This window comes from Rhinoderma darwinii, chromosome 2 (genome assembly GCF_050947455.1).
Source record: "Rhinoderma darwinii isolate aRhiDar2 chromosome 2, aRhiDar2.hap1, whole genome shotgun sequence".
Taxonomy (NCBI): Eukaryota; Metazoa; Chordata; class Amphibia; order Anura; family Rhinodermatidae; genus Rhinoderma; species Rhinoderma darwinii.
The window spans coordinates 206,429,091-206,501,179 of NC_134688.1; the positions used below are offsets into that span (position 1 = coordinate 206,429,091).

Below are 72,089 nucleotides of genomic sequence, written 5' to 3' on the forward strand. Positions count from 1 at the left end.
CCTTATTTGTCTAATTACACAGATTCAATCATGGCCGGCCTTAGCTATGATCGACTAGTGCGGTCGCACAGGGCGCCAGCCGCCACACTGCAAGAGGGGCGCCAGTGGGTGTGTGTATCCCCGCGCCGTTGCAACTAGCAGCAGGGATACACACACTAACTGCAGGCCGTCGCTACCGCTGTAGCAGCCATAGCAGCTGCTAGCGGTGACACCGGGCATGAGGGCGGTGGTGCCGCTAGCAGCTGCTGCGGCTGCCATAGCGGTAGCAACGGCACTATAGCAGAGCAGGGAGGTATCTCCCTCCTCTGCTATCTACTAGCGCCACTGTAGCTCCCTGAAGGAGTGGAATCCCCATGTGGCCGGGGATTCCGCTCCTGGAGCGCTGCTTGATGTCTCTGTCCATATATGGACAGTGACATCAGGGGAAACTCCTGAAGCGGAATCCCCGGTCACAAACTTGCAGACTCTATGACCGGGGATTCCACTCCAGGAGAAGCCAATGACATCATGGACACAGACGACTGGAGCTTCTCCTGGAGTGGAATCGACGGTCATAGCGTCTGCAATACTGTGACCGGGGATTCCGCTTCAGGAGTTTTCCCCGATGTCACTGTCCATATATGGACAGAGGCATCAAGCAGCACTCCAGGAGCGGAATCCCCGGCCACACAGGGATTCCGCTCCTTCAGGGAGCTACAGTTGCGCTATCTATACTGGAAGGGGGGTTTTCTATCTACAGGGGGGCACTATAGCAGAGCAGGGAGGTATCTCCCTGCTCTGCTGTCTACTAGCGCCACTGTAGCTCCCTGAAGGAGTGGAATCCCCGTGTTGCCGGGGATTCCGCTCCTGGAGCGCTGCTTGATGTTTCTGTCCATATATGGACAGTGACATCAGGGGAAACTCCTGAAGCGGAATCCCCGTCACAGCAATGCAGACACTATGACCGGGGATTCCACTCCAGGAGAAGCCAATGACGTCATGGTCACAGACGACAGGAGCTTCTCCTGGAGTGGAATCGACGGTCATAGCGTCTGCAACGCTGTGACCAGGGATTCCGCTTCGGGAGTTTTCCCTGATGTCACTGTCCATATATGGACAGAAACATCAAGCAGCGCTCCAGGAGTGGAATCCCCGGCAACACGGGGATTCCGCTCCTTCAGGGAGCTACAGTGGCGCTATCTACAGGGGGGCTGTGTGGCACTACCTACAATGGACAACTGTGCAGGAGCACACAAAATACCCAGCTTTCCCGGGTATCAACAAAAGTGTGGAAATAAACTAAGATATAACTTTTATTTAATCTAGCTAAAAGGATTAATCCTTTACTCAGACTAAATAAAAGTTATATCTTAGTTTATTTCCACACATTTATTTGATAGCTGGGTATTTTGTGTGCTCCTGCACAGTTGTCCTTTTTTGAATGTCTATTGCCCGCCAGCTATCAGGGTCATTTCGTAGTCCTTGCACTACCTACAAGGGGGCTGTGGGCAGTGTGGCACTACCTACCAGGGGGCTATGGGCTGTGTGGTACTACCAACCAGGGGGCTGTGGGCTGTGTGGCACTACCAACCAGGGGGCTTTGGGCTGTGTGGCACTACCAACCAGTGGGCTGTGGGGTACTACCAACCAGTGGGCTGTGTGGCACTCCCTACCAGGGGGCTGTGTGGCACTCCCTACCAGGGGGCTGCGGGGCACTCCCTACCAGGGGTCTTTGCGACACTCCCTACCAGGGGGCTGTGCGGCACTCCCTACAGGGGGCTGTGCGGCGCTCCCTACAGGGGGCTGTGCGGCGCTCCCTACAGGGGGCTGTGCGGCGCTATCTACAAGGGGGCTGTGCGGCGCTATCTACAAGGGGGCTGAGCGGCGCTACCTACAAGGGGGCTGTCTGGCGCTTTCCACAAGGGGCTGTGTGGTGCTACCCACAAGGGGCTGTGTGGCGCTACTCACAAGGGGGCTGTGTGGCGCTACCTACAAGGGGCTGTGTGGTGCTACCCACAAGGGGCTGTGTGGCGCTACCCACAAGGGGGCTGTGTGGCACTACCCACAAGGGGGCTGTGTGGCGCTACCTACAGGGGAATCTGTGAGTGGGGTGCTGATGGTAATTTTACTGTGAGTGGTAGGGTGATGGTCATTTTACTGTGAGTGGGGGGCTGATGGTCTTCAAGTGGTTTCCATCTCTGACTTCCTATTGAAATTAATAGGAGGCAGTATATACCTGCGGCGCCCGTTTGGAGCTTTTTTTTTCTGCATCTTTTGCATTCGCTTCAACAGCTTAAGAAAAAACACAAAAAAAGGTCACACAACGCTGTCAGTTTCTGAAGGAATTTTGAGGCAGATCTTTTTTGCCTTACAAAAAACGTGTGTGAACAGACCCTACGAGTGGAGTGCTTGTTCTTAGCCATTTTCTGTCTTTCTCAAAACAATTTTTGGTAGTGGGGCCCTGAGGAAATTTTGTTTTTCCAGTGCTGCCTCGAGTCCGAAAAGGTTGGGAAACTCTGTACTAGGCTACAGGGTCCTGACATGGAGCAGATCAGATCGTCATGGGAACGGGGACTAGGTGAGTATAATTTTTGTTTTTGTTTGCGGGCACTGTCTACAAGGGGGAGATGCGGAGACTGTATGGCACTGTCTACAAGGGGGAGGAGGGGGACTGTATGGCACTGTCTACAAGGGGGAGGTGTGGGGGGCTGTATGGCACGATCTACAAAAAGGAGGTGAGGGATTATGGCACTGTCTACAGGGAGGCTGTATGGCAAAATCTACAGAGGGGCACTATACTGTGTGGGGGCCACTAAGCGGACATTATACTGTGTAGGGGTACTACAGATGGCATAATACTGTGGGCACAATTAGAGGACAAAATACTGTGTCCTTGAAGGGGTTGTAATATATTCTATTATTATTATACTGTATGGGGGCACTAAAGGGGCATTATAATTTTTTTATGGGGAATTTTTTTTTAATGATGGGGTGGGGCGCCGAACGATCATTTCGCACAGGGCGCCATCTATCCTAGGGCCGGCCCTGGATTCAATTAAAATACTCATTTTAAGCTATAACAGAATCCATGTAATAGCTTATCGTGTTCTTTTGAAAGCCTATAGTCTAAAATATCTTGACTTAAAGTCTATGTACACCTTTAAAAGGCAAACCTTTTTTTTTATAAAAAGGTTAGTCAATGTGTTTGAAACTTTATAAATACTTTTTATTAAAAATTAGTTTTAGTTTTTGAGATACAGCTGCTCTGTATTCTGTATACAGAGCAGCTGTATCTAGCGCTATTCACTGAATCTGTCGGTCCTGCGGACCAGACGGGTTCAGCGACAGCGCGTCCTACGTGTCTCTGACATGCAGGATCCACCTGTAAATTATCACATCTAAGTTATGAACTTAGATGTGATAGATTACAGGTGGATCCTGCGTGTCCCCACTGACTCTGAACCCGTCAGGACTGTGGCACTGGCGAATTTAGCTAATAGCGAACTATACAGATGCTACAGAATACAGAGCAGCTGTTATCTCAAAAAGTAAAACAGATTTTTTAATAAAAATAATTTATAAAGTTGCACCAAGCACATTGACTAACCTTTTGTATTAAAAAAAAACCCAAAAAAAACAGATTGCCTTTTAAAGGGAACCGGTCACTGGATTTTAGGACACTAAACCACCATCATGGCATGATGCTACTGGGGAATAGCGTCCAAAACATGCCCCTATAAAAACTGTTTGTTTCAGCATTTTATCTAAAAAAAACATACAACGGCATCCTGCACATGCTCAGTGCTCAGATGAAGCCGAGGCCAGTACACATGGACTCATCTCAGGACTCTTTTCTGGTAATTTACATACAGCACACAATGTATTCTAACTTCCATTTAGACAAAATGCTAAAACAAGCTGTTTTAGAGTGGCATGTTTAGAACGCTATTCCCCAGCAGTTAAATGACATGGTGGTGGTTTAGTGCCCTAATATCTAGTGACCGGTTCCCTTAAAGTTTCAACTATACTCAACATACTCAACTATACAACTGACTGGCCTCTAGATCTATTAAATAATCTAGATATTCTCTTACTGCATGGTAATCCATTTATACGTGATTGTCACATTCAATGGCTTGTCTCTTGGATAGAAGGCACAAGTGGTACTTAACCTTATCTAGCATCTGATTTTGGACTTGCTATGATCTTTTTATTGTACAGATGATGAGGTGGTCTCAGATTTAGTGTTATATAGGGCTAGTAAAAGTATTTGAGAGACAAAAAAACTGAATGTTTAAATTGTGTCTTCAGAAAGACCTGCTGGCTGGGGTGCCTGCATTAGTAAACCTTTAAAAAATTATCCAAGATAGTGGGGGGGGGGGGCGGGCTTGTAAAAATGTTTGAAAAGTGAGAAGCTGAAGACATCTGAGCGGCAAACTGCAGAAATGGGCTGTGACCGGGAGAAGTCATCACAGAGGTCTGGACCGGATGGTGAAAAAGAACTAGAATCTGAGACGTCACCGGTGAGTCACTTAATGTAAATGTTTATTCTGCCTCTAATCAGTACTGTAGTCACTGTATGATCTGCATCGAGATGATGGGTGGTATGATTGATATGATTTTTTTTGTGAAAAAGCAACTCCCAGCATATCATTACCATTGTTCGGGCCATGCTGGGAGCTGGAAACAATTTAGTGCAAATACGGCAGGTGTTGCACTAAATTGAGTTGTATTTGTGCTGGTGTTATACTGAGCTTGTTTCTGGTACTATATATATGTTACATAGTTAGTACGGCTGAAAAAAAGACACATGTCCATCAAGTTCAACCAAGGGACAGGAAAAGGGACGCAAAAAACCTCTACACATAGGAGCTAATATTTTTTTGTTCTAGGAAATTATCGAACCCTTTTTTAAAGCCATCTACTGTCCCTGCTGTGACCAGCTCCTGCGGTAGGCTATTCCATAGATTCACAGTTCTCACAGTAAAGAAGGCTTGTCGCCTCTGCAGGTTGAACCTTTTTTTCTCCAGACGGAGGGAGTGCCCCCTTGTTTTTTGAGCGGGTTTTACATGGAACTGGATTTCACCATATTTTTTGTATGTGCCATTAATATATTTATATAAATTAATCATGTCCCCCCTTAGTCGTCTTTTTTCAAGGCTAAATAGGTTTAATTCTTTCAATCTTTCCCCATAACTTAGATTCTCCATGCCCCTTATTAGCTTTGTTGCTCTTCTTTGTATTTTTTTTCCAACTCCAGGGCATCCTTTCTATGAACTGGAGCCCAGAACTGAACTGCATATTCTAGATTTGGCCTCACTAATGCTTTGTAAAGTGGTAATATTACATCCCTGTCCCGCGAGTCCATGCCTCTTTTAATACACGACAATATCCTGTTGGCCTTTGAAGCAGCTGATTGACACTGCATGCTGTTATTGAGTTTATGATTTACAAGTACACCCAGATCCTTCTCAACAAGTGACTCCCCCAGTGTAGCTCCCCCTAGGACATATGATGCATGCAGGTTGTTGGTACCCAGATGCATAACTTTACATTTATCTACATTAAACTCCATCTGCCAAGTGGATGCCCAAACACTCAGTTTGTTTAAATCCGCTTGCAATTCATGAACATCTTCCATAGACTGAACTATATTACATAGCTTGGTGTCATCTGCAAAAATAGAAATAGTGCTATTAATACCAACCTCTATATCATTAATAAATAAATTGAATAATAGTGGTCCCAGCACTGAACCCTGGGGTACACCACTTATAACCGGGGACCATTCAGAGTAGGAATCATTGACCACAACTCTATGGATTCGGTCCTTGAGCCAATTCTCAATCCAATTACAAACTATATTTTCTAAACCTATAGTCCTTAATTTACCCATTAAGCGTCTATGGGGGACAGTGTCAAATGCCTTTGCAAAGTCCAAAAACACGAAATCCACAGCAGCCCCCCTGTCTAGGCTTCTGCTCACCTCTTCATAAAAACAGATTAGGTTAGTGTAATGATCTTGATCTGGAGCTGTATTTATGTACTGTATTTATGTACTGAGCTTTGTTCTGGTACTGTATATATGTAATGAGCTTGGTTCTGGTGCTTTATATATGTACAGAGCTTGGTACTGGAGCTGTATTTATGTACTGAGCTTTGTTCTGATACTGTATTTATGTACTGAGCTTGGTTCTGGTGCTTTATATATGTACAGAGCTTGGTACTGGAGCTGTATTTATGTACTGAGCTTGGTTCTGATGCTGTATTTATGTACTGAGCTTTGTTCTGGTGCTGTATATATGTAATGAGCTTGGTTCTGGTTTTGTGCATAGAACTATATTGCTTGTAAAATGTACAAATGTTTTTTATGCTCGCGTTACAAAAAATTGTTTTAGAAAAGAAATCACTCGTCATTGATTGGTAGAGAAAACAAACATGATGAAGGGGGAAGGAGATGTCGGGAAAAAGGTTGGGGGGGGGGCACCAAACTGAATTTTTGCCCCGGGTGCTGGAGAACCTAGCTATGCCTCTGCCTAAGGGCATATCAGGGCATTTTCAGAGATTATTTATAATCTATTAAAGTATGACTGTGTGTTTCACAACAAAAAGGAAATGCCAAATGCTATAGGATTATGAGTCATTACAGAGTTTACAGAAAACACCTACCGTTGCAATGCACATGAACAAGATGTTTCTTAAAGTAATTTGAAAAATACATTTTACAGATATTGTCATCATTCTCATCAGTCTCTATTCCTAATGGGGCTCACAATCTAATTTCCTTATCTCAGACACACACAATTTCATAGGAAGACAATTAAGGCTCTGTTCACATCTGCATTGTGGCTTCCATTTATATCTTATAATGGGGTCTGTCAGGTTTCGCCGATGTGTCGTTCATTTTGAGGCGGAATACATCACTGCATGCATCGCTATTTATTCTGTAAAAAACGATGAAGTCCTAACAGATAGTCCTAACAGAGCTTCCAGCGCAGATGTGAACAGAGCCTAACCTATCAGTATGTTTTTGGAGTGACTTTGATGGCTTTGGCAGGCGCTATTATAATTTGGCATTTGTACTTTCACTTTTTCCATCCAATAATTTTTATTGAACATTTTTTCAAGACATAAAGCAGGAAAACATACATTGTGCTTTGGTTAGTCAGACTTTGTCAGATTCAAGCTCTGGGTCACTAATAAAAACCTAATACTAGATACAAACCTATCCAAAATATGAACATCGCTCACTATAAGATTTCAATATAATTTCACTTTTTCCATTACATATGAAACTTTGAACCATTTTGAACTCTAACAAGTGATGGTGATGCCTAAACCACATTTTATAAAGTTAAGTTAAAATTTTGTTCAAGTTTATCATGAGTCAAAGTGGCATTTGAAATGGAAAACGTGAAATTACTATAACAAATTATAAAAGTACCTTTTAAAGGGAAGGTGTCGCGAATGAAAAAGATTTTTTAAAGTTAAGTTATTTTTTTTGTTTTTTGTGTAATATATTTTTCTTCCACAAGGTGGGAAGTATTAAAAATTAAATTATAATTTGACATGTTTTCCTATGTTGGCCACCAGAGGGACCACTCCGAAGAATTACAGCAAGGTGAATCAGGCAAAGCAACCTGATCTACAGCTGCTGTAAATATGGGAGGGGGATTCACCCCCCTCCCTATTTTTGGCTACAAGCCAGGGAAAGGTGTCTTCAAATTGCATTGCAAGCATTGTACAGCTCCATTTTTTAAGAGATTGTACAAATGGTAGCTGACAGAAGCTATAGGACACTTAACAGAATTGCTGCAGAAGATTTCTGCTGCAATTCCTTTGAAAGTAGCAGACATTCCGCTGCGGTAAAAATGCAGCATTAGCTGGGTTTTTTACTTCAGAGAATGATGCAGATTTTGCTGCGTTTTTCTCAATTCTGGGGAACGGTGACATTGTCTCTCAAAAACGCAGCAATTCAGTCCACTTTCTGCAGCAGGAATTGACTTGCTGCGGTCCGAAAAATAGGCACCGCAGGTGAATTTCTGGTTGGAATTTTTACACAGCGTGTAGATGCGCAATTCTGGATTGAAAATACGCAGCAATTCCGCTACGTGTGGACCAGCCCTAGGAATAAGAGTGAAGAGGGTGACCCTGTGGTGAATAAATTTTCAGTTGATAGGTTCACGTGTGGACAAATGCATCAAAAAACGCTTGATTACGCTTTTTATTTACAATAATGCGAAAGCACACAGTTAGTACATACAACGCGCTTTTTTACGCAAGCGTTTTTAAAAAATGGGTTGTGTATATAAAGAAGTGTTGGATCAATTGTTTCGCACATAAAACGCACCACATTTCCCGATAGTCCTAATTATGCGCCAAAAAATTTGCAAAAAGCACACAAAATGCGTAAAAAACACACGTGAAAAAACTGTCAAACGCTTGATTAATCTTCACATTTACATCAATGGGAAAGCGAGCCCTACGCTCTTTTTTTACTAAAGCATTTTTAAAAAACCCGTTGTGTAAAAAAAGCATTGGATCAATCCTTTGGTGCATAAACTGCGCCAAATGTTCCCAGAGTCAGTGGGAGTCCTAACTACGCGCCCAAAAATTGCAAAAAGCGCACACAAAACTTGCAAAAGAACCCTGCGAAAAATGTGTAAAAGTCCCTGTATTTTACAAACCCCTTCACAAGAAACGCAAGTTTATTCGACACGTTCGCACGTAATTTTTTCTTCGTGCAGTGTGAACATACCCTAAGGGAATTATTTTTCATTGGCCCCTACTTTACATTGTGGTGCATGGAGAAGACAGAAGTCTGCTGTAGGTGTGTATAAGTATTTTTATTTTTCATATTACTTAGGCCTCATGCCCACTTCAAATTATTTTCTTCAGTGAGCTATCCGTTTTTTTTACGGATAGCACACTGACCCATTCATTTCTATGGGGCCATGCACACTGTTGTTTTAACGGAACCGTGTGGCCATTCCGACAAAAATAGGACCGGTCTTACTACTGTCCGTTTTTTGCTTAACAGCCTCGGCCATTTCATTGATTTGGTCTGTTGAAACAATGCACTGCATACGGAAGCCACCCCTGTGTGGTCCGTGTTTCACGGATCCGTCATTAGTGGCCGCACGACAAGCAACTGGTGTGTGCATGAGGCCTAAGGCCTAAAAAAAACAATCATAAGAAAATATTTTTAAAAAAAACTCCCCCACAAAACACTCAACCATTTTATTAAACACCCCCCCAAACAAAAACCTGTCGATCATCGCAGTAGTCTACCGAATCTACGATGTAGTCCAATAGGTCCAGCTGAACTTGCAAAACAAAAAATATAAAGTTAGCAATATAAAAAATATAAGTACTTTGACTCACCTACAGCGACTTCTGTCTTCTCCCGGCTCCAGAGGTCCCCACAAGCACCCTGCAAGCACCCCCCCCCCCACACACACACACACGCACCCACACAAACCATCACACAACCCCCCCCCCCACAGACACCCTGAACGCACCACCCCACAAGCACCCTGCGCACAACCCCCCCACAAGCACCCAGCATGCACCCCCACACACACACTCCCACACAAACCATCACACAACCCTGCACACAACCCCACCAGCACCCTGCACGCACCCCCCAGCACCCTGCACGTACGCCCCGCCAGCCCCCTGCACACAAGGGGTTTGTTTGTGTGGGGGGGTTGTGTGTGGCACGGTTGCTTTTGGGGGGGGTTTGTGTGTGTGTGTAAGGGGGCGCTCGACGGAGCAGCGGTACTCGCCGCTGTTCCTTCAAAACAGCTGATTGTCGGCTGTGAAGGATCAGCGGCGCACGAGCGCACACACGCTCTCCTCTCTCCAGGTCTTGCTGTGACACTGTCCGTAGCTGATTGGACAGTGTCACAGCGACGTTACATGCCCCCTTGCCTAAATATGCCCCATTGACAGTTTAGGGGGTTATTTAAATATCGGGCGCCAAATATAACGGCACCGATATCTAATAGGAGGAGGGTAGGAAAAAAAAGTGCCCCAGGGTTTGTGCAGCCCTGCCCATTACATGCTGCACATGTATGGGGAGGTGAAATGTTCTCTTTAAATTGAAGACGTTTGGAACAACCAGGACTCTTCCTAGAGCTGGCTGCACCACCAAACGAAGTAATCGGGGGAGAAGGGCCATAGTAAGAGAGGTGACCAAGAACCCAATGGTCACTCTGGCTGAGCTCCAAAGATCCTTTGTGCAGATGGGAGAAACTCCCAGAAGATCAACCATGACTGCTCATCACCTGCCCAATACCATCTCTACAGTGAAGCATGTGAGGGTGTTTTTCAGCGTCTGGGACAGGGGGACTGGTCGAGGTTGAGGGAAAGATGAATGGAGCAAAGTACAGAGATATTCTTAATGAAAACCTGATCCAGAGTGGTCTGGACCTGAGACTGGTCCAAAGGTTCACCTTCCAACAAGACAATGACCCTAAGCACATAGCCAAGCCAACACAGGAGTGGATTAGGGACAACTCTGTGAATGTCCTTGAGTGGCCCAGCCAGAGACCTGACTTGAACAAAATCAAACATCTCTGGAGAGACCTGAAGATGGCTGTCCACCGACAGTCCCCATCCAACCTGACAGAGCTTGAGAGGATGTGCAGAAAATCCCCAAATCCAGGTGTATAAACCTTGTGGCATCATACCCAAGAGGAGTGGAGGCTGTTATCGCTGCCAAAGGTGCTTCAAGTAAGTACTGAGTGAAGAGTCTGAATACTTATGTCTATGCAATATTTTAGTTTTTCCTTTTCAATAAATTAGCAAAGATTACTAACATTCTGTTTTCACTTTATCACTCTGGGCTATTGAATCCAGAATGATGGGGGAAAACGTTTTTTTGTTTTTTTTTTATTTTAACACAAGACCACAACATAACAAAATGTGAAAAAATTTAAAGGGTCTGAAGACTTTCCAAATACATTATATGTTAGACATTATATAGATATATTTACCTAATATTCTCCGCCATCTTTTTCATTGTGTTTCCAGTCCCAGACAATTTCAAAAAGTGGTAATATGAGACAGATCTGTTCTACTGTTAGCTGGTGTACTTTCTACAAGGATTTTATTGAAGGGTTATTCCCATCTAATATAGTGATGGCATATTGCTAGGATATGCCATCGCTTTCTGATCATAGGAGTCTGACCTCTGGGAACCCCCGTTGGTCCTGAGCTTTCACACTGTTTCCCATTCGCTGTGTTTCCCTGCACAGCGGCGCGTGTGAATTGGGCCATTTGGCATTTTCCTGCACAGCCATTGGCCAGGAGCACCACTGTGCAAGGAAAACTTTTAGCGGGATGCAGTACTAAAGAAACCATGCAGTTCCTTCATTTGTCAGGGTAGATGAGGCTCCCAGAGGTTGGACCGATCAGAAAGTGATGGCATATCCTAGACTGTTTAAGTCTTTAAACCCCTTTTTAGTATCTTCACAAGTTACTTGTAATGGTTTTAATCAATTTATAGTTGATGCTTTATTCCCGGCAAAAAAAAAATATTAATGGAGGGGTCTTGTAAGGCTCTGTTCACATCTGCATTGGAGGTTCCGTTAGGAGCCTCCTTCACATATCTGGTGAGAAATGCCAAGCAAAGTAGTAGAGCATACTGCGCTATTTTGTCCGGTAAAACAATGAGCACCATGATAGAAACACGACTGAACCCATTAAAGTCAATAGGTTCCGTCGGGCGCTGTAGGTGTCTGTCGTGCTACGGATCCAGCAATTCCTGGTTTTCATTGTTCTGCTCCTTTGACAGAGCAGATCAGTGGAAAACCCTAACGTTGATGTGAACAGAGTCTAAGTATTTGGTTATATCGATGATATTTTAATAAAGATGGACGAATGCAACGTATCTGTGATTTCAGTCCTTTTAGTGAGCTCATGAATGGTAATGTAGTACTTTGTAGTAGGGTCTGTCACTTTGGTAATTGCTTCCTAACATTAAATTTGTGAATACTGGGCCTCTGTAGGAGAAGTTATACTGTACTAACTTATGTATTAAAGATTCATAGACACAATCACACAAAAATATAAATGTATTTTACTACTTTATACTTTAATGACATTGCTATTATAGAAAAGTTATTTTAGATTACACCTCAAGATTGGTCAGACTATATTTTGCATCTTAAATTATTTTATTTTTCTTTATGAAATATCCATAGTTATGACTAAAATCTAAAAAAAAATAAAAAAAGCGCCATAATGCAGAGCAATACAATTATCCAATATTGGGTGTGACTAAAATGTTTGATTTATTAAAGTTCCTTTTTTTAAACAAATGTAATGTTCAGATAGTATAGGACATCTGTCAGAGATACTGCAACTTCCTGTTAAAGCGCCAACCTGTGAACATGCAACTGTGTTGTTAAACATTTTGAGTAAGAAAGAGGAACTTTCATAGTTCTCGTCACTATTGCGACTTATTATACAGAAAAACGTCTAAAAGACTCTCCGAGCTGTTAAAAAAACAAACTGGTCTGGACAGCACCATAGCCCAGTGCTCCTCAGTCATGGTAAGTCCGTTTTAACTCTTTTAGATATATACATTTAGACTGTCATTTAAAATCTATGATCAAAATTGAAATTATACTGAAGTATGCTTAACATAAGGGCACAGTGCATGAAATCGCTTCCATTGACTGCAGTCATAGAACTGTTACGACCATAAAGAGTAACTCGTGTCATAAAAAATGTGAATCATCCAATAAATCTGACCGGAAAACGCTTTATATATTGGTGATCTGTATAACATACCAGGAAAGTAAATGTATGTTACTATAAATGTTTTATTAGTTTTCTTTCTTTTGTTTGCCTTATTGCACATTAAAAAATAATATTTGTGGTATTGACATAAGTTGAAAGCTTTAACACAAATATTATTTTATTTAGGAATTAATATTGACGTATATGTCTAACATGCCTTTAGATTTCTATAGGCCAGACGTATGGCAAAAGAATATCCTTTAGGCATACGTTTGGCTTGTGTGTATGTATGTATATGTGTGTGTGTGTATATATATATATATATATATATATAATACAATTATTTTTAAATCATTTTTTTATCTATACTGAAAGAGTAGCCTGCTATGCTTTACAATATAACTGGATGTTATATATATAGAAAAAAATAATAATCAGTTTAGTATGTTTTATACAACGGCGGATGTATGTAATTGTATAGGCATATATTTTCATTTGTGTTTGGAATATATTCTATTTAAATGTGTATGCTGAATGTCGCACCCGGACATGACGTTAACAGTGCCTAAGTGCTATTTTTATTAGTTTTATACTATCTTACAGCATAGACAGACATTATATATCATGTATATATTTAACCAATTAAGGATGTGGCTAATATTTAGGACGCAACGTGTTTTAACATTTTTGCTTTACCACATTCCTAGAGCCCTAACTTTTTTCTTTTTTGCTGATGTTTCCATGTAAGGTCTTGATTTTGACAAGTTGGGGTATATTTTGTTTTTGTATAGTTGTGGCGATGACTGTGGCTGATTTTCAGAAGGAAAAGGCAGATATTGATAACATTATTACAAGAGCTAAACGGCTGCGATCTGAGTTTTCTCTGATCCCAGCATTTGCTGCAGGGTGTTGGCTGTCAATCTCAACGAGTAGGCATTAAATGCCAGCCCCAGTGCCGTACACTTGTATTGCAAAACGGTAAGGGGTTGAAGAGTCTTTTTGAGAAACACTTAATATAAACAAGTATTTAAATTCATTTTTGTTTTAAGATCTGACACAAATCTGACAAATTTGGAAGAAAAGAAGAATTTAGGCAGATTTTTATGGCGTTTTTCTCTCCATAAACGTTTTCATAATTTTATATAGACCTAAGGCTGGATTCACACGAGCACATTACGTCCGTAATGAACGGAACGTATTTCGGCCGCTAATCCCGGACCGAACAAAGTGCAGGGAGCCGGGCTCCTAGCATCATAGTTATTTACGACACTAGGAGTCCCTGCCTCTCCGTGGAACTACTGTCCCGTACTGACAACATGATTACAGTACGGGACAGTTGTCCCGCAGTGGGGCAGGGACTCCTAGCATCGTACATAACTATGATGCTAGGAGCCCGGCTCCCTGCAGTGTGTTCGGTCCGGGATTAGCGGCCGAAATACGTTCCGTTCATTACGGACGTAATGTGCTCGTGTGAATCCAGCCTAATAGTAAGCTGTGCATGAAAGCAGTTATAACAGCGACAGCTTTGCACAGTTCTAATTTACTACCTTGTATGCTGAGTAAGTTAGAACTCTCCATAAGTATCAAAAAAATCATGAAGCCTTTACGACACTGGTGCAAAATATATATTTTTGGTTCAAAGAACAATATTGTCATATTCTACCACTCCCAAGGGCTGCAATAAAACTTAGGCCCCATGCACACGACCGTAAAAATCATCCGTAATTGCGGACTGCAATTACGGTCCCCAATTACGGACTCATTCATTTCTATTGTCCACGGACACCTTCCCGTTTATTTACGGGAAGGTGTCCGGGCCGTAGAAGTGTACCGCAAAAGATAGGACATGTCCTATCTTTTGCTTTTTACGGGCCGTGCTCCCACACTTTACATAAGAGCTTTTCCACCGCAAAAAAAATGCAACATCTGCTATTTGTTGGGGGTTTTACCTCCCCATTGAATTTAATGGGGAAAACCCCAACAAAAAAACAGTGATTACGCAAATACAATGGACATGCTGCGGATTAATAAAACACACACTAGGTCGATTTCTGAGCATTTTTTTCTGCTCATTATTTATGCAGCATGTGGAGATTTGTTCAAATCTCATCCACTTTGCTGCTACTGTATTATGCTGCAGATTTTCTACAACGAAATACACTACGTGTGAATTTACCCTAAAAGATCACTCTTGGTAACAATGATGCATTGTGTTATGCCTAGTGCAGCGCCTGATGGGGAAGTGCATGGGGAGGTGAATACCAGCCATGCGCCACCATGCCTGCACTAGGCGTAACACAGTAATAGTTTTACCTGTATTGCTCCTTTATTTGGTTAAAATATTACTTATAAAGCCCCATAGTGCCCCCATAATATTACATAGTTACATAGTTTGTACGGTTGAAAAAAGACACATGTCCATCAAGTTCAACCAAGGGATGGGAAAGGGGAAGTGGGATAGGAAAGGGGAAGTAAAAAATTTCTACACATAGCAGTTAATATTTTTTTGTTCTAGGAAATTATCTAAGCCTTTTTTAAAGCCATCTACTGTCCCTGCTGTGACCAGCTCCTGCGGTAGGCTATTCCATAGATTCACAGTTCTCACAGTAAAGAAGGCTTGTCGCCTCTGCAGGTTGAACCTTTTTTTCTCCAGACGGAGGGAGTGCCCCCTTGTTTTTTGAGGGGGTTTTACATGGAACAGGATTTCACCATATTTTTTGTATGTGCCATTAATATATTTATATAAGTTAATCATGTCCCCCCTTAGTCGTCTTTTCTCAAGGCTAAATAGGTTTAGTTCTTTTAATCTTTCCTCATAACTTAGATTCTCCATGCCCCTTATTAGCTTTGTTGCTCTTCTTTGTATTTTTTCCAACTCCAGGGCATCCTTTCTATGAACTGGAGCCCAGAACTGGACTGCATATTCTAGATGAGGCCTCACTAATGCTTTGTAAAGTGGTAATATTACCTCCCTGTCCCGCGAGTCCATGCCTCTTTTGATACACAACAATATTTTGCTGGCCTTTGAAGCAGCTGATTGACACTGCATGCTGAAATTTAGTTTATGATTTACAAGTACACCCAGATCCTTCTCAACAATTGACTCCCCCAGTGTAGCTCCCCCTAGGACATATGATGCTTGCAGGTTTTTCGTACCCAGATGCATAACTTTACATTTATCTACATTAAACTTCATTTGCCAAGTGGACGCCCAAACACTTAGTTTGTTTAAATCTGCCTGCAATTCACAAACATCTTCCATAGTCTGAACTATATTGCATAGCTTGGTGTCATCTGCAAAAATAGAAATAGTGCTATTAATCCCATCCTCTATATCATTAATAAATAAGTTGAATAATAGTGGTCCCAGCACTGAACCCTGGGGTACACCACTTATAACTGGGGACCATTCAGAGTAGGAATCATTGACCACAACTCTCTGGATACGGTCCTTGAGCCAATTCTCAATCCAATTACAAACTATACTTTCTAAACCTATAGTCCTTAATTTACCCATTAGATGTCTATGAGGGACAGTGTCAAATGCCTTTGCAAAGTCCAAAGGCCAGCCAATAGTGCCAGCCAAACAATGACATTAATTAGTATTAGCCGCGCAGTGCCTCTTATTAGTGCCAGCAACACAGTGACCCCTTAACAGTGCCAGCTACGCATTGCCCCCACACTTGCAGCTCCTCTTCTCTCTGACACTCTGCATCAGAGGGATGCTGCATTATTTTAACAGAAGTGTCTTTTTGAGCTAATCGGACACAAACTAGCATGTTTGTGTCCTGATGTTGGGGGCCACACAGACCAGCATTGTGGGCCATATGCGACCCCCGGACCACAGGCTGTACACCCTTGCCCTACAGGATGCAACAGATGATCTATAACAAATATGGAGCATGTGCAGTGGCGGATTAAGTAGACCATAGGCCCTGGGCTATTATCCAAACTTGCGCCCACCTTCTCCACCGCCGCCCTGTAACTAATGTTAACACTTCCTTTTTGTCCATACATTAACAAATGGGTGTTACTACTCCCCTTGTCAAAAGGCTGTGTCCCCACATACTGACAGTCTCCAACCATCGCTGACAGTATCGCACCGTGTAAGGACACATTCTCCTGTCAAGGGGAATAGTAACACTTATTTGTCTATCAGTCCTGGACTGCACAAAGACTTTGTGAAATACAAGGATTTCCTATAATAAACATGTCAGTAGAGATGACAGATTGTCTATAAACCTAGTGACTCACAGGTGACAACGTAGTTTTTTTCCTCTTTTCTTCTCCATCCAGTCCAGACTTCATGACGACTTTTCCCAGCCATGACCCATTTCTGCAGAATTTGCCACTCAGATGTCTTTGGCTCCTCACTTTTCCAACATTTTCACACCTATAAACAAAGATAATATTATCATGGTGCCACACACTGTGCCCCTAAATATAATAGTACAAACACTGTGCCCCTAAATATTATAGCACCATAGACTGCGCCCCTGAATATAATTGTGTCAAACACTGTAGATAGCACCACACACAGCCTCCTGTAAATAGCGCTACACAGCCCTCCCCCTCTGTAAATAGCGTCACATAGCCCTCTCCCTCTTGTATATAGTGCTACACAGCAATCCCCCTTAGATATAGTGATACACAGCGCTCCCTTCTATATAGTGCTATACAACAATCCCCCCTTGTATATAGTGCTACACAGCGTCTCCCCCCTTGGACATGCAGCTCTTGTAATTGCTCAGTATAATGTCCCCCATAGCTGCCCCCACAGTATATTGCCACCCATAGCTGCCCCCACAGTATAATGCCCTTCATAGCTGCCTCTACACAGTATAATTTTCCCCTTAGCTGACCCTACACAGTATAATGCCTCCATAGCTGCGACACAGTATAATGTCCCCATAGCTGCGACACAGTATAATGTCCCCATAGCTGTGACACAGTATAATACCCCCATAGCTGCGACACAGTATATTGCCTCCATAGCTGCGACACAGTATAATGCCTCCATAGCTGCGACACAGTATATTGCCTCCATAGCTGCGACACAGTATAATGCCTCCATAGCTGTGACACAGTATAATGCCTTCATAGCTGTGACACAGTATAATGCCTCCATAGCTGCGACACAGTATAATGCCTCCATAGCTGCGACACAGTATAATGCCCCCATAGCTGCAACACAGTATAATGCCCCCACAGATGCGACACAGTATAATGCCCCCACAGCTGCGACACAGTATAATGCCCCCATAGCTGCGACACAGTATAATGCCCCCATACCTGCGACACAGTATAATGTCCCCATAGCTGCGACACAGTATAATGTCCCCATAGCTGCGACACAGTATAATGTCCCCATAGCTGTGACACAGTATAATACCCCCATAGCTGCGACACAGTATAATGCCTCCATAGCTGCGACACAGTATAATGCCTCCATAGCTGCGACACAGTATATTGCCTTCATAGCTGCGACACAGTATAATGCCTCCATAGCTCTGACACAGTATAATGCCTCCATAGCTGCGACACAGTATAATGCCTCCATAGCTGCGACACAGTATAATGTCCCCATAACTGCGACACAGTATAATGTCCCCATAGCTGTGACACAGTATAATACCCCCATAGCTGCGACACAGTATATTGCCTCCATAGCTGCGACACAGTATAATGCCTCCATAGCTGCGACACAGTATATTGCCTCCATAGCTGCGACACAGTATAATGCCTCCATAGCTGTGACACAGTATAATGCCTTCATAGCTGTGACACAGTATAATGCCTCCATAGCTGCGACACAGTATAATGCCTCCATAGCTGCGACACAGTATAATGCCCCCATAGCTGCAACACAGTATAATGCCCCCACAGATGCGACACAGTATAATGCCCCCACAGCTGCGACACAGTATAATGCCCCCACAGCTGCGACACAGTATAATGCCCCCATACCTGCGACACAGTATAATGTCCCCATAGCTGCGACACAGTATAATGTCCCCATAGCTGCGACACAGTATAATGTCCCCATAGCTGCGACACAGTATAATGTCCCCATAGCTGTGACACAGTATAATACCCCCATAGCTGCGACACAGTATAATGCCTCCATAGCTGCGACACAGTATAATGCCTCCATAGCTGCGACACAGTATATTGCCTTCATAGCTCTGACACAGTATAATGCCTCCATAGCTGCGACACAGTATAATGCCTCCATAGCTGCGACGCAGTATAATGCCTCCATAGCTGCGACGCAGTATAATGCCTCCATAGCTGCGACGCAGTATAATGCCTCCATAGCTGCGACACAGTATAATGGCTCCATAGTTGCGACACAGTATAATGGCTCCATAGTTGCGACACAGTATAATGCCTCCATAGTTGCGACACAGTATAATGCCTCCATAGCTGCGACACAGTATAATGCCTCCATAGCTGCGACACAGTATAATGGCTCCATAGCTGTAACACAGTATAATGCCCCCATAGCTGCGACACAGTATAATGCCCCCACAGATGCGACACAGTATAATGCCCCCATAGCTGCGACACAGTATAATGCACCCATAGCTGCGACACAGTATAATGTCCCCATAGCTGTGACACAGTATAATACCCCCATAGCTGCGACACAGTATAATGCCTCCATAGCTGCGACACAGTATAATGCCTCCATAGCTGCGACACAGTATAATGCCTCCATAGCTGCGACACAGTATATTGCCTTCATAGCTCTGACACAGTATAATGCCTCCATAGCTGCGACGCAGTATAATGCCTCCATAGCTGCGACGCAGTATAATGCCTCAATAGCTGCGACACAGTATAATGGCTCCATAGTTGCGACACAGTATAATGGCTCCATAGTTGCGACACAGTATAATGCCTCCATAGTTGCGACACAGTATAATGCCTCCATAGCTGCGACACAGTATAATGCCTCCATAGCTGCGACACAGTATAATGGCTCCATAGCTGTAACACAGTATAATGCCCCCATAGCTGCGACACAGTATAATGCCCCCACAGATGCGACACAGTATAATGCCCCCATAGCTGCGACACAGTATAATGCCCCCATAGCTGCGACACAGTATAATGCCCCCATAGCTGTGACACAGTATAATAACCCCATAGCTGTGACACAGTATAATGCCTCCATATGTACGTACCTAATAAATAAAAAAACATAATTACTTACCTATCCCGGTTCCCACGACGGTGGGGGATGCTTCTCCTCCTCTGCACTGTGCTGTGAGTGACTCCGTGCAGACAGGCGCGATGACGTCACTACATCGCGCCTGCCTGCACCGAGCCGCTCACGGCAGAGTGAATGCTGGAGCGCGGCTCCAGAATTCAACCCAACTGAATATGCGTCCTGCGGACGCAGATTCAGTTGGAAGCGGGACGGCGCGGCAGCTAGCAGCGCTGCATAGTTTTGCGGTGTGTGCGGTTTGGGTCATATTATAATCCGCCATTGAGCATGTGATGCATACTTTACAACTGATATTTATAAGTCTGTCCTACCTGTCAACTATGTAGCAACAGGTAATTAATGTGTCACTTAGGGTATGTTCACACGGAGTGTTTTCAGGCGTATTTTGGGGCGTTTACGCCTCGAAAAACACCTGAAAAAACTAAAGCAGAACACCTACATTCATCTGCCTGTTAATTTCAATGGGAAATACGGCGTTCTGTTCCGATGGGGCGTTCTTTTTTCGTCACGTTTTCCAAAAACACCACATAAAAAGACGCCCGCGAAAAAGAAGTGCATGTCACTTCTTGGGACGTTTTTGGAGCCGATTTTCATTGACTCTATAGAAACATCTCCAAAAACGGCCGTAAAAACCGTGAGTTTGATTTTTTGCTAAGTGTGTGAACATACCCTTACTCACTCTCTGTGAGAAAATGTGTCATGGAGATAAAAGCCGATCGCTGCTACATTGTAAAAGCCATATAGTGTAACAGTCTAAGGGCTTATTCAGACGAATGGGATATACGTCCGTGCAACGCGCGTCGCACGGACCTATATTAGTCTATGGGGCAGTGCAGACAGTTGCGTGATTTTTACGCAGCGTGAGTCCGCTGCGAAAAACTCACGACATGTCCGTTCTTTGCGTGTATTTCGCGCATCACGCACCCATTGAAGTCAATGGGTGCGTGAAAATCACGCATGCCACACGGAAGCACTTCTGTGGGACGCGCGTGATTCGCGCAACAGCAGTAAAACTATGAATGTAAACAGAAAAGCACCACGTGCTTTTCTGTTTACAAACATCCAAACGGAGTGTCATAATGATGGCGGATCACGCAGCCGCGCATCATACAGGGCTGACACATGGAGCTGTTAAGTGCGTTTTGCGCACGCAAAATGCGGCGTTTTTTGCGTGCGCAAAACGCACACGCTGGTGTGAATCCGGCCTAAAGCTTATAGGCCGGATTCACACGAACGTGATTTGCATCCGTGCAGCCTGCGTGGTTTTCACGCGGTTCGCACGGACCTATGCAAGTCTATGGGGCAGTGCAGACTGTCCGTGAGTTTTGTGCAGCATGAGTCCGCTGCGTAAAACTCGCGACATGTTCTATATTTCGGCGTTTTTCGTGCATCACGCACCCATTGAAGTCAATGGGTGCGTGAAAATCACGCATGCCCCACGGAAGCACGGAGTGTCATAATGATGGCGGCTGCGCGAAAAGCATGCAGCCGCACATCCATATGAACAGGACACACAGAGCTGTCAAATGCCTTTTGCGTGCGCAAAACGCCGTGTTTTTTGCGCGCGCAAAACGCACACGCTCATGTGAATCTGGCCTAACACCGTGAAGTTAGAGAACGCATACAAACACTATTTTACAGATCATTTTAGTTATGACTAGAATTTTCCTTCAGTGTAGAGGAATGATTTTCTTGCAGTGTATTTTTATTTTTTTCATTGCTGAACAATTTGCAGTTCTCCCCGGTTTATGTTTGCACATTGAATACAATTTCAGGAAGCAAAGCCAATAATCTATCTTCCGCTGTGATATATAACTGTTAGTACAATGTATAAGTAATTATCAGTATTACAGGGTTACAAAAGCAGCTCTAAAGTAAAGAAATGTAACCACGTGTGAATGTCCGCAAATACATCAAAATTCCGTTTCAGAATTGTACTCAAGACTAATTTTAGCGAAGCTAGCAACATCGCTGTTTCATTAAGAACTGAGAAGTTTTCGGATAGAAGCATATCCTTCCTCAGGCTGGTGGAGGTCAAAGGATCAGGATAGTTAATTGTCACTGGAAAAAGGCTTGTTTGCAGTGTCCGTTTGACGTATATGCCACGAAAATGTACCAACGTATTCACCAAACATATGGCCTGGGCGTTTGAAATTGGATCTCATACAATTACATATGTTGCCCATAGACTTCCATTGTAATAAAAAAATATATACACAGTGCAGTATACTTTTTTTGCAGGATGCCCCTATTGAAAATTATTGTCAACTATGCTTTTCAATAAAGTGGAAAACAAAAGGTGTCCCAGCTAGACATAGGCAAAAAAGACCTTCTTCTGGTATATGATGTTGGGTCTAAGACCATGTATAAGGAGGAGGGGGCTCACTTCTCCTGGTAGCGGCACTACTCTTCAGGCTTTTGTACATTAGACAGTCTGTATGTAAAGTTGGTCGCCATCTGCTGGTGAAGGGTGAAAATTACATGCCACACTTTCACATACAGATGGCAGTTAGTATTAGGCCTTATTCACACGAACGTGTCCGTTTTGCGCGTGCAAAAGTTCAGTGTGACATGTGTATATGGTGCGTGGCTGCGTGATTTTCATGCAGCCGGCATCATTATGACATTTATGTGACGACACAGTAAAGAAGGAGGGAATTTTATGTTTCCGTTCTCTTCTTTACCAGCTGTAGCGCAATGGGTGCGTGATGCGCGAAACACGGGCAAGTATAGGACATGTCGTGAGTTTTATGCAATGTATGTGAAAATACGTTGTGGGAAAATCACTGACAGTCTGAACGGCACCATTCACTAACATAGGTCCGTGCGACGTGTGTGAAAATCACACGCGTATCACGGACGTATAACACGTTCGTGTGAATAAGGCCTTATGGTATGTTCACATGTAGTGAGCAAAAATGTCTGAAAATACGGAGCTGTTTTCAGGCGAAAACAGCTCCTGATTTTCAGACTTTTTTTTATCAACTCGCGTTTTTCGCAACGTTTTTTACGGACGTTTTTGGAGCTGTTTTTCAATGGAGTCAATGAAAAATGCCTCCATAAACGTACCAAGAAGTGTCCTGCACTTCTTTTGATGAGCTGTCATTTTACGCGCCGGATTTTGACAGCGACGCGTAAAATAAAGACGCCTGAAAACACTGCGTGTGAACATACCCTGACATACAGATAGAAGTCGGGTAAGGAAAGAAGGGAGAGGGAGAGCTCCAGTGTCTTCACATCACTGCTGACTGGTGCAGTCCTTTCATTCTGTGCACACCTTTCTCTGTGAGAGAAATCTAGCAGAGCAGGTAAGTGTGTGTGTCTGTGTCACATTGCCTGTATGTGTCAGTGTGTGTATATATTTGTGTGTGTCACGGTGCGTGTCACATTGTGTACAGTATATGTGTGTATTACAGTGTGTTTTGCGTGTGTTTTATAGGGTATGTATTTGTCACAGTGTGTGTGACAGTGTGCACGTGTGAAAGTATGTATATATGTGTGTATGTATGTGTCACAGTGCATATGTGTGTGTTCCAGCATGTGTGTATATGAGTCTGTATGTGTGTTCCAGCGTGTATGTTTTTGCATGCATATATGTATGTGTTTGGTTTTTTTTGTTGGAGGGGGGTGTATGCATTTACTATGCAAGTATGACAAAGAAACTCATCCCGTTACAAAATTCTGCATACGCCTCTCTTGTTTATTGCAACAAAAACAGCTACCAAATTAGTTATCATATTGGTTATCACTTTTCAATTAAAGGGGTTTCCAAAACCTCACGTGTAATGATCAATCATCTACAGCTGCCAATACAAGTCACTTCTCAAATAACTCACGCTAAAGAATGTGCACTGTTTTTCACTCTTCTGGTGACATCCCAGCCGTTCACAGCCCAGGATTCCTTTAATTCCTACTCAATGTACAGTGTCATTGCTGAGGTCATGTACAAGGAGGGGGGAGGGAGGATATGCTCAATTATTCCCAGAGCATACACGGTTCAAATTGTTTTCTCCATGCATACTCCGTTCTCATACTCAGTGCTCAGACCTCCACTATGACATGTCAGAAGTTTGTCAAACGTTTAGTTACCCTTTAAAATAGAAAATGGCAAAATCCCAGGACTAAAAAATTTAATTTATTTCCTGACTTGTTACGGCTCCTTCACATCAGCGTCACCCTTCCGTTGATGGGTTCCGCTAGACATTTCCGTCAGAAGAACCCATCGACGGAAAGGCAAACGGAAACCATTAATTCCATTTGCATTACCATTAGCCGTAGCGCAGTCAACTATGCTATAGTTTCCGTCAAAAGAACTGAAACCTGACGGAATGGACACCATTTGCAACAGAAGCATTACCAGTTTAATCCCTCAACTGCCATGATCAATAGCAACCGCGGCATTTAACAAAACGCCACAGACCTGCCATGGCTGCCTATTAGATTGTCTGGCAGTTTTACAATAACATGCAGTAATGCTATGGTATACTCCGTATATCCGTGATCAAATAATCGCTTTGTAAAGTCCCCTAGTAGGAGTTAAAAAAAAGTAATTAAATGCAGTTAAATAAAGTTTATTTTTTTTTAAAAAAGTGCACAGTGGTTTTATTTTGTAAAAGTGTCAAAAAAAACCTACTAAACAATGTCAGAATTGCTTTTTTTTTCTCCAAAAAAAAGTAACAGTGAAAACAATACCAGTGAAAGTTACATTTCCTTCTTAAAAAAACAAGCGCACATCTGGCTACACTGATGGAAAAATGAAACCGTTATGGTTCTTGGAATGCAGCAACACATAAACAAAATTATTTTTGTTTAACCCCTTAAAGACACAGTCAAATTGCGATGTATTTTTTTATTTTGTTTTTAACATCGTTGCATTTTAAGGGTACTCGTGCACGTCCGTTACGGCTAAAATTACGGAGCGGTTTTCAGGCGAAAACAGCTCCTGAATTTCAGACGTAATGGCATGTGCAGGTGTTTTTCACAGCGTCCATTACGGACGTAATTGGAGCTGTTTTTCTATGGAGTCAATGGAAAACGGCTCCAATTACGTCCCAAGAAGTGACATGCAAAATTATTTTTGTTTATCCCCTTAAAGACACAGTCAAATTGCGAATTTTTTATTTTTTTATTTATTTATTTTTTTTAAATTTCGTTTTTAACATCGTTGCATTTTAAGGGTATGTTCACACGTGCACGTTCGTTACGGCTGAAATTACGGAGCTGTTTTCAGGCGAAAACAGCTCCTGAATTTCAGCCGTAATGGCATGTGCAGGCGTTTTTCACAGCGTCCATTACGGACGTAATTGGAGCTGTTTTTCCATGGAGTCAATGGAAAACGGCTCCAATTATGTCCCAAGAAGTGACAGGCACTTCTTTGACGCGGGCATCTTTTTTACGCGCCGACTTTTGACAGCGGCGCATAAAAAAAATGACCGTCTGCACAGAACATCGTAAAACCCATTCAAATGAATGGGCAGATGTTTGCCGACGCTTTCAAGCAGTATTTTCGGCCGTAATTCGGCATAAAACGCCTGAATTACGTCCGTAAATAGTGCGTGTGAACATACCCTAAGAGCTATAACTCTTTAAATTTTCCGTTGACCTAGCCGGATGAGAATTCGTTTTTTGGGGGACAATTTATAGTTTTAAATGGTACCATTAAATGTACCATATAATGTACTGGGATACTGGAATGAATTCTTTATGAGGTGGAATAGGAATAAAACATTGATTCCTCCATTGTTTTTTGGGTTTCATTTTCACTGCGATCATTGTCCAGTAGAGGTGGCATGTTAACTTTATTCTGCGGGTCAATCTGATTATGGCCATACCAAATTTATATATTTTTTTCATTATGTACTACTTTCACAAAGAAAAAAGTATTTGTTTAAACATTTTTTGGTATTGTCATATTTTGAAAGCCTTGTTTTTTGCGGGGTGTCATCTGTAAGCTCCTGAGCTCGCGCCATGTTGTGATAGCGCACATCCGACGTAACTGAATGTAAGGGATTGAAAGTGTTTTAAATGTGCAAAAGTAGTATAACATAAATAAAACTATACATGGTATTGCCATAATCGTACCGACCCTTGAACGGCATAAATTTAAAATGCAAAAAATAATGGTGGAATTGCTGTTTGGGTGCCATTCCCCCCTCAACAAATGTTATAAAAGTTAATCAATATATTATATGTACCCCCAAATGATGCTAATGAAGTTTTAGCATTAGTGGCAGAGGCATGAGTATGCTCTTGTCAGTGCTATCAAGTCCCTGACTACGCTCAATCCTTACTTTCTTCACTCACTACAGCTTAGGGCTCGTTCACATCTGCGTTGGAGGCTTCATTAGGATCCTCCGTCGCAGATCCAGCTGAGATTACCGGAGACCGTAGCGCAGTAGGCTGCGCTTTTGTTTCCGGTAAAATCACAGACACTCCGATGGATCCTATTAAAGTCGGCTGCCAGCGGTGTCCATTGTACAACAGAACCACTGCTTCCATTATTCCCTTGTTCTGCTCATCTGGTAGAGCAGAACAACGGAACACATCGACACAGGTGTGAACTAAGTCTTATTATGGGCACGCATATAATGGGAAGTTCAATGAGATCTAGTTTTTGTTAAGTTACAAGTCCTGTTGTATAGATATGGACAATTAGATTTCTACATAATGGTAGTTGTGACATCTACAATATAACCCACAACCTTATATACTTTTGCAAGACTTGTGGCAATTACTGAAATTGATATTACTTCTAATGGAAGACTAAAGACCAGTCTGTCACCAGAAATTTGTCAAAGCAGCAGCACAGTAATATAGTGTAGCCTGACCTGAATCTAACACGGTTTTCATTTTTCATCTGAGTGGCTCCGTTGCAGCAATAATAAATGTATCCCTTATATGCAAATGAGCTTTTTGGAGAAACGAGGGCGTCACCGTTGGTCCAAACTGCTCTACCTTCTATCCCCAGTCCGACCCTCCCTTCTTTTTTTGACTGACAGGGCCAGGCAGTGTAGAAGCCGTAATCACGCCTGGCCCCGTATTCTCCATGAGCGTGTCCACGCCTCTGCTTCCTTATCGGCGCAATTCACCAGTATAATCGGCTGCACTGTGCATGGGCAAATTACGTCAACCTACACCCGGGTAGAAGTATTCAAGTCGATAGAGGACATATGATCAGGACCGCAACACAATACAGGATGCCAGCAGGCAGGAGCAGTAGTTATCCAACAGGCCAGAAAGAGGGTGATTAATAGTGGAGTTCCATGAAACTTTGTGTGTTTCCTCATCCTAACCATGTAAGGTCAGGAGAGAGGTTTCTGAGGGTGAGGAAGCAGGGTCAAAATACATTTATCAATGTATTTGCGCTTTTTTAAAAAGTCGCAAATGACAAATAAAACTTTACATTTCTACTCCACACTCTTGTGAATTGTGCATGAGCCTGACTGTGGCTGGCACATTGTTGTCGAAGAGCCTGACTTGGACTGGCACACTGTTGTGGGGGAGCCTGACTGTGGCTGGCAAATTGGTGTGGGGGAGCCTAAATGCGGCTGACACACTGGTGTGATGGAGCCTAACTAGGGCAGGCACACTGTTATAGTGGAGCCTAACTAGGGATGGTACATTGGCACACTGTTATGGGGGAGCTTGGCTGGATGGCTCACTGTTGTTTTCAAGCCTGACTGTGGCTGGCATGCTGTTGTATGTGAGCCTGACTGTGGCTAGCAAATTGTTGTGGAGGAACCTGACTGGGGCTGGAACACAGTTGTGGGGAAGCCTGAATGTGACTGGCACACTGGTGTGGGGGAAGTCTAACTGGGGCTGGCATACTGTTATGGTGGAGCCTAACTTGGACTGGCACACTGTTGTGTCAGAGCCTAACTGGGGATGGTAAATGGGTGGGGGGGAGCCTGACTGAGGCTGGAACACTGTTGTGGCGGAGCCTGACTGCAGCTGGTACACTGGTGTAGGGGAGCCTAACTGGGGCTGGCACGCTGTTGTGGGTGAGCCTGACTAGATATAGCATACTATTTTGGGGGAGCCTGACCATGGCTGGCCTTAGCTATGTTCGATCAATGCGGGCGCACAGGGCGCCAGCCGCCACACAGCAAGAGGGGCACCAGCGGGTGTGTGTATCCCCACGCCGTTGCAACTACCAGCGGGGATACACACACTAACTGCAGTCGCCTTTCCACCCGGGCGCTTCTTCACTTGGTGGCCGTCGCTACCGCTGTAGCAGCCATAGCAGCTGCTAGCGGTGACACCGGGCATGAGGGCAGTGGCGCTGCTAGCAGCTGCTGTGGCTGCTATAGCAGTAGCGACGGCACTATAGTAGAGCAGGGAGGTATCTCCCTGCTCTGCTGTCTACTAGCGCCACTGTAGGTCCCTGAAGGAGCGGAATCCCTGTGTGGCCGGGGATTCCGCTCCTGGAGTGCTGCTTGATGTTTCTGTCCATATATGGACAGTGACATCAGGGGAAACTCCTAAAGCCAAATCCCCGGTCACAGCATTGCGGACTCTATGACCGGGGATTCAACTCCAGGAGAAGCCAATGATGGCATGAACACAGACGACAGGAGCTTCTCCTGGAGTGGAATCGACGGCCACACGGGGATTCCACTCCTTCAGGGAGCTACAGTGGCGCTATCTTTACTGGAAGGGGGGCGTTGCTATCTACAGGGGGGCTGTGGGCTGTGTGGCACTACCTACAAAGGACAACTGTGCAGGAGCACACGAAATACCCAGCTTTCCCGGGTATCAAAAAAAAGTGTGGAAATAAACTAAGATATAAAAGGATTAATCTTTTACTCAGACTAAATAAAAGTTATATCTTAGTTTATTTCCACACATTTATTTGATAGCTGGGAAAGCTGGGTATTTTGTGTGCTCCTGCACAGTTATCCTTTTTTGAATGTCTATTGACCGCCAGATATCAGGGTCATTTCGTAGTCCTTGCACTACCTAAAAGGGGGCTGTGGGCAGTGTGGCACTACCTACCAGGGGGCTGTGCGCTGTGTGGCACTACCAACCAGGGGGCTTTGGGGCACTACCAACCAGTGGGCTTTGGGGCACTACCAACCAGGGGGCTGTGCGGCACTACCAACCAGGGGGCTGTGGGGCACTACCAACAAGGGGGCTGTGTGGCACTCCCTACCAGGGGGCTGTGGGCTCTGTGGCACTCCCTACCAGGGGGCTGTGGGCTGTGTGGCACTCCCTACCAGGGGGCTGTGCGGAACTTCCTACCAGGGGGCTGTGTGGCCCTCCCTACAGGGGGCTGTGTGGCCCTCCCTACAGGGGTCTGTGTGGCCCTCCCTACAGGGGGCTGCGTGGCACACTCTACAAGGGGCTGTGTGGCGCTATCTACACGGGGTGCTGTGTGGCGCTACCTACAAGGGGGCTGTCTGGCGCTACCTACAAGGGGGCTGTCTGGAGCTACCTACAAGGGGGCTGTCTGGTGCTACCTACAAGGGGGCTGTGTGGTGCTACCTACAAGGGGGCTGTGTGGTGCTACCTACAAGGGGGCTGTCTGGTGCTACCTACAAGGGGGCTGTGTGGTGCTACCTACAAGGGGCTATTTGGTGCTACCCACAAGGGGGCTGTGTGGCGCTACCCACAAGGGGCTGTCTGGCGCTACCTACAAGGGGCTGTGTGGCGCTACCTACAAGGGGCTGTGTGGTGCTACCCACAAGGGGCTGTGTGGCGCTACCTACAAGGGGCTGTATGGCGCTACTTACAAGGGGGGGCTGATGGTCATTTTACTGTGAGTGGTTGGCTGATGGTCATTTTACTGTGAGTGGGGGGTTGATGGTCATTTTACTGTGAGTAGGGGACTGATGGTCTTCAAGTGGTTTCCACCTCTGACCTCCAATTGAAATTAATAGGAGGCAGAAAATACCTGTGGCGCCCATTTGGAGCTTTTTTTCCCTGCGTCATTTGCATTCGCTTCAACAGCTTAAGAAAAAACACAAAAAAAAAGGTCACAGAATGCTGTCAGTTGCTGAAGGAATTTTGAGGCAGATTTTTTTTGCCTTGCAAAAAACGTGTGTGAACATGCCCTACGAGTGGAGTTCTTGTTCTTAGCCGTTTTCTGTCTTTCTCAAAACTCTTTTTGATAGGGGGGCCCTGAGGAAATTGTATTTTTCCAGTGCTGCCTCGAGTCCAAAAAGATTGGGAAACTCTGTACTAGGCCACAGGGTCCCATCATGGAGCAGCTCAGTTCGTCATGGGAACGGGGCCTAGGTGAGTACAATTGACTGTACACAGTTAGGACTGATAGTACACTTGAAGAGCAGAATATGATGCACTGATTTCTATTAGTAAAACATTGAGATGCCAGACAGGAATAGGACTTTATGCGGTCAGAGGGCAGGGGACATTCTTCTCAGTTCCTCTCAGCTTCAGTACTTCTGCTTTCTTCTCAGGCACCTTCTTCCATAATCAGCAATTTTCCTGCTGTCTCTGGACACAGTGCACATGTCTGTAGGACTTGCTCCACACTTGTAAGCATCGGGTCTGTTATTAGCCCTACCTAAGTCGTGCGAAAATCCGAATCATGCTTAATTAAAATGTCAAGTGAATGAAATTTATTTGATTAATTCCTCTGCCCTAATTCATACCAGCTGTTTTTCCCCCTGTTTTTCTTTTGCTCTATTATTTATCTAAACTGATTGAAAACTGAAGACAAACTGATAGCAGTTACTTCATGGCGGTTATATTATTATTATTTTTTTTAAATCAATATTTATTTCCCATTGTTTACATAGTGCTAACATAGTCCATAGGAGTTTACAGAACATCTAACTTCCCTATCTCGCTATAGGAATCCAATTAACCAGTCAGTTAATTGTTTTGAAGTGTGGGAAGACTAGTGCCTATACCACAAACATAGGTAGAACATATAAACTCCATGCAGATGTTGCCCAAAGAAAGACACAGGTGCTGTCACTGAGCAAAGTCAAAGAAAAGTAATGCTCACCGAATCTTTGTAGGCATTGTACGGAACCGAGTCCAAATGTCTGCAGGTGCACGGATTCGTTGATGGCTTCAAGGCAGGAAGTTGTAGAAAAAAATCTGTTTCATCTAGCACTCCTTTGTTAAAAAATCAATTCTATTTATTTTAAATTTCAGACATGTTGCAAGTAAATTTTTATTAAATATAGTGTAGTATATGCTTCTGCGTGTCAAACCTTCAGTTTTTTACTGATACAAACTCACACAAACAAAGTATTTAAATCTATATGTGACCAATGAAGAAAATAATCATGTCCATGTGAAAACATGGATTGCAGAAAACCGTAAAACCTGACATGGATTACCACTCCCAACTGCATGTACTGGCAACACTGACATTTGGCATACAAAATGAGACTTAAGATTTTGGCCGATGCAGCGAACGCCGATCAACAAGACATCGTTGATTGGCACACATTTGCTCCTTTAATTTAAATACTTTGTGTGAGTTTGTATCAGTAAAAATCTGAAGGTTTGACACGCAGAAGCATATACTACACTATATTTAATAAAAATTTACTTGCAACATGTCTGAAATTTAAAATAAATAGAATTGATTTTTTAACAAAGGAGTGCTGGATGAAACAGATTTTTCTTTACATTTTCGTTACATTTTTGTTCTGCCCGTCCCCAGTCATAGCTCCGTGTGACAGGAGCAAACGAGTGCCGATCAACAATGTCTCGTTGATCGGCGTTCGCTGCATCGGCCAATTGTGGGCCGGTGTAAAAGGCCCTTTAGACTTTAAAACTGCCTATTGTTTTTCGAATATATCTAACAAAAGCTGTATGTGGGAATACAATGTGGATATTTGTACTTAAAATTTTTTCCCAGCAGGTGCATGTTTCTCTTTTTTTTTTCATATATAAAAAATCCAACTTGACATGATCTCTTCTCTACATATAATAAAACTGTAAACTTTGCGTGTCTGGGGGGCATGAAGGATAAGTGATAGAATGCATTAACCCCTTAATGACCGGGCATGTTTGTACCTTAATGACCAAGCCAGATTTGTCAAATCTGGTATGTCTGACTTTATCAGAGAATAACTCAGCGAAAGTTTTGAATATCCAAGTAATTCTGACATTGTTTTTTCGTCACATGTTGTACTTTATTTTAGTGGTAAAAGTAGACTGATACGATTTGCGGAAATTAATTAAAAAATAGAAAAATTGAAGAAATTTTGTAAAAATTACCATTTTCCCCTATTTTTAACTGCAATATGTCACATATGTACACACATACTGTACAATTTTTTTAATTAAATATATATTTCTATCTCTTTACTCCATTTTGGCAGCACTTTTGAAAAAATAAAATAAATTTTCAGCAATTTAGAGGACTTACAAATTGAATAATAATTTTATAAATTTTGAAGTACATTTTGTTTTCCGGCACCAAGCCAGGTTTTCAGAGGCTCATAGGTCTCAGAGTGATGGAAACCCCCACAAATGACCCCATTTAGAAAACTAGACCCCTTAAGGTATTTATAGAAAACACTGAGAACAAAGGAGTCATAAACTATTAGGATAATTTTGCCAATGGCATAGAAAAAATAAACTTTATTAGGACAGTACAAATTACATACAATTTAAAAATAGACTACAAAATCCAAGACCTGTACACCTGCCAAGTGGCAAAAAACGAACATAGAGGAAGTACCTCTTATAAATGTAGCTCCGGGAAGAAAGAGATCGTTAAATCGAACAAGCAAGGGCTCAGACAAACATATTGTCAGTTCAGTGTGATTGAATATCAAGTAAAGGCAAAACGCCAGAAAATGAAATGTAAGTGAAATCGGGTCATATATTCATCCAGACTCATAGTAACATTAAGTAAATGATTAAATGCTGGACTCAAAAAATGACGACAAATTGTTTACATAAGCCCACATCAAGCAAGATAAATCTTCCCAGCAAGTAAAGCCACAAGAGGAAAGGTGAGTAGAAAAGGTATAAGGTAAAAACCTGTAATGCTACTAACCCATGTAATTCCTGTGGTTCAGTGACTTCCCGAGTACGGAGGGACCCCGACGCGCGTTTCGCGTGGATGGCTTTTTCAGAGGGGTATACTAACTTCGATCAAGTCCTTCTACCTTAAATATATTGTTTAATCCAGTCAGCTGGTACGGGTTGGCCAATGAAATCAATTCAATGCGGCCGTGCTTGTCAGACCGAAACATCGCGAGACTCACACACCTGCCAGCCGAGTCCTCACTACGCATGCGCGGCTCCGGAAACCGCGCACGCGCAGAGAGGTAACAAACGGCGGACCGGGTCAGAGCCAGCGATGACGCGTATGACAGGCAGGGCCGATATACAACATCAAAGGATGAAGTCGAGGTAAGTTTAAAAACCGAATTCTAATGCTACAAAGTTATATGCTGCAGTAAATAATTTAGTGCAGATATAGAGGCACATATCGATCCATGAAGGTTCTCACTAGAGATAGTCATAATAAGGTCAGTGTGAGAGTCGATATAATAAGACGGGATCGCACAAAAATATATAAAAAATATATAAGAGGGCAAGTGAACACCCATAGTGCTGTGATGAAGTAATAAATACATTAATGAAAAAGAAGAAAGTTCATCAATAAAAACAAACCAGTAAGAGATGAAAATTATATACATAAATGAGTTGAGTGCACAGAATACAATCCATGTTATAATAACATGTTAACATTATATTATCAGCATGCTGATACTGAGTATTAAACAATTGTGAAGAGAACAAATTAAGAGAATCCCACTCGTTAAAGCGGAACACAATATGTGTTAATTCCACCCATAACCCAGGTTGTCAACAAAAAAGCATAAAAGAATAACAAATATACAACAATATTTACAGAAAATTATAAAATACAGTGAATTATCCCACGACGTGTAGAGATGATTTCAAGCAGATCCACATAGTAGGAATCAACGTCTCACAAGCAGTAGAACAGATGTTTCAAAAATATATCGATCTTGGATCAATATGAGTATATACAAGTCAGAAAATGGCCACAGTAGAAGACTAGAAGAAGAAAATATAAAAATTAATAGACATACAGTTTAAAAACACAAACATATAAAAAATGGTAGAGGGATTACAAAAATGGCGCAAAACTAAGTGTCTCATTCAGACCAACAGGGGCCATAGTTCCAAGCGTGATAATCCACTTGCACTCCCTCTGAGCTAGCAATTTCTTGGCATCCCCACCTCTGATACCACATATCACCCTATCTATACCCCAAGCTTTGAAAGATCTTGGGTCACATGCATGGTTGATTTTAAAATGTCTGGGGATTGTTTTCAGCAAAGTAAGATCTTCAATTTCCCTAGCGGCGACTATGTCGCGCACATGTTCCCTAATTCTAATCCGTAGTTGTCTGGATGTCAGACCGATATATACCTTTGAACAGCCACATGTGGCATAGTATATAACGTTCGTCGTACTACAGGAAATGTAGTATCGGATTTTGAACTCTCTGTTGTCAATCATGGAGGAAAAATTAGATGTGCGGACCATATTTGTGCATGCCACACAGTCACCGCATGGGTAACAGCCATGTCTGGGATTTTTAGTTGCAAATAGATTGCATTCTTTTGGCACATAGTGGCTTTTTACCAGCATGTCTTTCAAATTCATGCTCCTACGTGCTGTCATTAGTGGCTTTTTCGATAATATATCAGCCAAGGTAGGTTCAGAGTGTAAAATTGGCCAATGTTTTTCCAAAGCAGATCTCATTGCCTGCCACTGATTGTTGTATGTGGCGATATATCGTATACTAGTGTCATCACTTTTTTTAGTGGCGTTCAAATTTGGTGGGTGTAAAATTGAATTACGATCCGTAAACTTTGCCCTTCTATATCCCTTCTTTATGCTTCTATGACTGTATCCCCTATCTCGGAACCTCTCCTCCAGGTCTCTTGATTGCCTCTCAAAATTTCCATTTGATGAGCAAATACGCCTCATTCTTAGGAACTGACCAATAGGGACGGCCCCAATCGTGGACTGGCTGTGGGCAGATGTAGCATGTAACAAGGAGTTAACGGATGTCTTTTTCCGAAATACATCGGTCTGAAGACATCCTATACTGTCCACCTCAATGCTGATATCCAAAAACTCCACCTGATGCTTATCAAAAACATAGGTCAGTTTTATGTTCAAATCATTGGTGTTAAGACCCAGCATGAAGTGTGTGAGTTCAGTCTCCGTCCCCTGCCAAATAAACAGGACATCATCTATATATCGCATCCAGCACTGCACATGGTCGGCGGCGTGCGCGCCGTCACCAAGGAAAACCTGCCTCTCCCAGAGGCCGAGAAACAGGTTCGCATATGACGGCGCACACGCCGCACCCATGGCAGTGCCCCGCTTCTGTAAATAAAAGGTGTCCTTAAAAACAAAGAAGTTGTGCGTAAGAATATATTCTAATAGTTCCACAATCAGTTCACAGGTAGGGCCGTCCCAATTGCTCATCCCCAAGAAGAGGCGTACAGCGGTGATCCCATCATCATGTCGGATGCTGGTGTACAGCGATTCAATATCAGCTGTCACCAGAAACGTATCAACGTCGAGGGTAACACCGTCTATCCTTCTCAAGACATCTGTTGTATCCCTAACGTGGGATGGTAAACATTCCACTAGGGGTTTGAGGTAGTGATCAATGAATCTACAGATAGGGTCACACAGCCCCCCAATCCCTGATACTATAGGACGTCCTGGGGGGTCTGTCATACTTTTGTGAACCTTCGGCAAGAAATAAAGCGTAGGTATCCTAGGGCATAGAACCATAAGACCAGTCAGTATATTCTTGGGAATTAGACCTTTCTCAAAGGCCAAATTAAGAACCTTCGATAGCTCAGCTGAAAACTTGCCCACTGGATTATATGCCAATTTTTGATAAGTGTCTTTATCCCTCAGGTGCCTATACGCCTCCTTTTCATATTTATCGGTTGGCCATATCACAATGTTCCCACCTTTGTCCGCCGCCTTATAAACAACATCCTCAAAACCTTGGAGTTCCTTCAATGCATTACGTTGGCACTTAGACAGATTGTCATTTCTTCTATTTGAAGAGATGCATTTGAAGTCATTTATTACCATTTTAGTAAAGATCTCAACTTGCGGACATATGGACAAAGGTGGGAACCTCGCCGATCTGGGCACAACCGATTTGGGGAACCTACCTTGGTCAGTGGTAATTTGTTCCTGTAGGAGATCCTCAAGAGCCTTTAAAGCTTCCTTCTCCATTGCACTATTAAGTCCCAGATCTCCACCCGGTCTACTGTGTAGTTTCTTAAGGACTAGCTTACGTGCAAAGAGATAAAGATCTTTCATGGCTGAAAAAAAGTTAAAGGAATTACTCGGGGAAAACGTTAATCCCCTGCTAAGTACGTCACATTGTGTTGCAGATAGGGAGTGCTTAGATAGATTTATCACCTGCAATACGTTCTTGGATTTCTTCCCCTGTTGGTAAGACGAGATCTCCTTACGTCTGGCCACCTGTCTCTCTCTATTCCTACGGGGGTAACTCATTTCATGGGAATTGAATCCTTCCTCGTTATGTTTAGATCTCAAAGGGTTCTCACTAGATGTTGCAGATGAGAAGGATGTGGATCTTGATCTAGGTGTAGGTCTTAAACCAGGCTTGCGCCATTTATACATTTTACCCTCCAAAAAGTCGTTGTTATCTCTTTGAAATTTGGAAGATTTGACTGAGAGGATTTCCTGCTCCCATTTCTTAAAGTCCCCATCCAGATCTACATTAAGTTTTTCCAATTCCAAGTTTGAGAGGTCTTTTTTCAAGGTAATTTGTAACTCCTCTATCTCCCTTTCCAAATCTATCAAGGTTGTTTGGTTTCCTTGTGATAATAATCCCATAAAACCCCTGGAACACTCAGAGGCTAGACCCTCCCATTTGGTCTTAAAGGTTTCATCCTCAATGGGGAAAGAGGGGAAGACCTGTACTCTCAGGCCTCTAGGTATTAATCCCTTAGATAAATACTTTTCCAGGAACGCCCTGTTCCACCAAATTTTGGTTCTTTTTTTGTGCAGCTCTTTGAACCTATTGATGCAATCCCTCATATTTCTACCATTAGTGTTTAAAATTGGATTTGCGTCTTCATTAAAAACCTCGTTTAATTGTGAAATCCAGGACTGATCTCGAGTCCTGAAGTCCATTTTAGGCCCGGAGCCAGCAGCTGTGAAAGATACACAGAAATACAATAATATCAACATATGTCTCAACAGGAAAATGGTTATCAGGGTTAGACCACCAGCAAGTGCGGATTCAGGCCTCCCTACTGTGGGAATAGAGACTCCAAATTAACTATAGAAAACACTGAGAACAAAGGAGTCATAAACTATTAGGATAATTTTGCCAATGGCATAGAAAAAATAAACTTTATTAGGACAGTACAAATTACATACAATTTAAAAATAGACTACAAAATCCAAGACCTGTACACCTGCCAAGTGGCAAAAAACGAACATAGAGGAAGTACCTCTTATAAATGTAGCTCCGGGAAGAAAGAGATCGTTAAATCGAACAAGCAAGGGCTCAGACAAACATATTGTCAGTTCAGTGTGATTGAATATCAAGTAAAGGCAAAACGCCAGAAAATGAAATGTAAGTGAAATCGGGTCATATATTCATCCAGACTCATAGTAACATTAAGTAAATGATTAAATGCTGGACTCAAAAAATGACGACAAATTGTTTACATAAGCCCACATCAAGCAAGATAAATCTTCCCAGCAAGTAAAGCCACAAGAGGAAAGGTGAGTAGAAAAGGTATAAGGTAAAAACCTGTAATGCTACTAACCCATGTAATTCCTGTGGTTCAGTGACTTCCCGAGTACGGAGGGACCCCGACGCGCGTTTCGCGTGGATGGCTTTTTCAGAGGGGTATACTAACTTCGATCAAGTCCTTCTACCTTAAATATATTGTTTAATCCAGTCAGCTGGTACGGGTTGGCCAATGAAATCAATTCAATGCGGCCGTGCTTGTCAGACCGAAACATCGCGAGACTCACACACCTGCCAGCCGAGTCCTCACTACGCATGCGCGGCTCCGGAAACCGCGCACGCGCAGAGAGGTAACAAACGGCGGACCGGGTCAGAGCCAGCGATGACGCGTATGACAGGCAGGGCCGATATACAACATCAAAGGATGAAGTCGAGGTAAGTTTAAAAACCGAATTCTAATGCTACAAAGTTATATGCTGCAGTAAATAATATAGTATAGTAAGTATTTTGACCCCACAGTTTTTTGCTAAATTTAATACATAGCAGGCGAAAAAAAAAAAAAATTCACTTTTTTCATAAAAGTATCAGTTTGAAAACCAATTTCTTTGTAAAGCGACCATGAGAATGAAGAAACACACCACAAAATCTATCACCCTGTTTCTCCTGTTTTCAAAAATACCAACATTGTGGCCCTAATGCGCTGCCTGGACACACGGCAGGACCCAAAATGAAGGGAGCACCCGGAGGCTTTCAGGACTCATATTTTGCTTGAAGATGTTTTAGGCCCCACTGTACATTTGGAGAAGCTTTGAGCTGCCAGAATGATAGAAACTCCCCATAAACGACCCCATTTCAAAAACTAGACCCCATAAGGTATTTATTTAGGGGTATAGTAATTATTTTGACCCCACAGTTCTTTGCTAAATTTAATGCATAGCAGGTGAAAAAAATAATAATTTCACTTTTTTCATAAAAGTATTTGTTTGAAGACCGATTTCTTTGTAAAGCGAACATGAAAATGAAGAAACACACCCCTAAATCTATCACCCTCTTTCTCCTGTTTTCAAAAATACCCACATTGTGGCCCTAATGCGTTGTTTGGACACACGGCAGGGCCCCAAAGGAAGAGAACACCCGGAGGCTTTCAGGACTCATATTTTGCTTGAAAATGTTTTAGGCCCCAATGTACATTTGGAGAAGCTTTGAGCTGCCAGAATGATAGAAACTCCCCATAAACGACCCCATTTCAAAAACTAGACCCTTTAAGGTATTTATCTAGGGGTATAGTTAGCATTTTGACCACACAGGTTTTTCGCTAAATATATTGAAATTAGTCTGTAAGAATTAAAATGTACTTTTTTTCTGAAACAACATAGACATTTTTATTATTTACAAGGAATAACGAAGAAAATGCACCCCAACATTTGTAAAGCAATGTCTCCCGATTACGACAATACCCCATATGTGGTAATAAACTGCTGTTTGGACCCACAGCAGGGCTCAGAATGGAAGGAGCGCCATTTGGATTTCTGATTTTGCTGGAATGGTTTTCGGTGCCATGTCGCATTTGCAATGCACTGGAGGGACCAAAACAGTGGAAACCCACCAAAAGTGACCCCATTTTGGAAAAACCTTCAAGGAATTTTTCTAGGGGTATAGTGAGCATTTAGACCCCATGGGTCTTTTGCAGAGTTTATTAGAATTAAGGCGCGAAAATTAATATCAAAATTTTTTCCACTAAAATGTTGCATTTTCTCATTTTCACAAGGGATAAAGGAGGAAAAAAACAACCATTTTTTTATAAAGCAATTTCTCCCGAGTACGGAAATACCCAACATGTTGTCATACGTTTTTTCATTAGAAATGAATTAACCCTTTCAGGACTGATCCATTTTTTGCTTTCATATTTTAGATTTTCACTCCCCGCTTTCCAAGAGCCATAACTTTTTTATTTTTCCATCAATAGAGTGGTGTGAGGTGGTGTGAGGGCTTATTTGTGGCGGGACAATCTGTAGTTTTCATTGGTACCATTTTGGGGTACATGCGATTTTTTTTGATCACTTTTTATTCAATTTTTTTGCAATCCTGAGCAAAAAACAGGAATTCTGACACCGTTTTTTTAGGTTTTTTTTTTGCGGCGCTCACCGTACGCAATAAATGACATTTTTAATTTATTCTGCGGGTTGGTACGATTACGGCGATACCATATGTATATAGGTTTGGTCCTTTTTTTTAGCGTTTGCGCAATAAAATGACTTATTTATAAAAAAAAAAATTTCTGTGTCACCATATTCTGAGAGCCATAATTTTTTAATTTTTTAGTCAAAAAAGCTGTTTTGCGGGACGGATAGAAGTTTTTATTGGTACTATTTTCGGGTACATGCGACTTTTTGATCACTTTTTATTCTTTATTTAGGGAGCGGTGTGACCCAAAAAATTGCGATTCTGTCGTAGTTTTTTATTGATTTTATTTGGGGTGTTCATCGTGCGGGAAAAATAACATTATAGTTTTATAGTTGGGTTCGTTACGAACGCGGTGATACCAGATATGTGTACTTTTTTAACGTGTTCATTTTTTTTCTATAATAAAAGTCTTATTATAGGGAAAAAAAGCATTTAGTGTTTATAGAACTTATAACTTTTATTTTTACACTTTTTTTAAAACATTTTTATTACTTTTTTTTTTACTTTTTTAACTTGTCCCACTAGGGGACACTTAGTCTTGCAGCTTTGATCGCTGCTAGAGTACATTACACTACACACGTAGTGTAATGTACTCTAACTGTCATTGTGACGTGACTGTCACACTGACAGGAAGCAGAGGAGGAACGGCCGGAGGCTGTTCCTCCGAGGCTTCCGTGCATGGCAACCCGGAGGTCATTATCTGACCTCCGATTGCCGTGACAAGCATCGGTAGCCCCCACGATCACTTCGTGGGGGCTGCTGATGTACTTCAAACCACTTAAATGCGGCGACGGCAATCCGTCGCCGCACTTAAGGGGTTAACTGCCGAAATCAGCGGCGATGGTCCGCTGTCCGGCAAGACTGATGTCTCAGCTGTCGGGGACAGCTGTCAGCGCGCGTCTGTCACTCTGTGTTTACACAGAGTGACAGTTTGAAATGCGGACGAAAATGTACGTCATGGTGCGGGAACTAGCAGCCGACCATGACGTACATTTTCGTCCTTGGTCGTTAAGGGGTTAAGATCATTTTTGGCATTTTGGTCGGTTTGTCTGTTTGTTTGTGCACGCATCACGTAAAAACTACTGACTCAATTCGGATGAAGTTTTAGAAAACCATAGGGGTCAACTTGAAGTAACATTTAGTTTTTATTTCATCGCAATTGGTTCACTCAATCAGAATATATGCAAATTTAATGTTTTCAAAAATTCATTGCAGTGTCCTGCACTTCTTTTGACGAGGCTGTATTTTTACGCGTCGTCGTTTGACAGCTGTCAAACGACGACGCATAAATGACAGGTCGTCTGCACAGTACGTCGGCAAACCCATTCAAATGAATGGGCAGATGTTTGCCGACGTATTGTAGCCATATTTTCAGACGTAAAACGAGGCATAATACACCTCGTTTACGTCTAAAAATAGGTCGTGTGAACCCAGCCTTAGACTGCAGAATATACTCAGGGTAGGTAGGAATCAGCTTTACTCTAATTAAAAAGCACCTTTGGACAGAATGGGGGGAGTGCACAACCAAAAATTGAGGCATTCACCACCCCCACACATACAGCATGAAACACAAAAAAGGCTGTTTTTTTTGTGTTTCATATTGAGCTAAGGGTGCTTAGTCTTATTTTTCATGCTGCCACTAAGCCACTGTTCTGCACACAGTGAGTGACAGATTAAATAAACCTGTTTCAAACGGATGTCAACTTGTCATCAATCAGGTTCCCTATCCAGAGAGTTGTGGTCAATGATTCCTACTCTGACTGGTCCCCGGATATAAGAGGTGTACCCCAGGGTTCAATGACGGGACCACTATTATTCAACTTATTTATTAATCATATAGAGGATGGGATTAATAGCACTATTTCTATTTTTGCAGATGACACCAAGCTATGTAGTATTGTTCAGTCTATGAAAGATGTTCGTAAATTGCAAGCGGATTTAAACAAACTCATTTTTGGGCATCCAGTTGGCAAATGAAGCTTAAAGGGAATGTGTTGCCAGCAAAACATGTTTTTTTTTTTTTTAACTAAACATTTAGTGTGTAGGTGATTAAACATTGTTCACATTTTTTTTATTTTTTTCACGAGTCAGGAAATATTATAAATTAGATTCTAATTTATAATATTTCCCAGTGCTGGTCACTAGATGGAGCTATTCCCAAAATTGCAGCATTGCATGTGGTAAAGCAACCACATTGCTTTTTGCTGCAAAATTGGGAAAAAAGCACTCGCTCTAGTGAGCTCTGAGAATCCCCCCCTCCTTTATCCTGGCTAGTGCCGGGATAAACGAGGGGATTGAACGGTCTAACCTCCTACACTGTGTGTCGCCATTTTTTGAGCTAACACACAGTGTAGTAGGTTTACATACAGTAGTAAACACACACAAACACGAACATACATAGAAATCTCTTACCTGCTCCTGCCGCCGCGGCTCCCTCCGGCCCGTCCGCTCCGTCTGCTGCCGCTGGTCCAAGTGCACAAGTCCGGAAGCCGCGACCGGAAGTAGTAATCTTACTGTCCGGCCGCGACTTCCGGTCCACAGGAAAATGGCGCCGGATGGCGCGCATTTCAAATTGGACTGTGTGGGAGCGGCGCATGCGCAGTTCCCACACAGACGGCGTACACAGAAGTGGATGGGACGGGACCCGTTCGCAGTCCCTATGGGACTGTGGCTGCCGTATTCCATGTCTGTATGTGTCGTTAATCGACACATGCAGAAATGGAAAAAAAAATGGCAGCCCCCATAGAGAAGAAAAAGTGTAAAAATAAGAAAAAGTAACACACAAACACACAAATTAATCCAAACGTTTTTAATAAAGCACTAACATCTTTAACATATTAAAAAAAAAATTGTGATGACACTGTTCCTTTAATGTAGATAAATGTAAAGTTATGCATCTGAGTACCAACAACCTGCATGCATCATATGTCCTAGGGGGAGCTACACTGGGGGATTCACTTGTTGAGAAGGATCTGGGTGTACTTGTAAATCATAAACTAAATAACAGCATGCAATGTCAATCAGCTGCTTCAAAGGCCAGCAAGATATTGTCGTGTATTAAAAGAGGCATGGACTCGCGGGACAGGGATATAATGTTACCACTTCACAAAGCATTAGTGAGGCCTCATCTAGAATATGCAGTCCAGTTCTGGGCTCCAGTTCATAGAAAGGATGCCTTGGAGTTGGAAAAAAATACAAATAAGAGCAACGCAGCTAATAAGGGAGATGGAGAATCTAAGTTATGGGGAAAGATTAACCCTTTCAAGACCGAGCTCATTTTGGCCTTGATGACCAGCCCCATTTTCTCAAATCTGACGTGTCAATTTATGTGTTAATAACTCTGGAATGCTTTTGCCTATCCAAGCGATTCTGAGATTGTTTTCTCGTGACATATTGTACTTTATGATAGTGGAAAAATTTGGTCAGTAAATTCATTGCTTATTTGTGAAAAACACCAAAATTTAGAGAAAATGTGCAAAAATTATGATTTTTCTCATTTTAAATGTATCTGCTTGTAAAACAGATAGTAATACCACACAAAATAGTTACTATTTTACATATTCCATATGTCTACTTTATATTTGCATTGTTTTTTGAACATTATTTTATTTTTCTAGGACGTTACAAGGCTTCGTACTTTAGCAGCAATTTCTCACATTTTCAAGAAAATTTCAAAAGGCTATTTTTACAGGGACCAGTTCAGTTCTGAAGTGGCTTTGAGGGCCTTATGTACTAGATAGACCCCATAAATCACCCCATATTAAAAACTGCACCCCTCAATGTATTCAAAACAGCATTCAGAACGTTTCTTAACCCTTTAGGCGCTTTACAGGAATTAAAGCAAAGTAGAGGTGAAATTTACAAATTTTATTTTTTTTGCTGAAATTCATTTGTAATAAAAAAAAATCTGTAACACAGAAGGTTTTACCCGAGAAATGCAACTCAATATTTATTGCCCAGATTCTGCAGTTTTTAGAAATATCCCACATGTGGCCCTAGTGTGATAATGGACTGAAGCACCGGCCTCCGAAGCAAAGGAGAACCTAGTGGATTTTGTGGCCTCCTTTTTTTAGAATATATTTTAGGCACCATGTCAGGTTTGAAGAGGTCTTGTGGTGCCAAAACAGTGGAAATCCCCCAAAAGTGAGACTGTTTTGGAAACTACACACCTCAAGGAATTTATCTAAGGGTATAGTTAGCATCTTGACCCCACAGGTCTTTTGCTATATTTATTGGAGTTTGTCTGTGAAAGTGAAAATCTACTTTTTTTCTGAAAAAATATAAAAAAAATTATATTTGCAAGGAATAAAGATTAAAAAGCACCCCAAAACTTATAAAACTACTTCTCCCGATTACGCCAATACACCATATGTGGTACTAAACTGCTGTTTGGACCCACGGCAGAGCTCAGAAGGGAAGGAGCGCCATTTGGATTTTGAAGCGCAGATTTTGCTGGATTGTTTTTCAGTGCCATGTCACGTTTGCAACGCCCTGGAGTGAGCAAAACAGTGGAATCCCCCAAAACTGACCCCATTTTGAAGACTACACCCCTCAAGGAATTTTTATAGGGGTATAGTTAGCATTTTGACCCCACAGTTTTTTTGCTGAATTTAGTGGAATTAGGCCGGGAAAATGAAAATCTACTTTTTTCTGAAAAAACACAGAAATGTTTAATTTTTACAATGAATAAAGGTGAAAAATCACCCCAAAATTTGTAAAGCAATTTGTCCTGATTACAGCAATACGCCATATGTGGTAATAAACTGCAGTTTGGACCCACGGCAAGACTCAGAAGGGCAGGAACAATATTTGGCTTTTGGAGCTCAAATTTAGCTGGAATGGTTTTCGAGTGTCATATCGCATTTACAAAGCCCCTGAGGTACCAAAACACTGGAAACCTCACAAAAGTCCCTTTAGGGGACTGGAACGAGCGATAATTAGGTCGCTGGTACAATACACTGCAATACTAATGTATTGCAGTATAATGTCATTTTACAGGCTCCTGTAACAGCACGATCGCTGTTCCTGTCCGTTAGTCCCGGGTGTCAGCTGTAATACACAGCGGACACCTGCAGAATATGGAGCGGGCGCAGCACGTGAGCCCACTCCATATATAACCCCTCGCACCACGACATGCTATTAAGTCGTGGTGCGCGAAGGTGTTAATGCGCAGCGGATGGTGCAAATTGAAAATTTTTATTTTCCACTGATATGCCATTTTAATGCACAATATATTGTGCCCAGTTTGTGCCACTGAAGACAAATACCCCATACAATGTTGAGCGGGTTCTCCCGGATATAAAATATCATATATGTGGACGTAAGCTGGTGTTTAGGCATGCTGTGGGGCTCAGAAGGGAGGGAACACCATTTGGCTTTTGGAGCGCAGATTTTGCTTGGTAACTGTTCTGTTTGGGGTTTTGCTGGTATTTCAATTTACGTGGGGGTATGTGTAAATTGGGCAGAGTACATCAGGACATAATAAGAGGGTATAATAATGGGGTAAATAAATAATAATTCGCAGATATGTGGCCAGTGTCGCACTGATAAATGGCGCCCGATCTTATCCGCTTTTGGAACACTCTGCACATTTTGCATCGCCATATTCTGAGAGCCAGAACTTTTTTATTTTTTCTCCACCGGAGCCGTGCGAGGACTTATTTGTTGCGGGACAATCTGTACTTTTCAGTGGTACCATTTTAGGGTACATGTGATTTTTTTTTATCACTTTTTATTAGATTTTTTTGGCAAGCAAAGTGACAAAGAAACATAAATTCTGACAATGTTTTTTGTATTTTTTTTTTACAGTGTTCCCCGTGCGCTATAAATGACATTGTACTTTATTCTGCGGGTTGGTACAATTACGGTGATACCAGATGTATATAGTTTTTTATGTTTTGTGGCGATTGCGCAATAAAATCACTTTTCGATAAAATTATTTATTTTTTGTGTCACCATATTCTGAGAGCCATAATTTTTTTATTTTTCAGTCAAAAAAGCGGTGTAAGGGCTTGTTTTTTGTGGGACGGGTTGTAGTTTTTATTGGTACTATTTTGGGGTACATGCGACTTTTTGATCACTTTTTATTCTATATTTTGGGAGGGTTGATGACCAAAAAATTGTGATTCTGACACAGGTTTTTAATTATTTTTTTTGCGGTGTTCACGGTGCAGGAAAAATAATATTATAGTTTTATAGTTTTGGTCGTTATGAACGCGGTGATACCAAATATGTGTACTTTTTTTAACATTTTCATTTTTTTCCTATAATAAAAGACTTATAGGAAAAAAAGCATTTTTTGTTTTTGTAACTTTTATAACTTGTTTTTACACTTTTATAAAACATTTTTATTACTTTATTTTTTACTTTTTACTTGTTTTACTTGAAGACTAGCAGCACTGATCGCTGCTATAATACATTACGCTACCTAGGTAGTGTAACGTATTATAAACTGTCAGTGTGACGCTGAGAGTCACACTGACAGGAAGCTTATGAGGACCGGCCTCCGGCTGGTTCTCATAGGCTGCTGTGCATTGCAGACCAGGGGGCTGTTATATGGCCTCCGGTTCTGCCTTATAACCGACTGCAGCACCCGCAATCGGTCCCCGGGAAAGTTTGTTGTAGCAACAAACTTTCCAGTTCGTTGCTACAACACACTTTCCCTGCGATCACATGACCGGGACCTGAATTAATCAGGTCCTGATCATATCTCCGGGACCAGAGGCAGGTGATAACAGCGCGATCCGGGTGACACAGAGCCCAGCAAGCGCCGACGTGAATATACAGTGGGCGGTCGGGAAGCGGTTAAAATAATTAAACCTATTTATGATTAATTTATATAAATATATTAATGGCACGTACAAAAAATATGGTGAAATCCTGTTCCATGTAAAACCCCCTCAAAAAACAAGGGGGCTCTCCCTACGTCTGGAGAAAAAAAGGTTCAATCTGCAGAGGCGACAAGCCTTCTTTACTGTGAGAACTCTGAATCCATGGAATAGTCTACCGCAGGAGCTGGTCACAGCCGGGACAGTAGATGGCTTTAAAAAAGGCTTAGATAATTTCCTAGAACAAAAAAATATCAGCTTCTATGTCAATGTGTAGAAATTTTCCCCTTCCCTTTTCCCATCCCTTGGTTGAAGTTGATGGACATGTGTCTTTTTTCAACCGTACTAACTATGTAACTATGTAGGTTCTACTTATATTGTGTTTTTTTCTTTTCTGTCGGGGTCCTAGTATTTTTAAGTGCAAGAATAGTTTCTTTAGCGCTATTGTTGCCATAAAAAATATCGGAACTGAGAGAAACCTAACATACCCCATTATAAGTCAATGGGTTCCTTCAAGATTCTTTGGGATTAATTTTTCATTGTGGTCAATAATGTCAAAGAAAATAATGTATAGCAATACAACATTTTTTTATTTTTTTCATTCTAAAATGTTATTAATGTTTTATGAGGGTTACAAAGCAAGAAATGAGTCCAAAGAACTGGTGGAAAGGGAAAACCAGTAAAACGAACCCCGAGTGAAAATGTAAAATTTTAATATACATGGCGAATGTGCCAACCTCATGAACAATTCTGCCGCTATTCTTGCATTGTATTCCCCCGTTTGCAGCTATGTAAAATTTCCACCACATTCTGAGTCTTCCCTATACAGACCGTTTTTAGGAAGTCTGAGACACGTGCCCCCTTGCACTACCCTCTGATGGACCAGTGTTGATGACCCATCGGAGGTCAGTAAAGAATTTTTAAAAAGTGTCAGGGAAAACTCAGCCAGGAGAGCATGGGGCCTGGATGCCGCCTGATGCCTCTCTTGCAAAGTTAATTTACAATAGAGACTTTTGCGTCATACAGTTGCCTTGTTACTTCTAATTTTGTAATAAAGTATATCTTATTGTAGAATTTATTTTATTTCTATACCAGTTTTTAAGGATAATAGCATCAAGAAGTTAAACTCCTGAATATATTTAAATCCTTGCATTTTTGTTTTTCCTACGGGATACAAATGTTGTTCAACCACTTAGCCACCATGCTGCCCCTGATCTGACTTTGAGCTGTGTGAGCAGTCTAAGGGGGGTCCAAAGACCACTCTGTCACATAAGACAATATTATAATTGCCACATAAGCCAATATTATAATTGACAAATGGTAGGTGAAGGGGCCAGTTACAGATTTTGCATTAGGGCCCAGTTAGGGTATGTTCACACGGCGGGGGTCCATAACGGCTGTAATAACGGGGATGTTTCAGCCTGAAAACATCCCCGTAATTTCAGCCGTACCGGCATGTGCAGGCGCTTGAACGCCGCGTCAATTACGGGCGTAATTAGCGCTGCTATTCATTGGAGTCAATGAATAACGGCTCTAATTACGGCCAAAGAAGTGACAGGTCACTTCTTTGACGCGGGCGTCTATTTACGCGCCGTCTTTTGACAGCGGCGCGTAAATATACGCCTCGTGTGAACAGACAAACGTCTGCCCATTGCTTTCAATGGGCAGATGTTTGTCAGCGCTATTGAGGCGCTATTTTCAGACGTAATTCGGGGCAAAAACGCCCGAATTACGTCCGTAAATAGGCCGTGTGAACATACCCTTACATTTCTGGAAACAATCAACTGTTGACATTGAATTAAGTAGATTTCTTTTTTTGTTTTCTTCTAGGCATAAAAACATATTTAACCACCTTACACTGTTTATTTAACCACTTTACATTGTTTTGTTTAACCATTTTACATAGTTTATTTAACCACTTTACATTGTTTCGTTTAACCATTTTACATTTTTTATTTAACCACTTTACATTGTTTTGTTTAACCACTTTTTTTTTTTTTTAGGATAAAATGTTAAGTCATCTGTGGAACACGTCCTCCATACTAGTAATAATGTCTGGATTCCTTGTACTTTCCAATGCTTTCTCAAACAACAAAACCATTCCATGCTCGATTACAGAGCACAACAATTTTGTCATTTTTGACTGTAGTGCTGGTAAGCTAAGAACAGTACCATCTCCTACGGACTATAAATCAGATTCTGTAGGACTTTTATTAAAAGAAAACCTCATACAGACTATCGATAAATCATCTTTTCAACAATGGCAAAATCTGACGAAAATAGACTTAAGCTCAAATCACTATCCAAAGTCACGACTTGACAATTCCGATATATGCAAAAGAGGCCTTGAGATCAGCAATGGAACATTTTCCAACTTGACAAAACTGGAGCAGTTAACCATAGACTATAATTATTTATGTGAAATTCCTCCCGGACTGCCAGACAGTATAATAATGTTGAGTTTTGAGCATAACAACATTTTCTCAGTCAACAGGATGAGTTTTTCTAGAATTAAATCTGTGAGTAAGCTGCTTTTGGGGCATAACTGTTATTATGGTAATAACTGTACTGATGTATTGGACATTGAAAATGGAACATTTAGGGACCTAACAGAATTAAATGTGCTCAACCTGTCATTTAACAACATAACCAGTGTGCCACCGGACTTGCCATCATCACTGAAAGAACTTTATTTAAGCAATAATAGGATAAAAGTCATTCACAGAGATGACTTTAAAAATCTAGTTAATTTAGAAATTCTGTTTCTAAGTGGGAACTGTCCGCGATGTTATAATGCCGCATATCCATGTGAACCATGTGCTGGAAAATCTTCTATTGAAATAGATGAGTTTGCTTTTCGAAATCTTGTAAACCTTAGTCTGCTGCATTTAAGCAGCACATCACTGAGCTCCATCCCAAAAACATGGTTTCAGAACACAACTCAGTTGAAAGTCCTAAATCTTGCATTAAATTATTTAGTGACTGAAATTGCAACCGGAGAATTTTTATGTTCTTTACCTTCCTTAGAAATACTCGACTTATCCTTTAATTACAACCTCAGATCTTATCCAACAAATATTAATATTTCTGATAATTTTTCAAAATTAGTATCGCTTAGAGAGCTACGTATAAGAGGCTATGTTTTTAAAGATGTTACTGCAAAGGACTTGACTCCACTCACAAAGCTAAAGAAATTGACTATCATAGACTTTGGAGTGAATTTTATTAGGAATGTTGATTTTAAAGTATTTAAAGACTTCCCAAGTCTTTCCATCATCTTTTTATCTGAGAACAGAATATCTCCTTTTTCAGAAACCAACAACAAGAGCAATACTCTGGGGGAATTTTACAATAGCCAGTCAAAATCAATATATTCACAATTTTCCCAAATTTTACGGCATGATACCAAAATCTCTCCAACAATCATTACTCCATTAAATCACCTTGTTAAACCCCAGTGCAGTGAATATGGCAAAACATTAGATCTAAGCTTAAATAGTATTTTTTTCATTGATCCAGAAGAATTTCATTCATTTTCAGATATAGCTTGCTTAAATTTGTCTTCAAATGGAATTGGCCAGGATTTAAATGGAACAGAATTTATCTATTTCCCAAACCTAGCATATTTAGATTTGTCATACAATAAGCTAGATTTTGCTTACTTAACTGCTTTTCACGAACTAACACAATTGGAAGTCTTGGATGTGAGTTATAACAGGCACTATTTTATTGTAGAAGGTGTAACACATCATCTGAAATTCATTGAAAATCTTCAGAAGCTTACCATTCTCAACTTAAGCTGGAATGAGATCTCTACTCTAACCGAGTCTGAAATTAAAAGCAATTCTTTGAAAGAATTGAGGTTTGCAGGAAATCGCTTAGATATCTTATGGAAAAAGGAAGACGGACGCTACTTAGATCTCTTTAAGCAATTTACCAATCTGTCATTGCTTGACATCTCATACAACAGGATTCGTACCATGCCTGATGAAGCACTTACTAACCTACCTGAAAAACTTTCTGAGCTGTATTTAAGCAATAATGACTTAGAGTTTTTTGCTTGGAAGTATTTGAGATACTTTAAGCACCTGAAGGTTCTTGACCTTAGTCACAATAAACTAACAATGATAATTGGATATTTATGCAATTATACACATTCCTTACAAACACTTATAATAAACCACAACTCAATCCAGACCTTAGCAGAAGGCTTTCTTTTCAAAGCCAGTAGTCTTACTCATCTTGATTTAAGTTTTAATCTTCTTCAGTCCATTAATAAGTCAATATTTTTGTCTGGAAGTGATAATTATCTGGAGGTTTTAAAACTGAAAGGAAACCCATTTGATTGTACCTGTGAAATCATTGACCTTGTGCAGTGGATCGTTAAAAATAATGTCACCATCCCACGGCTGGCCACTGAAGTTACGTGTGCCACACCAACTAAATGGAGGAAGACAGGAATTGTATATTTTGATATACATGCTTGTAATGTGGACATGATAGCAATGCTGCTGTTCCTAATGTCATCACTGGTAATTGTTCCAATAACCGCATTGCCAATTATGAAACATTTATTTTATTGGGACGTGTGGTATATATACCACTGGTGCAAGGCAAGGCTGAAACTTATGCAGGGCAAAGTCTGTAATTTAGGAAGCGTATATGATGCATTCATCACATATGATGAGACAGATCCAGCTGTTACTGACTGGGTTTATAATGAATTATGTGACCAGCTTGAGGACAAGGGAAACAAGAACATATTTCTCTGCTTGGAAGAAAGAGACTGGGAGCCGGGGAAAGCTGTCATTGACAACATTGCACAAAGTATAAACCAAAGTAAAAAGACACTATTTGTTCTCACAAAAAAATATGTAAAAAGTGGAAAGTTCCGAACAGCTTTCTATTTGGCCATGCAAAAATTGATGGATGAGAATATGGACGTAATCGTCATTGTACTGTTACAGCCTGTTCTACAAAATTCCCAGTACCTGCGACTCAAGAAGAAAATCTGTAAGAGTTCCATCTTGGAATGGCCCAAAAATCCTAACGCAAAACCTTTATTTTGGCAAAAAATGAAACACGTATTAATGACAGAAAACTATACCAGATACAATAATATGTACACTGATTATATTGCTATGTAGAAGGGAAATATCATGAAAATGGGGCATGTTGGATGTTGAAACATGCTGCAAACATCTCGTGGATGGAGGAAATATCTGCAGATTTTAGGACTATGGATTGCTGTGAACAAAGCCGTTTTTCTCAATGGCTTTAATGGAGCCCAATATACAAGCTTGTCTTACAAATACTAACTTAAAGAGACACTGTGACTATGGTTTGTACTTCATTCAACTGCTGTCTCCTAATAGTCTATAAGCACGTAAGGACCGGACTTTAACCTAATGTATCTAGTTTACACGGTTTCTATATTTGTCCGCTATTAAATATTGTTTCTATGTTTGTTACAATTGTCTTACCTGTAAATATTTTATAATGTATACAAAGAGGTTAATGGTGCAGTGTAACTATATACACAAATAAATTAATAATGGTAATCATACTTAAACTGAGCAGTTTTCATGATCTCTGCTTGCTGTTGGTGAATACACATTGATTGAAACCCATCCTGACCTAATGTTGCTCACTTTTCTGCAGTTTGGATTACAAGCATGCCTGGATATAAAAAAAAAAAAATAGGGAGGCTCTTTGCATTCAAGGAGACTCGCAAACATTCAATTTGTCACAACAAAATTCAATTGTTAGCATTGGTGGTACAACATAAAAATACCGCCTAGAAAGCAGAAATATACCCCATATAATAAAGACTGTTCTGATGTAATGTCAGACTTACTGTTAAATGGATTGTACAATTTACAAATGTTTTACCTTTGGCAATTGAGCACTATTTTTTTTAATTAGACAGAGCCAAGATAAATAGTGATAGAGCACTGGTGTATCAAATACAAGAAACCTTAAATTTAAAGCAAAACCCAATTTTACCAGTCATTTTTCATCTATTACTTTGTTTTGATATTTCGATAATTGCTCTTTGTTTTTGCTGCTTCCATTTTTATCTACACTCTGTATGTTCTACTGTCCAGCAATATTTTTCCCTAGTCTCCCAGTGTATGACGTATCTTCTCCTTTTCAATTTGACTCCATTTACTTAGTCTTCCTCTCTGACAAGTGTTTTCATCCTCAGGGGTGCACCTGCCACCAGTCTTGACGCAACACTACAGAGCACTACAGAGATTAATTAGATGGTTAGCTCTGTGGTTGCCGCTGCCCTTCTGTTTTACTCTCAATGTGGTAGGTTGACTATAATCAGAGATATATATCCAGTCTCATATGTCGGGAGGATGTGGGGAGTGGCAACATGGATGAAATCATGCTTGTCTTTATCTTCCTCCTTTTTACCTGTGAAGCATTTGTACCTTCTGTAAATTTTATATAATGTTACTTGTGGTGTTGGCGGCAAACAAATCCTGCCCAAATAGATTAAAGGGAATGTATAATCAGAAAACGGACATATTTAAATCAGGTTTTTATTATAAACATAGTTTTTGATGGAGTGTTTTCGATCTTTTTATGTGTTTAGCCACATAATGAAATCTTGAAATATTCTAGTTTTGGTCACTAGAGCAGTCACAATAGAATGAAACTTCCTATTTTCTTTGGCTCACTTGTCTGCTCTGCAGTAAAGATTGTGAAAGGGAGTCAGTACAGCCTTTTTGAAATTTCACTCTAGCAGGGACAAATACTTACCATGACAGATCTGTGGTGAAGCAGTCTAAAGCTGCCCATACACATGAGACAGTTATTTTACCCGACTCCACCATAAGCATGCACACAACTGAGCCAAGCATGCATGTTTATCTATTGGGGAGAGGGGGATGAGCCGCTGCCAGGCACAGATCTTGCTTACAATTAAACATGCCCGATCCCTCTTTCTCCCAATACTCGCCATTGGGGAAGAGTCGAGAGGCCCCCATACACTTAAGATACTCAGCCATTTTTGGTGTGTTTGGTTGACTCTTATCTTAAGTGTATGGCCAGCTTTATTGTTCACAAAAAAATTGTAATAAATACAGATTGAATTACATGTTTCAGAACTCCAGGAGTTCTAGTGTATGCTTTATTGTGTTTGAATACATTCTTTACATAAAACAAATGCTGCTATAATATATACAGTTGTTTCTTATGCTGCCTAATTGTTGAAAGATTGTGGAAATCAGAAAAACATAACAATTATGGACAAACAAAATTGTATAAAGTCAACCAATGCAGGAAAAAATATTGAGTCATGCATGTAAGGGGACAGAGATTGTTTTAGAGCAGTGTTTCTCAGCGTCTAAGTCTCTCCTACAAAAAAAAAAATCCTACCAACCATGTACCCCCAAGGGGATGACCATACATGATTTTGAGCAAAATAGCTGAAATGACATAATATTATGCTTTGTAATTGACAGTGCTGTGCTGCTTCTATTAGTAACTGATTACAATGCATTGATTCATTTTTGACGTCCAGGGCAGTTTGGGGTTGGTGCCTTCTTACTTCACACACCTTAGACACGTTTTAAGAAGTGTATGGTGTGAAGAGGGTGAGTATGTATGTCCAACATGTGGAGATGGTAAAGAGCGATATAACTATATATATGCGCACGCATGTAACGGGAGTAAAACACATTGCCCACATTACAGTGGAACTGGAAGGAAACATTCTGTAACCTCAGTATGCCCTGGACCTGTGGCACATACACTGTTTTGTATATACACCACAAGGTGAAAAATATATTTTAGATGACACTTTATGCTACGGAATGAAAACACAGAATTCATTATTATTTTCAATATTACTGCCAAGCAAAAGTAACTCAAGCTGCATTTAGTTCCCCTTTTAAGTGATAAGTATTGGGGAACTGATTCCATTCTGCTCTATACCACTTATGCTAAGTTTTCCCACATTCATACAGCTATTTCATCACACTGTAAACAGAAGTTTGCATTAGTCATTGTGTTTTGGTCCGCCCTATGCCAACCATAATGTTCTGTAAAAGCAAGTACGAATCTAACCTAATATGAAATAAATAGTTCTAGTGTTGCATAGGAACTGCAGCAAAGCCCTGTTCACTTGAATAAGGCCTTGCTACAGTTCATATTATTGTTTTGACAGATACTTTGCGGCCAATATTGTAGCCAATCCTGGTTATTATTCTTTCTTCAAAATAGATGAATTGGTGCATAATTATCTAGCTACTATCAAGTTGCAAGGGCCTTGCGGCAGACATAGTTTTAGTATACTGATTTAGTTGTGGATTCCTATGTCAGGAACGGAGCCAGGAGTCATAACCTGAAGAGTGGTCAGAAAGCGAAAAGCCACAGGAGGAGGTGACGATGCAAGACAGGCCAGTGGTCAAAATGACAGGCCAGGCGACAAATCCACGGAGTGAGACAATGGCAGAATCCTGGAGAAAGGCAGGCTCTTGGTTAGTCAAAACCAGAATAAAAGTCAAAACACTATCAATGAAGGTACCTTAACTAAAGGCAATGCTGTAAGGCCGGAGTCCCCTTTACATAAGGTGCCAGGACCATTGTAATTTGTGATCACCAGGTGCCATGGTAACCCAACAAGTCCACGGGTGGGTTTGCGGTTGGAGGCGTTAGGGTCAGTTCACGTGTTGCATAAATACCGCAGATTTTCCACAACGGAATTTGTTGCAGATAATGAGCTGAAAAACCACTTCGAAATTGACATGTGGTGCAGAGTCTTATTCCGCAGCATATCAATTGTATTTGCGTAAATCTTGCTTATTTGTTGCGGGTTTTCTCCATTGAATTGAATGGGGAGGCAAAAACAAAACTCACAAAAAAAAAACAAAACTTATACATTCCAAGAAGTCTATTCTTCCTCCAGGCCGGCCTCCTGGGACGACATTTCATCCCATGTGACCGCTGCAGCGGCGGTCACATGGGATGAAACATCATCCCAGGAGGCTGGCCTGAATGACATCAAGGTGACGTTTTATTTCATGTGACTGCCGCTGCAGCTAATCACAGCTAATCACATGCTAGCAGGCCGGCTAAATGCTCAGCAGTTTTCTGCAGCGGACATTCCGGATGAAAAACTATACCGCAGTTTGGATGCGGTTTTTCGCCCTGAATTTCCTGCGGCAAACGCGTCAGATACCAGATACTGCGGCCTAGTGCCAATTGATCTACGGCCCGGTATTGGCCCCTCGGCCCAGGGGTTGGGGATCACTGTGTTAGAGGGTGCATGGCGGGGGCGTGCAGCGGCACATGGCCTACTGATTAGGTCTTGTTTGAAACCAAATTGTCCACACTAGGAAAACTTGCAGGCCACCTTGGTACCAGTACAAAAATGTTGCAGGGACGGTTAATTCAACTTTCAAACTTTACTGGAGATGAACTCTCTTAGAGGCAGAATTCTTGAACATTATAAATGCAATAACACAGTCTCTTAATAAATTCAACAATAAACAGTATCTGGCTGTGATGAGGACAACCCGGCGATTATCAGCCCTTTGACGGCTTGCATCCCACCTGGTAATCCAGCACTAAGGCCAATTCAGCGTCTCCCGTCTCCCTTGGCAATCCCTTGACAGCTCCCGCCACGCCTGGCATAAAGTTCTAGCAGTGCTCTGCATCTTCCAGCCCGCTTGGCTATTCGGCTATTCACAGCCCTTGGCTGCTCCCGCCCCACCTGGCATGTCTAGGCTCTGCACACACACCTTTATCTGTGATCTAGGTGGCCATCACTCCACCCGTGTCCTCAGGAGAACTAGCTATGCTTGGCTATCATAATGGGAGGACAAGTCTTTACTGCTCACTGGTCCGTACGCCCCACAAACTGACTTGAATCTCCAAGGCAACACTCGGTCCTAGTTGTGCAGAACCACTCAGCACACACGGTTCTCATGTCTCTAAGACCCTATTCACACAACAGGTTTTAACAGCCGTGTGACGGCCGCTTTATAAATGGCCATCACACGGCTGCATCAAAATCTGTTAACCCCCAAAAAAGACGTTAATAAAAAGAACATGCTCTATTTCGGACCGTTATCACGGCCACACGGCTCCCATACTATTCAATGGGGCCTTGTAAAAAAACATCCGTTAAAAAGGGTTCCTGCCCTAGAGTCCCCAACTGAGCATAAGCTAGCGCTCTGCTTGGGGACTCCAGTACTGCTCCTGATGTCACATATATGAAAAGTGACATCAGGAGTTTCCTACCACCGGAGTATCCGAGCAGAGCATCAGCTAGCTGTGGAAGTTCCTGATTTCACTGTTGATATTTCGACAGTGACTTCAGGAGCTTCCCTAGCGCTGGAGCCCCAGGGCAGAGCATCAGCTAGCTCTCTGCCCGGGGACTTCAGCACGTCTCCTGATGTCACTGTCCAAGTATGGACAGTGACGTCAGGAGTTTCCTGGTCCTGGAGTCCCCAGGCAGATCATCCGCTAGCGCTCTGCCCTGGGGCTCCAGGGCTAGGGAAGCTCCTGAAGTCACTGTCCATATATGGACAGCAATCAAGAATAAATATTGGGATGCACTCCTCAATTGTTTAGTGTGGTGCTAGTAGGGCTAGGGCGAAATCCCTCAATATGTAACAAATGGAACCCCAGCACACACTGCAAGCACAAAAGGATCTAGATGCAAAATATTTTTATTTTATTGTAGCACAAATGGCTGCATGATAATATAAAGAAATAATAATGAGCAACTTGGTAATCAACGTTTCGGTCAATCCACGGCCTTTGTCACTGTTGCTGTAATAAGGAGAAAAGTGTTGTCGAGCATGAATACAGTGCAACAACAGTATACATTATAATTAATAACCTCCAGATACAAGAGTAATATTGGGCTAGGTACTGTTCCAAAATAACATCCTCCCTTCTATAATGATTAGGCAACTCTATAATAAATACATCTATACAAAGGAATACAGAGTCTGAAGCCAATTTATATCAAACTGTATAACAACTTTATTTAAATATACAAAACAACAAACATGTTAAAAAGGTATATGACAGGAGAAACTCTATGTATAATAAACACAGAAAAACACCAAGAGAACCAGAAATTGAAATGTCAATCCCTATTGTATGGGCAACTGCAAGGGTAACACTTGTATGAAGTATCAGTAATCTAAATCTATATAAGTACTCATTAATATGTGGGACATGCAACGTCCAGCAATAAAGTGTTGTAATAGAGAAATAGATGTAGACCATGCATTAAATAAGCATTAGATAAGTGAAGTGTTCTTACCCATAAAGGTGATCTCTGGTGCACATGGTGATCTATGTGTGCGCCCCGACGCACGTTTTGCAGTGTCCGCTTCCTCAAGGGGGTGTAGGTGCGACACTAATTTCGTTGTGTATCTTATTAAATGTCCATGTGGACTAGTGTACATTGGTGAAACTACACAACACGTCAGGGACCGCATAACGAGCCATAAATCTACCATCCTTTGTAATAAAATCTGGTTACCATTACCAGAACACTATCACAAGGCCAATCACAAGTTATCTCAATTCCATTTTCAGGTGATTGAACCGATTGAAGGAACGTGAATCCTATTGGATACATACACTTCAAACTCTGACTCCAAAAGGATTAAATAGGGAATTTGATTTAATGACCTAATATACTGCATTTATTGTGATATAACCATTGAGTTACTAATTTAACTAGATATGTCTTCATCACAGCCATCATTGTTGTAATGATTCTTTTATCTTTTGATATGTAATCATAATCTAATCTAATACGCTTTTCTCCTGTTTTAGACAAGCTAGGATCATTCATCACAGTGGACCAGGTAACAAGTACCATAAAACCAGCCATTATGATACATCCTTTTACTTGTTTCTTTCTCTCTGTTCATCATCTCCACCATCTACTCGCACAGTAGAAATATTACCATGACAACCAGTGATACAAGTCTCTTCTCATACTTCCGGTCTCGGAAGCCATCGGTAACTGACCACATTTGAAACTTTTTATAATAATGCCTCTTCTTTACTTAAATACAAGTTTCTTCACATTACATTTATCTTCAGACTTTCGGTCTACTCTCTTTTTTACTTACCTCACCACGTCACACGATTTTCCCTCAGTCACAGCTGTGTTCGGAGTGCCAGTCACGTTACGTCACTTCCACTCCTCAACACTGACGTACTTCCGGTAAGTCAGATATATACAAGCGGAACACGCTCATACCTCACACACATGAGCAGGTCCGGCGGACATCCCAGACACCGTTTATTTCATTACCAGGTAAATATTTTTTCTCCCATTCAAAATTCATTTTTGTCTTTGTTTCCTCCGGTATTTTATGGGGTCTCATCCCTCCTCCATCATAGTGCATTCTCTTTACCACAACAGAGCTTTGCCTGTCTAGACTGGCTTACTCCGCAATCAATGTTGCCACAATAAGATCAATTGTTTGTAACCTATGACCTATTCACTCGACTGCTTGATAGGTAGTTTGTAACTAAGACCAAGATGCTATTGCTTAGGATATAGAATTCATACGAAAGTGCCCTAGGTGACACAGATTGATACCTTTTAATCCATGACATTATTAATTCATCTATGTCTGTATATATTTTTTCTTTTATTTTGTATTTTTTCTATCGTTTGTTGTTTATGTATACTGTTGTTGCACTGTATTCATGCACGACAACACTTTTCTCCTTATTACAGCGACAAGGGCCGTGGATTGGCCGAAACCTCGATTACCAAGTCGCTCATTATTATTTCTATATATTATCATGCAGCCATTTGTGCTACAATAAAATAAAAATATTTTGCATCTAGATCCTTTTGTGCTTGCAGTGTGTGCTGGGTTTCTATTTGTTACATATATGGACAGTGACATCAAGAGTTTCCCCAGCAGAGCATCAGCTAGCACTCTGCCCTGGGGCTCCAGCACTAGGGAAGCTCCTGAAGTCAGTGTCCATATATTGATAGTGACGTCAGAATTTTCCTGACCCTGGAGTCCCCAGCAGAGCAGAAGCTAGCGCTCTGCCCTGGGGCTCCAGCGCTAAGGAAGCTCCTGAAGTCACTGTCCATAATTTTGATGTGTTTTGCTGATGTTAGGAAATGTCCCTCACTTTTAGGTTGTCTGGGTGGCCCTGGTTTGAAATGCAGAGCCAGTCTGTTTTCTGTCTGCAACCTATCAGGGCCAAGGGTGTAGTATTTGAGTCTGTTCAGTTTCTTGGTTGTTGCTTGTGATCTTCTTGTGAATGCTTGTGTCTGATCAAGCTCCTGGTTGTACCCTGAATTACCTTTACTACTTGGACTCTTTGAACTGGACTTCAGCTTTATGTTTGGATTTACCCTCTGCTCACTTATTTGGATATTTTGCTCACAGCTGGTTTCGACCTCTGCAACTCCTGGTGTACGTTTGTTCCAACACCTTATTTTGTAAAAGCAACCTGGGTTCTATGCGGCCAAATCCAACCTGCCTGTCAGCGGGCTCTGGTGAAGAGTATTAAGTAGTCATAGATTCTGCTGACCAGATTGGTGACGGAATTGAGGAAGCTGAATTACTTGTATGATTGATCCAGACAGTCTCCAGCTGCCTTTGGGCAATTGCTCATATAACAATTACATAAGATTTCACTCTGGGAATTGCTGAAGTAGTGATTCCTTGACACAATCACAAACCCTTAAAATGATCTTTTCCACTATGGAACCTATGCGCAGCCTGGTGGAGCAGATGAACGGTCAGCTTGTACAAGATCTGGCTGAAAGGGTTCAATACCATGAAACTGCGCAGGTCCAAGCAGTCGTTTGAAGCTGCAACTCCGGTTGAACTTAAGATAAACTTACCTGATAATTTTTCTGGGGATCGTAAGGCCTCATTCACACGACAGGGTCAGAGTGTCGGCCAGGAAAATCGGCCGTTTTTGGCCGATTTTCCCGGCCGGTTTGCATCCGGTTTGCATCCGTTCCGATTCCATTCCGGGCCGAGTTGCCGTTTTTACCGGCCAATTTGGACCCGATTTCCATCCGTTTTTTTCCCTGTCCGTTTTAAAATTGGATGAATTTCATTTAAATTTGTTGCCACACACAGCCCTTTGTAGATAATGCCACAGCCCCCCTGGTAGGTAATTCCACCCAGCCCCCCTGGTAGGTAATTCCACCCAGCCCCCTGTAGGTAATGCCACCCAGCCCCCTGTTGGTGATGCCACCAGCCCCCTGTAGGTGATGCCACACAGCCCCCTGTAGGTGATGCCACACAGCCCCCTGTAGGTGATGCCACACAGCCCCCTGTAGGTGATGCCACACAGCCCCCTGTAGGTGATGCCACACAGCCCCCTGTAGGCGATGCCACCCTGCCCCCTGTAGGCAATACCACCCTGTCCCCTGTAGGTAATGCCACCCAGCTCCCTGTAGGTAATGCCACCCAGCCCCCTGTAGGTAATGCCACCCTGCCCCCTGTAGGTAATGCCACCAAGCCCCCTGTAGGTAATGCCACCAAGTCCCCTGTAGGTAATGCCACCCTGCCCCCTGTAGGTAATGCCACCCAGCCCCATGTAGGTAATGCCACCCAGCCCCCTGTAGGTAATGCCACCAAGTCCCCTGTAGGTAATGCCACCAAGTCCCCTGTAGGTGATGCCACCAAGCCCACTGTAGGTAATGCCACCAAGCCCCCTGTAGGTGATGCCACCAAGCCCCCTGTAGGCGATGCCACCAAGCCCCCTGTAGGCGATGCCACCCTGCCCCCTGTAGGCGATGCCACCCTGTCCCTGTAGGTGATGCCACCCAGCCCCTGTAGGCGATGCCACCCTGCCCCCTGTAGGCGATGCCACCCTGCCCATGTAGGTGATGCCATCCAGCCTGCCCCCTGTAGGTGCTGCCACCAAGCCCCCTGTAGGTGATGCCACCAAGCCCCCTGTAGGTAATGCCGCACAGCCCCCTGTAGGCGATGCCACCCTGCCCCCTGTAGGTAATGCCACCCTGCCCCCTGTAGGCGATGGCACCCTGCCCCTGTAGGTGATGCCATCCAGCCCCCTGTAGGCGATGCCACCCTGCCCCTGTTGGTGATGCCATCCAGCCCCCTGTAGGTGTTGCCACCCACCCTGCCCCCTGTAGGTGATGCCACCCACCCTTCCCCCTGTAGGTGATGCCACCCACCCTGCCCCCTGTAGGTGATGCCACCCACCCTGACCCCTGTAGGTGATGCCACCCTGCCCCCTGTAGGTTGCATCCATCCCACCCCCTTCCAGGAGAAGTCACTGACTTCAATGTCCATATATGGACAGTGTAGTCACTGACTTCTCCTGAAGAGGAATTTGATGCCACAGGTCGGGAATTCCGCTTCAGAAGTGAGTGACGTCACTGTGTCCATATATGGACAGTGTAGTCACTCACTTCTCCTGTAGCGGAATCCCCGGCCATAGAGTCGGGGATTTCGCTGCAGAAGTGAGTCACTTCGCTGTGTCCATATATGGACAGTGTAGTCACTCACTTCTCCTGTAGCGGAATCCCCGGCCATAGAGTCGGGGATTTCGCTGCAGAAGTGAGTGACTTCGCTGTGTCCATATATGGACAGTGTAGTCACTCACTTCTCCTGTAGCGGAATCCGCGGCCATAGAGTCGGGGATTCCGCTGCAGAAGTGCGTGACTTTGCTGTGTCCATATATGGACAGTGTAGTCACGCACTTCTCCTCTAGCGGAATCCCCGGCCATAGAGTCGGGGATTCCGCTGCAGAAGTGAGTGACTTCGCTGTGTCCATATATGGACAGTGTAGTCACTGACTTCTCCTGTAGCGGAATTCCCGGCCATAGAGTCGGGGATTCCGCTGCAGAAGTGCGTGACTTCGCTGTGTCCATATATGGACAGTGCAGTCACGCACTTCTCCTGTAGCGGAATCCCCGGCCATAGAGTCGGGGATTTCGCTGCAGAAGTGAGTGACTTCGCTGTGTCCATGTATGGACAGTGTAGTCACTCACTTCTCCTGTAGCGGAATCCCCGGCCATAGAGTCGGGGATTCCGCTGCAGAAGTGCGTGACTTCGCTGTGTCCATATATGGACAGTGTAGTCACGCACTTCTCCTGTAGCGGAATCCCCGGCCATAGAGTCAGGGATTCCACTGCAGAAGTGAGTGACTTCGCTGTGTCTATATATGGACAGTGTAGTCACTGACTTCTCCTGTAGCGGAATTCCCGGCCATAGAGTCGGGGATTCCACTGCAGAAGTGCGTGACTTCGCTGTGTCCATATATGGACAGTGCAGTCACGCACTTCTCCTATAGCGGAATCCCCGGCCATAGAGTCGGGGATTTCGCTGCAGAAGTGAGTGACTTCGCTGTGTCCATATATGGACAGTGTAGTCACTCACTTCTCCTGTAGCGGAATCCCCGGCCATAGAGTCGGGGATTCCGCTGCAGAAGTGCGTGACTTCGCTGTGTCCATATATGGACAGTGTAGTCACGCACTTCTCCTGTAGCGGAATCCCCGGCCATAGAGTCGGGGATTCCGCTGCAGAAGTGAGTGACTTCGCTGTGTCTATATATGGACAGTGTAGTCACTGACTTCTCCTGTAGCGGAATTCCCGGCCATAGAGTCGGGGATTCCACTGCAGAAGTGCGTGACTTCGCTGTGTCCATATATGGACAGTGTAGTCACGCACTTCTCCTGTAGCGGAATCCCCAATCCCCGGCCGGGGATTGGGGATTCCGACTCCTACAGCGAGCAATAAAAGACCCTCCTCCTCCTCCTCCTCACATGCACTCTGCACTGTGAGGAGGAGGAGAGAGAGTGCACGAGCGACGGTAGACCCGGCCATCACTCGGGACACATTCCGGTGATGGCCGTGTATTACCCGGCCCCATAGACTTCTATGGGAGCCGGGCGGCCGGGCACACGGCCGAAAATAGAGCATGTCCTATTTTTTGACGGCCGGTTTTCCCGGCCGTCAAAAAATCAATCGTGTGAATAGCCCCATTAGGGGTCTATTATTCCTAATGCAGCCGGGTGCCGGACGATTTATGAACGGCCAGCTCCCGGCCGGGAAACCCTGTCGTGTGAATCCCGCCTAAGTCTTTAAAAAACTTTCGTGAGAGTTGTAAATTGTATTTTCATCGAAGGCTTTTTTCCTGTGGTACTGAGCAGCAACGAGTTGGTCTTGTCATTTCCCTATTAGTGTATGTGCACACAATAGCAGGCATTTACGTGTGAAAAGACAGCCTGTTTTCAAGAGAAAACAGCTGCCTCGTTTCACACGTAAATGCTCCTCCTCGTAATATACGAGGCGTCTGTGACGCTCGTAAATCTTGAGCTGTTCTTCGTTGAGTTCAATGAAGAACGGCTCAAATTACGTTGCAAAGAAGTGCCCTGCACTTCTTTGCCGAGGCAGTCAGTTTACGTGTCGTCGTTTGACAGCTGTCAAACGACGACGCGTCAATTACAGGTCGTCTGCACAATACGTCGGCAAACCCATTCAAATGAATGGGCAGATGTTTGCCGACGTATTGTAGCCCTATTTTCAGGCATAAATCGAGGCATAATACACCTAATTTACGCCTGAAAATAGGTCGTGTGAACCCAGCCTTACAGGTAGATCCTCATTACTGGGCCTTTTCATTGAGACCTGATACCATTGAATTTTCTCTTTTGAGACCTTCTTTGCAGCTTTAGGTTTATTATATGGTGAACCAGATATCACTGCAGAGTCCAATCTGTTATCTCTCCTCAAGGACGGCGTCCTGTTGAGGATTACTGTTCGGAATTTAGACGGTGGTCCATCCCTTCACCGTGGAATAATGCAGCGCTCTGTTGTCAATTCCGGTGAGGCCTTTCTGAAACCTTAAAAGATCTTCTGGTAAATTACCCTCCGCCCTCGACTTTAGAAGATACCATGACTCTCCTTGAGCGTCCTGACCTACGTCTACGAGAGCGCAGAAATTAACGTTCAGCAATGGTCTCTCCTCTTCCTTGTGCTGAGATCCCCCCATCTGTCCCACAGGAGCCTATGCAGTTGGTGTTCACGATGTCTGCTCAACGACTGTTCCAAACGTCCGGCTCCGGAAAACTTCAGGCCATCAGGGGGGTTAGGGATTTCCCAAATTTTCGCAAAAAATCCTTTTGCCTGCTAATATATTGTTTAACAATGCTCGTATTTCTGGTCCGGCTTTTGTAGATTGTGGTTCTGCGGGTAATCTTTTGGATTTTCAGGTTGCTAAAAAATTGGCTATTCCCCTTGTTAAACTGAGAAGCCCTGTCAAAGTGTCTGCTATAGATTATACCCCTCTCTCTCAGGGGTCAGTCAAGTTCTCCACTCCGCCTGTTACTTTGGTAGTGGGTACCTTGCTACTGAACTAATCTCTTTCTTTATCCTAGAAAATTTGCCTACTGAGGTTTTATTGTGTATTCCATGGTTACAAGCACACAATCCTGTTATTGATTGGGTAAAGGCAGATTTGATTAAATGGAATCCTAAATGTCATGAATCTTGCATGTCTCTATCTACTACTAATGTATCTTGTAATGCAACATCGTTATCTGAGTGTATTCAAGATTTTGAGGATGTATTTTCTAAACCTATTTTGTCTAAAGGGATAGTAGTTTCTGCAATGTCGCCTGATCTTACAAGTGAAATTAAAGAATGTCAGCAGCTCGCTCCGCAAACCGTTCCGGCGGGGAGGTTGTTTGTACTTCCTTGGTTAAGATTTTGTTTGCTTAATGAGTTACTGTTTTGTGTGGTCATCCAGGGATAACTAGTACTAAAAAACGAATCTCTCATCTCTCTGTATCTCGTGATGTTAGTTTCTATGTCTTTGCTTGTGAAGTCTGCGCTCGCGCTAAGACTCCTTGGAGTTCGTCCTATGGGTGAACTACTTCCATTGTCTGGGCCACTGAAACCTTGGTCTCATCTGTCTATGGATTTTATCACCGATTAGCCTCCCTCTGAAGGGAAAACTGTAATCTGGGTTGTGGTGGACCGTTTCAGTAAAATGTGTCATTTCATTCCATTGCCTCAACTCCCTGATTCCAAAACTCTGTCTAAATTGTTTATTGATCAAGTGGTTCGTCTGCATGGTATTCCGGAAAATATTGTCTCTGATAAAGGTGCACAATTTGTGGCTAACTTTCTCTTCTGCATTTCACCCTGAGACTAATGGTCAAACTAAGCGCTTTAATCAAACCTTAGAAGAATATCTTAGGTGTTATATTTTGGATAACCAGGCTGAATGGGTCTCGTATCTTCCATTAGCGGAATTTGCAATAAATAATCGCCACCATGTGTCTCTTGATACCTCGCCGTTTTTCTGCAATTATGTTTTTCATCCTCGTTTTGATTCATTTTCCACATCTTCTAGCGATAACCCTGAGGGGGAAGTTGAATCAAATAAACTGTGCACAGTTTGGACTCAGGTTGAAACCTGAATAATTCCCAATTAATTCAAAAGAAAAGTGCTGACAAAAAATGTACGGCGGGTCCTGTGTTCAGTGTGGGACAAAAGGTGTGGCTTTCTACTAAGAATCTTCGACTGAAAGTACGGTCTTGTAAGTTTGCTCCTAGGTTTATTGGTTCATACGAAATTGTTGAAGTTATTAACCATATTTTTTTTTGCCTAGCTCTTCTTCTTTTAAAATCCATGATGTTTTTCACAAATCTCTCTTTAAAAAATTTGTACCACCCTCTAACCCACTCAAGAAACCTCCTCCTCCAGTTCAGGTAGTAGGAGATATGGAATTTGAGGTTCAAAGGATTGTGGATTCCAGAAGAGTCAGGGGTACACTCCAGTACTTGGTGCACTGTAAGGGGTATGGGCAAGAAGAATGAACTTGGGTACCTTCTTATACAGTTCATGCTGATCGTTTAGTTAAAGTTTTCATTTGAAGTATCCATTGAAACCTAGCCAGAGGTTTAAGGGTCCGGTAGCCCTTGGTAGAAAGGGGGGTACTGTTAGGAAACGCCCATCACTTTTAGGTTGTCATGACTAATGGCCAAGCTTCTAGGTAGCCCGGTTTGAAATGCAGAGAACATTTACTTTCTCTGTCTGCAACCTATCAGGGCCAAGAGTGGAGTATTTGAGTCTGTTCAGTTTCTTGTTTGTTGCTTGTGATTTTCTTGTGAATGCATGTGTCTGGTCAAGCTCCTGAATTACCTTTACTACTTGGACTCTTTGAACTGGACTTCAGCTTAGTCTTTGGATTTACCCTCTGCTCACTTATTTTGATATTCTGCTCACAGATAGTTTTGACTTCTGACAACTCCTGGTATACTTCTTTTTTGCGATTTGGACTTTTAGTCTCTCCTGGTTTGAACTTTGCGTGTTTATTAACCCTCTGGCTTTCTGGTTATCTGTTCTGGTATTGCCTGCAAGTGCACCTCCGGTCCAAAACACCTTAATCTGTAAAAGCAACCTGGGTTCTATGCAGCCAAATTCTACCTGCCTTGCGGCGGGCTCTGGTGATGACCATTGTGTAGCCTTAGAGTCTGCTCACCAGAGTGGTGATGGACTTGAGGTAGCTGATTTACTTGTACTCTTGATCCAGACAATCTCCAGCTGCCTCTGGGGAATTGCTTATATAGCAATTCCATAAACTTTCTCTCTGGGAATTGCTCAAGTAGTGATTCGTTGACAGCTAATTCTTATATTATGTGTATGGCCAGCTTTATTGTTCACAAAAAAAATAGAAATACAGTTTGAATTACATGTTTCAGAACTCCATGAGTTCTATTGTATGCTTTATTGTGTTTGACTACATTCTTTACATAAAAAAAATGCTGCTATAATATATACAGTTGTTTCTTATGCTGCCTAATTGTTGAAAGATTGTGGAAATCAGAAAAGCAAAACAATTATGGACAAACAAAATTGAATAAATTCAACCAATGCAGGAAAAAATATTGATGTGTGCATGTAGTGACAGAGGTTGTCTTAGAGCACTGTTTGTCAGAGTCTAAGTCTCTCCTACAAAAAAAAAAAAATCCTACTAACCAAGTACCCCCAAGGGGATGACCATACATGATTTTGAGCAAAATAGCTGAAATGACATAATATTATGCTTTGTAATTGACAGTGCTGTGCTGCTTCTATTAGTAACTGATTACAATGCATTGATTCATATTTGACGTCCAGGGCAGTTAGGGGTTGGTGCCTTCTTACTTCACACACCTTAGACACATCTTAAAGGGAATGTGTTGCTAGCAAAAAATGTATTTTTTTTTTTAGTTAAACAATTAGTGTGTAGGTGATTAAACATTGTTCTAATTTTTTTTCTTTTTTTCACGAGTCAGGAAATATTATAAATTAGATTCTAATTTATAACATTTCCCAGTTATGGTCACTAGATGGAGCAATTCCCAAAATTGCAGCATTGCATGTGGTAAAGCAACCACATTGCTTTATGCTGCAAAATTGGAAAAAAATCCCTCGCTCTAGTGAGCTCTCAGAATCCCCCCCTCCTTTATTCTGGCTAGTGCCGGGAGAAACAAGGGGATTGAACGGTCAAACCTCCTACACTGTGTGTCGCCATTTTTTGAGCTAACACACAGTGTAGTAGGTTTACATACAGTAGTAAACACACACTGAAACACGAACATACATAGAAATAACTTACCTGGTCCTGCCGCCGCCGCTCCCTCCGGTCCGTCCGCTCCATCTGCTGCCGCTGCTCCAAGTGCACAAGTCCGGAAGCCGCGACCGGAAGTAGTAATCTTACTGTCCGGCCGCGACTTCCGGTCTACAGGAAAATGGCGCCGGACGGCGCTCAGTTAAACTTGGACTGTGTGGGAGCGGCGCATGCGCCGTTCCCACACAGACGGCGTACACCATAGTGGATGGAACGGGCCCCGTTCGCATTCACTATGGGACTGTAGCTGCCGTATTCCATGTCTGTATGTGTCGTTAATTGACACATACAGAAATGGAAAAAAAAATGGCAGCCCCCATAGGGGAGAAAAAGTAAAAAAATAAAAAAAAGTAACACACAAACACACAAATGAATATAAAAGTTTGTAATAAAACACCAACATCAAACTGATATAAAAAAATTTTTTTGGGTGACACTGTTCCTTTAAAGGTAATGTGTCGTTAGAAAATTTTTTTTTGTCTTTTTTTAGTTAAACAGTTAGTGTATAAAGGATTAAACATTGTTCTAATTTTTTTTAATTTTTTCACGAGTCAGGAAATATTATAAATTAGGTTCTAATTTATAACATTTCCCAGTGCTGGTCACTAGATGGAGCAATTCCCAAAATTGCAGCATTGGCATGTGGTAAAGCAACAACATTGCTTTATACTGTAAAATTTGAGAAAACACACTCGCTCTAGTGAGCTCACAGAATCCCCCCTCCCTTATCCTGGCTAGTGCCAGGAGAAAGGAGGGCATTGAACGGTCAAACCTCCTACACTGTGTGTCGCCATTTTTTGAGCGAACACACAGTGTAGTAGGTTTACATACAGTAGTAATCACACACTAAAATACGTACATACACAGAAATAACCTACCTGCTCCTGCTGCCGCCGCTCCCTCCGGTCCGTCAGCTCCATCTGCTCCCTCCGCTCCAAGTGCTTGCATTAGAACACAAGTCCGGAAGCCGCGACCGGAAGTAGTAATATTACTGTCCGGCTGCGGCTTCCGGTCCACAAGAAAATGGTGCCGGACGTCGCTCGGCCGAAGACCCTCCATTTGGACTGTGTGGGTGCGGCGCATGCGCCGTTCCCACACAGACGGCGTACTGCTTAGTGAATGGAACGGGTCCCGTTCGCATTCACTATGGGGCTGTATGTGCCGTATTCCGCATTCCATGGGTATGGTTTGAAGAGGGTGAGTATGTATGTCCAACTTGTGGAGATGGTAAAGAACGATATAACTATATGTATGCGCACACATGTAACAAGAGTAAAACACATTGCCAACATTACAGTGGAACTAGAAGGAATAATTCTGTAACCGCAGTATGCCCTGGACCTGTGGCACATACACTGTTTTGTATATGCACCGCAAGGTGAAAAATATATTTTAGATGACACTTTATGCTACGAAAGGAAAATACCAAAATAATTATTATTTTCAATATTCGTGCCAAATAAAAGTAAATCAAGCTGGAATTAGTTCCCCTTTTAAGTGATAAATATTGGGGAACTGATTCCAGACCGCTCTATACCACTTAAGCTAAGTTTTCCCACATTCATACCGCCATTTCATCACACTGTACACAAGCACAGGTTTGCATTAGTCATTGTGTTTTGGTCCGCCCTATGTCAACCATAATGTTCTGTAAAAGCAAGTATGCATCTAACCTAATATGAAATAAATAATTCTAGTGTTGCGTAGGAACTGCAGCAAAGCCCTGTTCACTTGATTAAGGCCTTGCTGCAGTTTATATTATTGTTTTCACAGCTACTTTGTGGCCAATATTGTAGCCAATCCTGGTTATTATTCTTTCTTCAAAATAGATGAATTGGTGCATAAAATATCTAGCTTGTAATGGGGGTACCAGCCTCCTGCACCCTCATGACATGATAGGGGTCGCAGCCCCCTCGCCTCCCACCATCTCCACGAGCCTTAGGTGTCCATTTGTGCTCTCAGCCCCTTCTGGGCCTCGTGTTTTCCCCCGTTTGTGTGACGTCAGGCCGCTTGCAGCAAAGGTTAGACATATGTCTTAGAAACAATGTGTAGAAACCGTAAAGTTAACAATGACCACTGGGGGGCAGTGGAACACAGCAGGAGTGAGAAAACAGACAGGCCATTAGGACAGAAAAAGGGAGGAACAAAAGCACAGATGAAGAGAGAGGGAAGGGGAAATTGGCAGGACCCCAGGAAGAGGAAGGAGGAGGAAAAAAGGGAGGAGACTTGGGGAGGAGAGAGGATGCAGAGCGGAGTGGGGACAAGAAAAGAGGACTTGCAGTGTGACAGAGAGAGAGCACAGTGACCAGGCTGCCGCCATTTGTAGGAGAAGTATCCTTGGCTCAACGTTCCTAAAAGAGGACTAGCTGGACATTCACTACAGCTCAGCGGTGTCAGGAGACACAAGGGAAAAGACGTCATCTTCATCAACAGAGGAGCAGAAATCGGAGGTAAGGGTGGTATGCCGCGTGGTAGTGAGTAGCTCTCACTCTGACCCGCGGAGGCGCACGCGGTAATATATCCGCCGGACTCACGCCGTAGCCAAAGGGCGAGGGGCATAGCTTCCACCTTTGGGGATTCCGCAGTGTGAGTGGTAGCACCACAGTGATCCGCGGAGACGGCCCATTCCTTCTTGAGACCCGCCGGGCCGGGTCAGTGAGCGCCAGGCGCAGCCACCCAAGGGCGAGTGGCACTCCCACGAGGGCGAGGGCCCCAGCTACTGAGAGACTTGATTTGAATACTGCATTGTTTCTATTTGGCCTGTTTGAAATTGTGATTTTTCAGTAAACCGTTGATTAGAAAAGAACTGAGTAGTGTTGTGGTGTCCACGTTTAGTCTTACCTAACACGTGGCGTCACGAACAGGATGAGCCAACCAGGAACTTCAGCGGAGCCTGCCATCAGTGCCCCAGCCCCACCCCCAATTCTGTTCCCTATGGGGGCAGCCATGTTAAATGTGCCCAAATATGACGGAAAGAGCGTGACGCTTATGGATTGGGCTGAGAGGCTAAGAGCAGCGGCCCGACTCTACCAAGTACCTCCCCCACACCAAGCGGATCTCGCATTGAGCCTGCTAGAAGGAGATGCTCGGGCAGCAGTAGTAGTCCTCCCAGTCAGTCAAAGAGCGACCCTGGAAGACATCATCGCCAGGCTCGAAACCCTATACGGAGACACTACCTCAGTTACCGATTTACGAAAAAAATTCTATACCCGTAGTCAGCGGGAAGATGAATCTGTCCAACAGTACTCGGTCGCACTCCAACGATTGTGGAACCGACTTGGCAAGAAAGATCAAGAGGGGTGTGCGGCTGTTCCTGACCCGGACAGGGTGCTGCGGGCCCAATACGTGTCTGGGTTGAAGAATAGAGCGCTAAGAAGGAGCCTCAGAGACTATATACGGACGGAGCCGAATACCGCCTTAGTGGACGTAGTTCGAGAGGCCATAGAGTGGCAGCGCGAGGGAGAGGATGGTGCTCACGTTAATGTACACAACTCTACCAAAAGCGGACCACCTCCGAAAATGGACCCCACACCAGAGAGTGCTTTCCTCCGAGACTTTGCCAGGGATGTGAGGGAGTCCATGAGGGAGATGAGAGAAGAGATCAACCAGCTGAAGGCGGCAAGTTCTACCCGGGAGGACCGTCCTCGGCAGAGAAGATTTGATCCGGCCGAAATTCGCCGGTGTTGGGAATGTGGCCGACCAGGACACCTGGCAAGAGACTGTCAGGCCCCTAGGATGGAACGGCCACC

At 42.8% G+C, this 72,089-nt stretch overlaps 1 protein-coding gene across 1 annotated transcript; it reads left to right on the plus strand.

Annotated features, from left to right (window-relative positions):
• Positions 1-12,414: 12,414 nt before the first annotated feature.
• LOC142740945 (toll-like receptor 8) lies at positions 12,415-52,284 on the plus strand. Its single transcript, XM_075850357.1, has 2 exons — positions 12,415-12,539; positions 48,722-52,284. Exons 1-2 carry the CDS (start codon positions 12,537-12,539, stop codon positions 51,863-51,865), a joined length of 3,147 nt encoding a protein of 1,048 aa, XP_075706472.1. The 5' UTR covers positions 12,415-12,536; the 3' UTR covers positions 51,866-52,284.
• The last annotated feature ends 19,805 nt before the right edge of the window (positions 52,285-72,089 follow it).